The sequence below is a fragment of the Euleptes europaea genome, chromosome 9 (assembly GCF_029931775.1).
Source record: "Euleptes europaea isolate rEulEur1 chromosome 9, rEulEur1.hap1, whole genome shotgun sequence".
Classification (NCBI taxonomy): Eukaryota; Metazoa; Chordata; class Lepidosauria; order Squamata; family Sphaerodactylidae; genus Euleptes; species Euleptes europaea.
The window spans coordinates 45,865,367-45,937,455 of record NC_079320.1 but is presented as its reverse complement, the minus strand read 5'-3'; the positions used below and the strand labels follow the sequence as shown (position 1 = coordinate 45,937,455).

The 72,089-nt window shown below is 42.4% G+C and overlaps 2 protein-coding genes across 2 annotated transcripts; one reads left to right on the top strand and one right to left on the bottom strand.

The window, feature by feature from the left end:
* The first annotated feature begins 43,964 nt into the window (after window positions 1-43,964).
* Window positions 43,965-50,079, top strand: SFRP2 (secreted frizzled related protein 2). Its single transcript, XM_056855410.1, has 3 exons — window positions 43,965-44,472; window positions 46,936-47,016; window positions 49,614-50,079. Exons 1-3 carry the CDS (start codon window positions 43,965-43,967, stop codon window positions 49,916-49,918), a joined length of 894 nt encoding a protein of 297 aa, XP_056711388.1. The 3' UTR covers window positions 49,919-50,079.
* Window positions 50,080-63,312: 13,233 nt separating this feature from the next.
* Window positions 63,313-65,657, bottom strand: TLR2 (toll like receptor 2). Its single transcript, XM_056855710.1, has one exon. The coding sequence runs from the start codon at window positions 65,655-65,657 to the stop codon at window positions 63,315-63,317; it is 2,343 nt and encodes a 780-aa protein (XP_056711688.1). The 3' UTR covers window positions 63,313-63,314.
* Between the last annotated feature and the right edge of the window lie 6,432 nt (window positions 65,658-72,089).

The window sequence follows — 72,089 nt, the reverse complement described above, 5'->3', positions numbered from 1 at the left end:
TGTGAAAAAACACTTCCTTTTATCTGTTTTGAATCTCTCGCCCTCCAGCTTTAGCAGATGACCCCGTGTTCTAGTATTATGGGAGAGGGAGAAAAACTTCTCCTGTCCACTCTCTCCAAACCATGCATAATTTTATAGACCTCTATCATGTCTCCCCTTAGCCGCCTTCTTTCCAAGATAAACATATATTCTAAACATATATTCTCCCATATACTCTTGCCCAGGAATTAAGAGGGAGAGGCCCTCCTGACTGTCCCATCAATCAAAGAAGCTCTTTTGATGGGTACATGAGGTTGTGGGGGGGGGGCTTTTCATTCAGGTCCTTATTTGGTTAAATTTACTAGCAGTCCTGAATTGTGATCTATATTCAGGTGTTTGTCTTATGTATTTTATTTTATGTATTTTATCTGTGTTGTAATCCATTTTATGCTCCGTAAGCAAGAAATGTGGCTAATAAATGTTTTAAATAAATAAAATATATAATAAAATAAATAAATGGATCTATACATAACAAACACATTATGAACTGGGGAAATATCTTAGGAGAGGACATTCCTATGATGGATTGGAAATGAATTTGGGGAATGGATCGCAAGAAATTATTCTCAACAGATAATAAAGAGAACTTTTAAAATGATTTTTGACTGGTACTTGATTCCTCATGAATTACCATCAGCAGCAGCCTACCATACATTTGAATGTATACATAAGAACCATGTAGATATATGGTGGTATTTTAATGCCCATGTTTTCTGGGAATGTCCAGAGGACCAGAAATTCTGGACCTCAGTACTAAAAAGGATCAAAGAGACCATGGGATATATAATCCCCCAGGACTCCATAGTGATTTCTGTTGTTTTACAAATTTAATACAATTTCTAGGTCCATATACTGAAACTGATTTGTAAAAATCAGTTTCAGTATATGGACCTAGAAATTGTATTAAATTTACTAATAGTTCCATTTATGTGTATAACAGACTATTGGAAAAGATCAACTCTTCCCATTACTTCAGAATGGTTATATAAAATTTGGGAAAAAAAATCTGACTAACCCATTGAAAGAGATATTTATTTGATATGTTTTGGAATAAAGTCAAAGATGAGATTCAGCCATATGTATACTTTAAGTTATTATAAGTTCATCTTAAATATTCCTTTAATAGAATAACAAAGTTCAAAAATTAATCAGGTTTCTCATTTGACAAGCAGGAGATCAAAATTAACAAAGCCAACCATCTGTTCAGCTGCACAGTGCAACAACCTCTGAGCTAGGGCCTTTATCTAATGACAACAGAGTTCAGTGAGATCTGGAAAAAGATGGACAAAGGACTCTGAGAATGAAATAAATTCTCCACTGCCTCTCCACTTACATAGACCTGGAGACTCTCCTTCATGTTGTGCTGAGTAACATGAGAAGCCTTGAGGCAACACTGATGTTGAGATGCACTCCAGTGTGCACTCTTCCCATGTGGAGTAGGGCTTCTCTTCTTTTCTCAACAGCAGGGGAAGAAGTTGGCAGTGTAATTGAAAAACCTGGGGCAAAGTTTTGAGGGACAAATAAGGGAAGTGGACATGAAAGTTATCTCAGAGGGCGAAGGGATAAAGGGGGGTTGTGCATACCTTTCAACTGTGTCTTTTTAGTACACACCATAATGACCTTCCCACTGTCTTGTCTGTCCAGAGGGCTGTTTGCTGTTTGATATACTCAGCTACATGCTGAGGATCACCCACTCAATTCCATGCAGAGGGCCCTTGCCAAAGCCAGTTAGAGTGGACAGTATTGAGCTAACCAATGGTCTAATTAGGGAGCCCTGTGGCACAGAATGGTAAGTTGCAGTACTGCAGTCCAAGCTCTGCTCACGACCTGAGTTCGATTCCAACGGAAGTTGGTTTCAGGTAGCCGGCTCAAGGTTGACTCAGCCTTCCATCCTTCCGAGGTCGGTAAAATGAGTACCCAGCTTGCTGGGGGTAAAAGGAAGATGACTGGGGAAGGCACTGACAAACCACCCTGCAAACAAATTCTGCCTAGTAAACGTCGGGATGTGACGTCACCCCATGGGCCAGGAATGACCCAGTGCTTGCACAGGGGACCTTTACGTAATGGTCTGATTCAGTAGGTAGTTTAGTACAGACTAATCTACATCTGTAGGATTTCAGCATGTATGTCCAGGTTTCTCATGTACATTAAATTTGTACCTAATCCTGACCAACACCCTCCAAAATATCAATTTGCTATAAAAATATTCTCAGTACAGGATATACCAAGTCTGAAAATCTGGAAGGAGGATTACTTTATATAATACAGTGGAAAATATTTGTGGGTCTTAAATGTAAAACAAATTAACATAGAAAAGGATCTTTTAAACTTATACTTTCCATTAGTCTTTACAAAGCCAGCAATCAATCCCCATTTGGTTTTCTAACTTGCTTGCTCAGAATCATCATGTACAATCTTACGTGAATTAAAGAAAGTTAAGAATTAGTGGCAGATAGTTGGCTAGCCAGTATTTTAAAAACACACTAAGATTTTCAGAAAGTATGGATTATGGAACAGGAAAGACCTTAGGGGAATAGAAGATCCTGCCACAGTGATGCAAACAATAGCTGTCAAAAAGGGGCAGATGGAATTAAATGACACACTGTTTTTAGCGCTTGAACTTCAACAGAGGGGAAATAATGACCAGACTTTCCAGTGGGCTCATCAGGAATGAGATACACTTTCTGACTACTAGCCAGGATATATCAACAGTCTATGACAACATCATCAAATACACAAAGAGAAAAACATACATTGAAAAGGCAAGCCATAAAGCCACAGTCTGTAAGTGTCAAGGAGCTCCCAGCTGTTTCCGCTTTCACAAGAATTGCCATGTTGGAGAAAATAATTTTCCAGCTACGTCAACGTACAGTTTACTGACAATCACCCAACAAATGTTCAAAGGAGGTCCACATCCTCACTACTGAGTAGTCAAAAGCAGAGTACTTCTGATAATGGACATTGCGTTTTTGGCTATTAGCCACCATCAATATTTTGTTTAACACCCAGTCATCTAAAGTTCTCAGGAATGTCAAAAATCTGTCTGTTGCAGGCTCTCCACATACACACTGGAGGTCCTATATACACAGGTGGGCTGGGCTGCAGATGCAGGGAAAAGAAACGCATAGTTCATTCTCTAAGTTATTTCTTCCTCCCTATGATTACTATGTTTTGCTATTCAATATACACTAGTTATAGTTCCAGTAATAAGTTCTTCAAGTCCACCCCAAAGGTAATACTTAAATGCAGTGGTTTTGATTCTCTTGAGTTTACATCCCTTTTGTACATCTTACCATATGCATTATTAAATCATTTCACAACTTCATAACTGCGACAGATGAAGTTAACTTTCCTCGAAATGGAACATTATTAAATAAGTCTTCTTGCTGATCAAAATCACGACAATTAATATTTAAAATTTAATAACCTCTGTTTACACCCACATACCCTGTTTCAGCTGCCATTTTCTGGTTCAAAAGCTTGGTCATCTGCTTGTGAAATATCAGAGCAAGGTTTTCTGCTGATAATGGCATACAAGAAAGATAAATGATGGACAAGAAAGAAAATATGAAATTGTTATTAGCTAAGTATACCTTAAAATAGTTATGATATTTTGTATGATTAAACTTTTATTTCTTTTCATAGGCTGGGGCACAGAGGCGGGGGGGGGGTACAGAAAATGCGGCATATTTTGCATAAAGGATTAAACTGTTTCATCCAGCAATCTAGGTTTTACCCCAGGCTTCCTCTGACAAGCTCAGGGTGGCATACATCCCCTGCTCTATTTTTATCCTCACAACAACCTGGTGGTGGAGGTTAGGCTGAAACTAGTCCAAGACCACCCAGCAAACTTTATGGCTGAGTGGGGATTTGAACCCTGGTATTCTTAGACCCAATCCAGCATTCTTAACACTTTGGCCAGTGCATTTCTAAAACAAGCAAGTTAACTTATTGTGCATTCCTGAGATGCAGGTGTGCAGGGATGGCGGGGAAGAGGCACAGCCACACTTCCTTCTAAGCCATTTCCCGCATGCTTCCAGTACAAAAAAAGCCTTTAAAATGATTTTTTTGTTTTCTATGGGGATAAAAGGCAGGCGCTAAAAAGCTAAAAAGCAGGCGCAGCAACGCCATCTTGGCCGCCGGTGTCTGGGGCCGAAAGGGCATAGGGAGCTGCCTAATGGCAGCTCCGCCCCTGGCCCGCCCTGGGAATGCCCTTCCATGCCGACGCCACAAATCTCAGCCATGGCCTGCGCCAGGGGAGACTTCACCAGCAGAGGGGCAAGGTGCAGCTCCGCAGCGCTCCTGCGCCGACGGAACTGCCCTCGCCGCCAGTGTAAGTGCATCTTGTCCTGTGATAAGACACACGCTGGTGGCGAAGTCACGCCGCCTCCTGAGAGGATTCCCCCCCCTTCAGGAATGCATGGTTAGCCCTCTGCAGTTGTTCTGTTCTGGCCGTCCAGAAGCCTGACAGCTATAGGTATCACGAACACAATATGTGTGGTCACAATCTTATGTGAATTTAGCAATGCAATCTTCCATGTGGATGATACAGCTTCCATGGCTGGCTCCCAGTTCACATGAATGGAACATCTACAGAGAGCTCTTGTCATCACCAAGAGAGAGTTGTATGTCCCCTTAAGAACACAGAAACAGCACTGGGGCAGAAGATATTCAAGTTCCAGTCAATTGGTTCCAATTCCCCACTTCCAAAGTGTTCAGTGATTATGACCCCCTGCCAATATTAGTGCAGATTGCAATTACGATTTTTGGCATTTAGCTTTGTTGGTATCTTATGTATGATGTGTTTTGTGCTTGGAACATTTTCAGAATTTAGTAGTTGTTCATATAATTGTTATTTCTTTACTTGTTTTCAGTATAAGTAACTTGTAACATCCTAATAGTAGTATTATTAATATTATTGGTACTAAAATTATTGGCAGAGTCTTCCATTTATAACTTTACAAGTAGATAATTTATTCATCCAACATTGTTGATGTTGGAAGGTTTAGTAAAATCTCACTGAGTTAACTGGAAGTTGGTCTAGAGGGAGTACCTATACTTCTTTATAATAGGTCATCCATAGTCAACTTGGCAGCTCACATTTTTTGCATGACATAATCTCAGCCATCCATTCTTACAGACAATTTTTCAGCTGCAAATTATTCTTATTAAACCTTCTTATTCCATTTTTGGCTATTATGTTGTTAGACATCTTAGCCACTCATAAATCAGGAAGGCAGTTGGTGCATATTGGCAAGTGTAAAGCTACCACTAGTATGGAGAAACCATGTGGTTCCAATAGCTTACAGCTGAGAAACTCTTTATCTCCAATTGCTTATAGACTGTCCTCTATACACGCATTCCAAGAAGAAGAAAACAAAATTATTATTTTGTCACATAAATCCTAGTACTTATTCTAGCTCTGATTATATTTGGAGCAATCTAGCAGTTAATTTTGAGGAACTGTCACAAAAATACATTTTTTTATAATACCTGAAAATCACTGGAAGGGTCAACATAAAATCAGCAGATGATTTTTTAAAATAAGATAGACTACAAATTAAGCTATGTTGAACACTTTGAAGTCCTCTTTATTTCAACAGTGTTAAGCACATGCTTAAAACTCTCCAGTTGAAATCTGTGGATTTAAACATGCTTAGCCGGATTGCACCCAATTTTAATCAAATTCACACTAATTCACATGAAGAATTCAATTGCAAAATACACTATATGTAGATGAACATTTGAATGCAGATCTTATAATGAATCAGTCACTAAAAATATCATGGTCTTTCAGTGACATCTTAAATATCTTTTGGAAAAACCAAGTAATTTATTATTTCACAAAAACACTCAAGTCAGCTGTTTCTCTGCTGCTTCTTGCTAGCTGACATCTTTGATCTGCATCCTCATAAATGCCTAAAATTTTGTATTTTATTAGATACAAAGTACAACTGTAGATGGGAATATTTTTATGAGCAGCATATGGCCAAACAAAAGACCTTGCAATGGCACCACAATAAATGATAGTCTTTCCCCAGCTACATTACTCAGCACTGTAATAGCCTTGTCTGAGTTAACAGTGAAAATGGTTGCAGGAACTTTGCCATGTCTTAAACTTGCCATTCCCACATTACAAAGAGGCAAATATACAGCTGCTTCCCAAAGTGTAGTTTCAGAAAGGTAACCCTTATAGCAGGGGGTCCCTACCCTTTTTGAGCCTGCGGGCATCTTTGGAATTCTTATACACAGTAGTGGGAGCAGCCACAAAATGGCTGCTACAAGAGGTGGAGCCAGACACAAAATGGCTGCCACAGCTTACCTTAAGTCACACAGTGAAGATCCTTGGGCTGTGGTGGCAACTCATGCCAAAACAACGTTTTTAAAAATCTGCACAGCCAATCAAATCTCCAATGAACCATCAGAAGCCTTGCTGGGCAAAAGCCCCACCTGGCCCCACTCAATTTCTAAAAACACTTGGTGGCTACGAGGAAATGTGTTGGCGAGCACCATGGTATCCACAGGCACCATGTTGGGGATTTCTGCCTTATAGACTTGCTTTCTTGCATTTCTATCCTGTTCAGCTTCCCCTTTTATATTATCAATGAAGTCTCTAGAGAAGTTGAAGTTATAACACTTTTGATGTTAAATAGCTATGGATCTAATCAGTATTCCTTATAGACAAAGGAATAGTGAGATTTTATCTCTCTCTGTGTGTGTGTGTGTATATATATATGTATCTGTGCAGCCTACTGTTCTGTCTTATCCAATCACATCTGAGACATCTACTGAATCTCAGCTGTCTTTCTTTAGACTCAGCAAAGGAATACCTCTAGTATCATAGTAAGTATTGGGCAAAATGGCCCACCTTAAAGGTTTGTGATAGAAAATATGTTCAGGTGGACGAATAGAGGAGGGTGCCGAGTTGTTTTCTGTTGCCCCAGAAGGTCAGACCAGAACCAACGGGTTGAAATTAAATCAAAAGAGTTTCCATCTAGACATTAGGAAGAATTTTCAAACAGTTAGAGCGGTTCGTCAGTGGAACAGCTTCCTCGGGAGGTGGTAAGCTCTCCTTCCCTGGAGGTTTTTAAAAAGAGGTTAGATGGACATATGTCAGCAGTGCTGATTCTATGACCTTATGATGAGAGGGAGGGCATCTTGGCCATCTTATGGGCATGGACTTGAGGTCATTGGGGGTGTGGGGGGGGAGGTAGTTGTGAATTTCCTGCATTGTGCAGAGGGTTGGACTAGATGACCCTGGTGGTCCCTTCCAACTCTATGATTCTGTGAATGTGGCTTGCAGTGTATGTGTATACTTTGTTTGGTGGTGTAACAATATTACATTGAGTGTATAGCCAGGTGCACAACCCTTGCCATCCCTTCAGGATCCAGGTATGGCAAACGTATCTGCTACCACCTTAGATTTCCTTCCTCCTCATGATTTGTACCAGAAGGATCCCAGCATCCCCAGGCTCCCTCTCTCTTTACACAGGTTTAACCCCATAGCATATGCAAACAGCCCGACGTAGCAAACCCCACACAGAAGTGAGGAGGGAAAAGTAGAAATTTAATATAACGCAAGGTAGGGAAGTCATAAAGAGAACACAACAAAATACGAAAATGAATGTTTTTAACTGTATTGATGATTATTCTAATATATTCTTCCCTCTCCTTGAAGAGGATTAGGAATATAACCCAACCCTGGCTTGTCAGTTACTTGCCAATTTGGCTGTCGACCAAGCAGAGAAAGATAGTTCAGTCTCACAGACAGCCACTCAAAATAAAATCATTGCATGCTAATTAGAAATGGTGAATAACCCACTGGTTTTCTCTCTGGTCCCAACTAGGAAACAGATCATTCCTGTCAGTCCATTTGCTTGATTAGACTGCTGCCCCCATCCCACCTCTATAGCTACTGCTTCCAACTTTTTTATTTTTAAAAAAAAGGATACCCATCAAGGATACGGCTACAAGAGATCGTATCCTTGACAGGTAGGTCACTTTAATGATTCAGCCACTACTCCAGGGAATATGACTCTTTATGCAAACAAAAAAGATGGCCACAGGCAGCAACTTGCTTATTAGTTATTACTAAGGTAAGATAAGTGATTGCTATGCAGGTACAAATCTGCTCAGCATGGTACTTAACACAAATTTTGACAGAAAACCGTCCAAATAAGAGTCAGTCATATGCAGACGAGGAAGTTGCCTATCATGTTTATGTCAAAAATCTCAGCATCTTTGATGTTAATAGAAAATATATATATTGCACTATACTACAGAAAACACTTCAAACAGCTAGTTCATAAACTAGGCAACAAAGTAGACAAACATTCAAGCAGATTTATCCCCACCAAAACTTATAAGGCTAAACAGACTTAAGTTTATGTCTTATCTGGCTTGTAACTTAGCAGCCAGAGACAAAGAAAGTGATTTTTCCCTGAGATCATTCTGCCATCAGTCCTCGGAAATTCAATCTAGAAGACTGATAGAGTGTCCAAGCCAATTCTAACTGCTATAACTTGTACTATAATGTCTCCTATTACAATGACTTTGCCAAGAGTGCTAACAAGAGGCCAAAGTTAATGTTCTCAGTATAGAAATAACAGATCTGCTTAGGGGTGTTACTTGAAACTCTACTTTTACCAAACCTGGACTGGAAATCTCTTGATTGTCTCAGGAGAGAAGCTAAGGTCTGCTCTTTTACTATGCCTGTCATCACTACATCCCAATAGAGTCACTTAGATTTCCATCATTAAGCTAAGATGCCTGAACACCTGGCTACCTGCTTTCTGGAACATTAAGGACAGCAGTTTTATAAATGTCAATTCTTTTGAAGCAATGAAATGGAACAAATAATTCTATTATAATTTCATTTGTTTTTTGCTATATCTAGTAGCTCCCCAGGTCCTCAGTGCTCATCCCAGGCCTTTAAAAAAACATTACACAAAATGAAGAGTCAGGTTCAGTCTGGCTGATTTAGGTTTGGCATCTTTCTGAACAGCTAAGACAGAATTTGGCATCTGCAAAACCTAGCCCATAGCCTTGCATTTCTGTGGAAAACCTGGGTTGGATCCCGTCAGCTTTTTCACTCAATCCTGCCCAATTTCTCTTGGTTCTAGAGTCCCCGTCCCATATGGCTTTTGCCTGGGGAGGTCTCATGATCCCCAGCAAAGCATTTTTGGAGGTCAAAGACCTCCCCCACATTCTCCCTTTTTCACCAGCAGAACATGTTGGTTGTATCTCTGTCTGCCTGTTTAAGTTTAGCCGATTTATTTATTTTTTGCTGCCACCCCTTCAATAGTGTTAGCTCAATACAGTTAAAGTGTGTTTTTGAATATTTGTTTTACTCAAGATTGCCTTCTGTTATGAGTTTCTTAGTCTGCAACAAAGGCTTTACCAAGTGGATCCAGATAACTTGGCACTAGACAGTTACACTGCTAAAGAGAGGACAGAGCTCAGTTGAAGAGCGCATATTTTGCTTACAGCAGGTCCCAGGTTCCATCTCTAAGAACATAAGAAAGGCCATGCTGGATCAGACCAAGGTCATCGAGTCCAGCATCGTACAGTGGCCAACCAGGTGCCTCTGGAAAGCCCACAAACAAGACAACTGCAGCAGCATTATCCTGCCTGTGTTCCAAAGCACCTAATATAATAGGCATTGCTCTGCTGATCCTGGAGAGAATAGGTATGCATCTAGTGTGGCATTTCCACTGAAAAGATGGAAGGGCTGTCAAAAGCCTTGAAGGGGGAAGGACCATAGCTCAGAGGTGAAGCATCTGCCATGCATACAGAAGTTCTCAGGTTTGACCTCTGGCACCACCAGTTAAAAGGAGCCAGTAGTAACTGATGTAAAAGACCTCTGCCTCAGACTCTGTAAAGCCACTGCCACTTAGAATAAGCAATACTGACCATTGGTAGACCAATGGTCTGACTCAGCCTAAGGCAGCTTCGTGTGTTCAAGATCCACTGCTGGTCAGACTAGCAAACAAAACAAAACAAAACAAAAAACCACCACACACTTAGAATCTTCTACTCACAAAAATTATTTTCCCTTCCTTATTTCTGGGGTGGGGGGTGGGGAGTTCCATATGTGTTTTGCTCCCTCTAGTGATCAATTTGATATGCTGGTTTATGTCCATCATATCTCCATGCATATTTAAACTGCAGGTTTTTACGCCAGACATAAAGTGATGTAATATCGAATCGACCACTAGAGGAAGAAAAACACAAGTAGAATGGGGGGAAACCAACACAACACAAGTGAGGAAAATGAGAATGCGGGAAAGCCCTCATGCCAAATACAGTGTCTAGTTTGGTCCAAAGATGCAATGAAAAATATTTCACCAGAAAGCATGTAATTTGCAGTTGATTCACTTCAGCCAGCCATTTTAAGTGGCAATGACGTGAGTCCTTCACACCAATAATTATTGCCAGAAAAGAGTTTCAGCTTAAAACACTGGAGTCTTTTCATGCAATCTAATTCCAGCAAGCAATTTGTATTCTAGTCTCTCACTCCTAAAACCTGCACTGTAAACACCAGAACAGAAAGAGTTAAGGTGGGGGGGGGGAGAGACATTAGGAACTATTTTCCTTCCTTTAAACATTGTGTTTTTATTTAATGCAGGGATCCGCAGCCAGAGGTTTGCAGATGGAATGCATAATTGAACATTACATTGGATTCTTGGGAAATATACCACAAAATTAATATTTAAAACCATATTCCCATATAGACACTGAGAAAGCAATCAAAATAATGCTTTTCCCTGAAGCAATTTGTGTACAATCTGTAGAATATGTTCCAGGCACAAAAGTGGAAAAGCTTAACATGAACGTTAAAAAGTGTCTCTTGTAGACTGACGGTACTGCTTTACACTTGTTTTTTGCTTAGGCCAATTGGACCAGGAACTAGACCTACAAGAAAGAAAAAGGCAAGATAAAATCTATGGGATATCTAGATAGGCAATGCTGGTGAGTAGCACTCTGAATTACAGCACAAAGTACTCAGGATACTGATCCATATACTGGTGGCTCCTAGCCTACACAGACCGGGCAGACAGCTACTGACAATATATAAACAACCATGATTACTCTAAAATGGGACTTTTGGGGCTGCTTGGAGCTACATCTGGAAATGCTCTGCTTGTCCCTGTTTTCTGAGAGATCTTTTGACACATGTCATATCAACACTGTGCGCCGTGTTCTCCCAGCCCATGTGATGTCTGTCCAAAGAAGCATCTGATGTAGCTTTCATGCGCAGGCCCCATTGGGAAGGTGCTTGTCTGGAGAGGCAACTCTTTTTCTTGCTCTTGTACTATTCATATTGAAGACTTGCTCCCTCTTTTTTTGTGGGTAGAAGAGAGAAACCACAACAAGGCACACACAGAAAAAATAATCTGGAAAGTTGAAATGCATTTGTAAACCTGTCTTCCACTAAATACATCAGTAACTTTCAAAGCCTGGTGTGAGTGCATGTAAAAGTGCACATTTGTCTTTCACACAGCATATCAACACCAACAGGAAAGCTCAAAAGTGCTTTAAGCAGCACGCGTGAATTCTGTCTTAACACTTTCATGCAGTTTTCTGACATTTTTGTAATGTTGTGCTAGATATGGCTAGATATGGCTGCCTATCATATTTTTATCCTGCTTCTGTGAGATGGGTTAGGCTGAGAGAGAGTGACTAGACCAAGGTCACCCAGTGAGTGGGTTGTTCATGGCTGATTTGTCTTCTTCAGCCAGTGTGGTGTAGTGGTTAAGAGCAGTGGTTTGGAGCAGTGGAGTCTGATCTGGAGAACCGGGTTTGATTTCCCACTCCTCCACATGAGCGGCGGAGACTACTCTGGTGAACTGGATTTGTTTCACCATTCCTACACACAGAGCCAGCTGGGTGACCTTGGGCAAGTTACAGCTCTGTTAGAGCTCTCTCAGCCCCACCTACTTCACAGGGTGTCTGTTGTGGGGAGGGGAAGGAAAGGATGATTGTAAGCCGGTTTGAGTCTCCCTTAAGTGGCGGAGAAAGTCAGCATATAAAAACCAACTCTTCTTCTTCTTCATGACTGTTTTGATGACAAAAGTCATAAACAGCAAGCTGTTCATGGCTGACTGAAGGGTTGAACCTGGACTCCTAAGTCTAATCATTACATCACACTGGATATCAGTCAGACAGTGGGCCCATGGTAGTAACAATTCAGCTCCTTGATTCTTTATATATAATAAGAGAAAATGTAACAAAGAAATGAAAAGATAAAGTGTAAATTGGTCTCCGTGGCTACAAAATGGTAGCCACTCATGAATTACTGTGGCATAGTGGACAAAGTACTGGACTTAATTTGTCGAAATCCATGCTCGGGCCAGGGTAGATGAGCTATGTCATAGAATAGAATCATAGAGTTGGGAGGAACCACCATTGTCACCTAGTCCAACCCCCTGCACAATGCAGGAAATTCACAACTACCTCCCCCCCACACACACACACCCAGTGACCACTACTCCATGCCCAGAATATGGCCAAGATGCCTTCCCTCTCATCATCTGCTTAAGGTCATAGAATCAGCATTGCTGACAGATGTCCATGTAACCTCTTCTTAAAAACCTCCAGGTAAGGAGGTTACCACTTCCCGGGGAAGCCTGTTCCACTGAGGAACCGCTCTAACGGTTAGAAAATTCTTCCTAATGTCTAGACGGAAACTCTTTTGATTTAATTTGATTTAATTTCATCCCATTGGTTCTGGCCCGACCTTCTGGAGCAATTGCTGCAGGGAGTCAGATTTGAACTGCAGTGTTGGGAGTACTGAGTATTGCTCCACAAAACTGCTTCTTCCCTGTCGTTTCTTCTAGCAGTGGGAAGAGGTCTCCATCAGGAGACAAACAGATACAAGTGTTTATTTGGGGGAAAGCATGTCTGAAGGTGAAATTTATTATTGACATGTTTTGCTTTCAATTGTCCCCATGCCTGTTTATGAGATATCAGCCGCAACCCAGTTTTGACACATGGGCCTGTAACCTTTATAGGGAGTCCCCCTGCCTCTTCCAGCCATGAAGTTCACAGGCCAAATCATTTTCTCTCAGTCTGATCATCTGTGGGGAGAGGAAGGGAAGGCGATTGTAAGCCGGTTTGATTGTAAGCCGTTTTACTCCTTAAAGGTAGAGAAAAGCAGCATATAAAAACGAACCCTTCTTCTTCTTCTGCCCTTGTTGCCTTCCCCTCCCACATCCATGCCAGTGCTAAATCTTCCTGCTTAGGTTTGCCAATTCCAGCATGTGAAATCCCTGGAGATTTTGGAATGTTGGATGGGGAAGGCGGGGTTTGCGGAGAAGAAGCTCAGTAGGATGTGGGACTATTGAGTCCAGCCTCTGAAGTTGCCATTTCCTCTGGGGGAACTGATCTTTGTAAAAATTCCAAGAGAACTCCAGGACCTACCTGGAAATTGGTACCCCTAAGTCCCAGTTCTTTGGGCATGTATGTGCATCAGCTAGGTTTCAGTTCAGCTTGTTAAAAAAATTTCTTTTGTATGGTAAAGTGAATTGCTCAGCAGTTGAATAAAGAACTTGTGCATCAAAGGATAGAAAACATGTGAGTCAAATGAAAAAAAATAGAATAGCCTTACCCAATTCACATTCGGGAAAAGGAAACCTGTTTTGAGAAGGGGGGAGAGAAGAAATACATTAAACATCTGTCTCCATATAATTTTATATTTATTCCAGACTTCTAAAATAGATTTGGACAAGCCCTGACTCGTTGTGCAGTTGGTCATGGCACTTAGATTAATTCACATGATTTATTACAAGACCTACTGTGACTAGTTCAAAAAATTTGCGCAGAATAGCAACAATTAAAACAGAAGCCTACAAGACATCATTCTGGACAGAGTTCACAGCATACTTCAGTTTGAATCACTAGTGTGGTTTGCAAGCAACACCAATTTTGAGATATTTTGCAAATGAAATATGTATGTCCTAATGTTTTAGAAGTTGACTTTTCCAGGTTTTAGCACATTTTTTAAAATTAACAACCCTATACCATATAATATATATTATAGCATTTTTCTAATATTTGCTGTATTATGCATACCAAATGTTTCACTGCACATGTTAAAGAAATCCAAGAATTAATGTGTTAAGTACTGACAATGACACTGTATGCAATCTATCAAGGATGAATGCTCTGAATGTAAAATATACAGCTAGTTTTCAGCCATGTAATGAATGAATAAATGGAGCATATTCAGAACACAGATTATGGATGAGTAAAACTGTTGATTCTCCTTCCAAATGTTTGGCAGGACCAAGAATCAATCCATTTCACTACACCCAAATTGGGATTTCAAACAGAATTGGCTGGATTGTGCCCAGTGTTATTTAAAAAGAATATTTATTTTACCAGGTATGGTTCTCTGAATGCATGGAACACCAAATGTAACCCTCCTGGTCTTTTGGGAGAAAGATTCCCATTCAGAACCTAGAGAAAGTTTGGTTTGCCATTTTGCTTTGTATACTTGATAGTTTATGAATCAGAACTAAGTTATCTATGGTCCTTAGGTTATACTTTAAATACATCTTCAAAAAGAAAATAAATCCATGAGGCTAATTTCTTTGGCAAATTCATTACATGTAGGGTTGCCAGCTCTAAGCTGGGAAATACCTGGAGATTTTGAAGGTGGAGCCTGGGGAGGGAAGGGTTTGGGGAGGGACCTCAGCAAAGTATAATGCCATAAGTACATCTTCCAAAGCAGCCATTTTCTCCAGGTGAACTGATCATCACTGTCCTTCTTATATTATTAATTACATACGTTGCACATTCAATGTGTCAAGTATTACAATCCCCACTTTGTTTATTGACAGAAAGGTTTAAAGGCAAGGGTTGTTTTGCTAAAGAGTTCCCAGTCTTTTGGACCACATTGGGGAAAACGGGTCTTGTAAAACCTGGTCCACCAAGGTACCCCTTACCCTAGTTACTTAGTTTGATTGTTTCATGCTTGAAAGCCTCCAATGAGGCAAAGGCAGCAATGATGGACAAGACGAGGTCTACCATGGCCTGGTGGTGTCCCTGGGCTGCATGCATTAGGGTCTCCTCTCAAATGCTGCAAGGCCTCAAGTGTGCTAAGGAAATAATGATGATATTGTCAGAGACTTACAGTCCTGTGAAGTGCGTATAGCCTGCACAATACTAGATTCCATCTGAAATACTCTGCAATCTTATGGGATTGTGAACCTCAAGGTGGGCCCAGATTTCCTGGAATTACACCTGCTCTCCAGCCTACAGAAATACGTTCTCCAAGATAAAATAGCTGTTTTTGTGGCATGGAGTCTGTGGCATTATACTCTGTTGAGGTCCCCCCCACCCGCAACTCCACTTTGCCCAGGCTCCACTTGGGTTGTCAAGTGCCCAGTGGTGGCGGGTAAAATCCCGCCAATGCACTGGGGTGCCCACCGACCAGCTGAGAAGCCATAGAGTTTCGGCAGAGATTGATAGAGCGTCTGCGTCATTTCTGAGTAAACCTGGAAATGACATAGGTGCGTCGCATGGGATGTGCGCGCACATTTTGTCAGGCGCATGGGTCCATTGAGCCAGGCGCGCACGTACGCCGCATACTACAAAAAAGCTCCTACCGATGGAGCCACAGGACCTGGTAAGCCTAGGCACCACCCTCCAATCTCCACGAATATCACAACTCTAAGTTGGTAACCCTAAGCTTTCAGCATGCTCAGGGGGATAGTGATGACACCACATTCTTCCTGAAACCTAGGCCAACAAGCACAGTTTGGCCCAGGGCCACTGTGGACTGTGCTATGCCCATCTCCCTACTTTATCTATTTTTATATGGCCTTTCCATAAACTGAACAACACTATTTAAAACTTTACCATCTATCAAGCCAACAATTTCTTAAACATCATTTTTAAAAACCCAGAACAATGGCCTTTTTTTTAGTTGTCTTTTATGTATACAGATAAGTCAACAGAACAAGTTTGATTTCACAGTTCTTTATAGGAGAAGGGTTGCAGACCATAAACACTCATGAAGGTACCCCAATGGTAATGGGGGGGACGCCGAAACACTGATTAAACAAAAGGACAATATTGTTCAGAATTATACAATTTAAACCATCACCTGGTGCATACATTCTAAATGCACATCTAGGAAGGATTAAGGATCAGTTATCATTTCAATCCAATGAAAGAATATCTATATTTCTCTTTTAGACACGTAATGCTCAAGGGAACTATGCTTGCCAGCCCTCTGAAAAAATAATCTTTCAGAATTCTTGAAAACCCACTGTGTTATGATTTCATCTCATGAAATACAACACCTTTACATTAAACTCCATAAAACTAAATCCTATTGGATCTCCTCCAGGTTCGGAGAATAAACAGCTATATTGGTGATGCCTTGAACAGTAAAAGCTGGCCCACTGTCATATGGCAGGTTCCCATTAAGAGAGGGAGGTCTGCTTGCAAATAATTCACTACGCTCTGACAAAATTTATATTATATAGGTAATGAACTTCTGACATAACAGAACTAACCAATGCCTCAAGAAAGAGGAATGCCATCCCATCCTCAAGTACATTTTTGTTGCTCTTGATTCCACTTATATGTGAAAGCACAACAAACACGCCAACCATTGCAGAACGTACAGGCCTGTATAGTTTCTTGGACAGCAGGGTTTAGTTTATGTGTGCCATGATGTCTAATGAATAATCACTGGAAAATGTATACAGGTTTTCCAGAGCAGGAAAACAGAACTAGTGCATGTTCTGTCCAGATCAAAAGCCTGGTTACTTTCACCTTACAGCTGAAAACTAAAGTACATACAATCTTCACACGACTTATTATTTCACTTCCCCAACCAACCAAGTTTGAGACCACATATGATTATTCCTCATGACACTGATCCGAGGCAAATGTCACACCAGTTTTTAAAAAGGGGGTCTAGAGGGGATCCAGGGAATTACAGGCCAGTTAGCCTAACATCTGTTCAGGGTAAATTTGTAGAAACAATAATTGAAGATAGAATTATTACCGTAAGCATACTAAGGAACAATGCCTGCTGAGAGAAAATCAGCATGACTCTTCAAAGGAAAGTACTGCCTCACCAACCTTAGGAGTTCTTTGAGCAGGCTGATAAGCATGTAGATAAGGGTGATAATGGTAGACATTATATACTAGAACTTCCAAAAGGCTTTTGACAAGGGATAGACCAAAGGCTCCTAAGCTTAGCAGTCATGGGATATGGATTGATAACTAGTTAAACAGCAGGAAGCAGAAAACAGAAATAAAAGCCAAACTTCATGTGGGAATTATTAGGAAAGAGACAGAGATTATACAGCAGATACTATAATGCCCTGGTATAAAGCCATGTTGTGGACTCATTTGGAACACTGTATACATTTCTGGTTGCCATATCTCAAAAAGGACTCTGGAGAGCTGGAAAACGAACAGAACAAAAGAACCAAGATGACCAAGGGGTTGCAGCACATTTCCTATGAGGAACGGATGAAGAGTTCAGAAGTTTTCATTTTAGAAAAGGGACAGCTAAGGAGGACATGATAGAAGTTTATACAATTATACATGGAGTGGAGAAACTGGATAGAGAGAGCTTTTTCTCCCACTCCCATATAAGGGAACCAGGTCTCCCAGAATAACAAGAGCCCTCCCCAACTCTGCTGTCTGGCAAAACAGCAGTGGAAATTGCAGGGGGGCAAAGGGCTAGGGCTGTCAAAAAAAAAAATTCGGTACAGTTCGGATTCGGCCGAATTTGGCCCTTGTGGGTTTGGTACGTGCCGAAGTCCGAACTCCCCCACTTCGGATCCGTTCAATTCGGCGGGAATTCAAAGTTCGGAAACAAATTCGGCCGAATAAAGCCATTAAAAACACAACCGCGCCTTTCCGCGGCTCTGGGGGGGCATTTTTGGGCTTAGAGGTCCCAAACTTTTGGCAGAGCTTCAAATGACGTTTATTGAAAGACTCCCCAAGTTTTGTAAAGATTGGGTCAGGGGGGGCTGAGATATGGGCCCTGAAAGGGGTCCCCCCCACCCTTAATGTTGTGCATCTCTCAGCAGAGCTTGCCGCCCACGCACAAAGCTCCCAGCCCGACAACAGCGGAGAAATTAGCAAAACAACTGCAAACACAACCTTGTTAAACAACACCTTTGCAACACACAACTGAAACCTCCCCCCTCAAACCAGGGAGTGAGAGACTCGAGGGGGAACACATACCCCAGGCAGAACCGACGAAAGCCCCCTTTGGCTTCCCCCCCACCCACAGAAACTGCTCCCTCCCCACACACACACAGACTCTGCTTTCCCCACACACACACACACATACACAGGAGAAAAATTATAGATTAAAGCCCCCAAAGGGGTCTTACTGTGGCTGTCTTCTGTTCCATCAGGATGGGCTGTAATCCAAGATGATTCCAATTAGGCACGGAACATTTTGCTCTGGAGAGGAGATGCACACAGGATCGGATCGGCTGCCCCATTCATCCCAATAGGGGAAAGGGGAAAGGGGAAAGCCCATATCTCGGGACCCCCTGACCCAATGTTCACAAAACTTGGGGGGTTCCTTAAGAAGCTTAATCTAAAGTTCCAGTGAAAGTTTTGTGTCTGCACCCCCAAAAATGCACCCCCTGCAGCCATGGAAAGAGAAAAGGGGGGGCGATATTTCTGCCCCCACTGAACCCATCTTTACAAAACTTGGGTAGTATCTTAAGAATAATTCACTGAAGCTATGCTAAAAGATTGGGAGCTATATCCCCAAAAAAGCACCCCCTGCAGCCACATAAATGGAAAAGGGGGGGAGGGAAAAGGGGGAGAGCCCATATCTCGAGACCCCCTGACCCAATGTTTACACAACTTGGGGGGTATCTTAAGAACACTGGTCTGAAACTCCGCTCAAAGTTTGGGATTTATACCCCCAAAAATGCGCCCCCTGCAGCCATGGAAAGAAAAAGGGGGGAGCCCATATCTCGGGACCCCCTGACCCAATGTTTACAAAACTTGGGGGGTACCTTAAGAAGCTTCATCTGAAGTTCCAGTGAAAGTTTTGTGTGTGCACCCCAAAAAATGCGCCCCCTGCAGCCACAGAAAGGAGCGAATGTGCACAAGCACCCCACACACACACACGAGGATTTCGCTCTCTCTCTCTCTCTCCCTGGCCGGGCCGCACATCAGCTGATTCCTCCAGTACTCAATCCTGACTGATTGGCCAGAAGAAGACCCAGCTTGCCCACCGATTGGCCGGGGGAGGAGAATGCTGCTTACTGACGGTTATGCTGCTTACTGACGGCCGAATTGGCCGAATTTATTCGCGAACTCCCGAACTCGCTGAATTCGCCCCCCCCCCCCGGTTGCCCGCCAGTTTTGAGTTCGGATCCGTCCGAACAGAAAAGCACCGAATCAGGGGAAATTCGGTTGATTTTCAGTTCGGACCGAACCGAATTGACAGCCCTACAAAGGGCCACTGAAGCAATATGTGATGTCACTTCTGGTTACAGTTTAATACATCTAAATTGGAAGTGATATCACACATTGCCACAATGCTCTAGCAATCCCAAAAATCTCTATGGTTTTACCGTAGGCTTTTGAGGGATTGCTACAGCAATACAGCAATGTGTGGCATCACTTCCAGTTAGGCAGCTGGAAGTGATGTTGGTCTGCACCGAGCCCTCCCAGGCAACTGGCTGGCTACTATTTGAAACTAGATGGACCACTGGTCTGATCCAGCAGGGCTCTTGCTCGCCAGTTCTCTGATTCTATACACCAAGGGATTTTGCTGCAAACAATTCAGTGTATGTATATGCCTGAGACACAAATGCCTTTGCTTGACAAAAATTTTACAAGAGCGAGTGTTTATTCTGTGCTGATCATATTGCTTTTGTTATTATTAACTACAACACTAGTGCTTTTAGTGAATATACCCAAGAGTTGGCATTTAATAGGGTTGCCAGCTCCAGGTTACGAAATACCTAGAAATTTTGAGGCAGAGCCTGAGGAGGGCAGGGTTTGGAGAGGGGAGGGACTTCAATGCCATAGAGTTCAATTGCCAAAGTGGCCATTTTCTCCAGGTGAACTGATCTCTGTCACCTGGGGATCAGTTGTAATAGCTGGAGATCTCCAGCCACCACCTGGAGGTTCAACCCAAATTCACACAGAAACCATATTACCTACTAAATCACAATTATATTCCAATATTTGAATCTACAACCTTGTAGTAAGTACGACCAACATAGTCAAGTCACATATAGAGATATACAAACAAGATCAAACACATCAAAATCCAGAAGAGTGTGAATACAAGTAAGTATACAAATGTCTAATTTTAATATATATACAGTATATATGTGTGTAATAATATTTCTTTCTTTCATAGCAGGATAAAGGTTCATCAGATGTCAGATAGGCAAGGAATACGGCCGTTTCTGTTCTTCATCAGTTCCTCTACCTTAATTTCTTCTGTTCCTGTAGATTTCCTTTAGCCTATAAATTATAGATATAAACTCCCCATGGGTAGAAACTGGCTTGCATGACTTCAGATCAGGAGGGAACTACCACAGAAAACACCTTCCACTAAGGTTGATAATTCCTACATGGGAAATTCCTGGAGATTTGGAGGTGGTGACTATGGAAGGGGGATTTGGGGAGGAATTTCACCTAGAATCTGCCCTCTGAAGCTGCTGTTTTCTCCAGGGGAACTCTTCTCCCTAGTCTGGAGATCAGCTGTAATCCCAGGAAAAGTCCATGAACCGCTTGCAAGTCAGCAACCCTATTCTGCAGAAATCTCTTTCTCCTCAAAAGTCTTTCTCCTTTTTTCTTTCCTACAACCTCCTCCTATAGCTTCCCTATGGGACAAAAACTCTTTCCCTGACAAATCCATAGATTCACATAGGTTTGAATACATGTAAATTGCTTTAGGTTTATTTGTTATATAATTATTTATTTTGCGGTTTGCTGCCTGGAGCCTTTCAAACAGATGGGTTGTTAATATTTAAAACAACTAAAAATTACCTGTAGCCTACCTATTGTCCTAGGAGCATGACATGTCCTGCAGCAGAAATATAGCATAGTATTTTTAAGGGTATGTGATTGATACTTGAAAATGCATAATACAATTGGTGCAACAACACCAAAACTATAAGAAATACTGAAACCAACTAAGAGGGGGGGGGTTAATGAAAAGGAGCCTCAGTTTTGCTTTCAGCATTGGGAAAGTCAGAGTCTTGGACTGGATCCAGCCAGCTTTTTCACTCCCTCTTGCTCAGCTCCCTTTCTTATTATAGCCCATCTCCCACATGGTTTTTGTCCATGCAAGTCCCAGGATCCTCAACATAGCCTTTTTTGGTAAACCCTTCCTCTCCTTTTTCCAGAGCAACCGGAAGTTGGATCTAACCCATGGTCTTCCATTAATGCTGTGGAATCTGAACAGGTAAAGAATGCCTTCAGTAACTCCAAATGAGTAAATCTTTCATCCACACACAATACTGTGAAAAGAGAAATAAATCCCTATTAAAATATAATCTGATAATTCCAAATGACTGCAGGGAATGGCTCTGGTGTTTCTTTGAAGTTACAAATACAAACTAAGTACAGCCCTCCAGTTCTGAATCTGCTCAAGAACATAAGCCAGCTCTCGCATTAGCACACACTGCTCTTTATCAGCTTCATAATTCTCTTCAGTTAAGAAGAAGAAGGTGAAGAGTTGGTTTTATATGCCAACTTTCTCTACCGCTTAAGGAAGACTCAAACCAGCTTACAGTCACCTTCCCTCCCCCTCCCCACAACAGACACCCTGTGAGGTAGGTGGAGCTGAGAGCTCTAAGAACTGTGACTAGCCCAAGGTCACCCAGCTGGCTTCATGTGGAGGAGTGGGGAAACAAATCCAGTTCACCAGATTAACGTCTGCCACTCATGTGGAGGAGTGGGGAATCAAACCCGGTTCTCCAGATCAGAGTCTACCACTCCAAACCACCATTATTAACCACTACACCACGCTGGCTCTCTAGTTTAGCTGTCTAGTTTAGCTGTTTAGTTTAGCTGTCTAGTTTGACTGTCTAGTTTGGTTGTCTAGTTTCCCTCTCTGAACAAGATCTGGGAGCAATGGGTAGTAGCTAATGCTAAATAAAGGAAAGTATTTCGAACAATTATGAGATGCAAAATTACTGTTTAGGAAGCTGGTAAACTGGACAATGTGTATGGCACTGTAGGGCTGCCAACCTGTAGGGCTGCCAACCTGTAGGGCTGCCAACCTGTGGGCTTGGAGATCTTCCAGAACTGCGATTGATCTCCTGACTACCGAGATCAGTTTCCCAGGAGAAAATGGATGCTTTGGAAGATGGACACTATGGCAGGGGTCCCCAACTTTTTTGAGCCTGCAGTCTTCTTTGGAATTCTTATACACAATAATGGGCGCAGCCACAAAATGGCTGCTACAAAATGGCTGTTGCAGGAGGTAGAGCCAGTCACAAAATACCTGCTACAGCTTGCCTTCAGTCACACTGTGAAGATTCTTGTGCTGTGGTGTCTACTCCTTCCAAAGCAATGTTTTTTTTTTTTTTTAATCTGCACAGATAATCAAATTTCCAATGAACCATCGGAAGCCTTGCTGGGGAAAAGCCCCACTTGGCCCTGCCCAATTTCACAAAACACTTGGTGGGCACCAGGAAATATGTTGGCATGTTGGGGACCCCTGCACTATGGCATTACACCCTACTGAGATATCTCCCCTCCCCAACCCAAACCATGTCTAACAACAAACCCCTTCACAAAGAAATGCAGATAATTTAGGGGGTGGAATTCAGAGTTCACACGGGCTTTGCCATTGTCCTACACAAACTAACAATATATACAAATTGTGTGTGTGTGTGAAGTGCCATCAAGTCGCAGCCGACTTATGGCAACCCCTTTTGGGGTTTTCATGGCAAGATATTAACAGAGGTGGTTTGCCAGTGCCTCCCTCTGCACAGCAACCCTGGTATTCCTTGGTGGTCTCCCATCCAAATATTAACCAGGGCTGACCCTGCTTAGCTTCTGAGATCTGATGAGATCAGGCTAGCCTGGGCCATCCAGGTCAGGGCATATGCAAATTACACTAAGCCATTTCTTGAAAATTCATCCAGCCATTTCTGGAAAATGCTTATGGTTCTAAGCATCTAAATATTAAACTATTTTAAGCATTTGATATCCCCATCCAGCAGTCCCTTATGAATGAGTCCAGTACACACATAAACTCATCCTTCCGTGGATTCCCTTTCTTATCTAAGAAAGCAACATCTTCACACATCCATAGAGACACATATTTTATTTAGATATTTATACACCACTTTTTTCACCCCTCCTCTATTTTATTGTCACAACAACAACTCTGACCTGAGTGTGGTTTGGCCTGAAGTCACTCATTGAGCTTGCATGTCAGAGTGGGAATTCAAACCCGGGTCTTCCAGATCCTAAGAATCTGGCCTCTGATCACTACACAGTGCTAGCTCTCTGAAGGCCCTGATCAATGAAGTGAAAGGAAGCCTACTTATGTCTGGATGAGAAAAAGATCTTAAATCTAATCTTTTCTTCTCAAAACTCCTATCCTGCTCTTAGGCAGGAAAAAATAATAACCGTGTTCCATCTTGTTTAGCAAAGTTTTTTTCTTCCAATATTCTATCATTTCTGTCATGGTTGTTGACATGTGAATAACCTAGACACCTAAATGCCTCTGTTACACTGAAAAGTGATCAGATTAGGTATAAAAATACAATTCTCAAAAATACTCTTGAGGTAATCTGGACAGCAGCAACCTACAATGAAAATCAATACCATGGGGCTTACTGAATATACCTGAAATTATATTTGTGCACAAGCGCCACCAAGAGGTCATTCCTTTATTGTTCATATCTCTCTGATCCATCTTTTAAAATAAAGTTGGGATTTAATAAACTGTTATAATGGGTATCCCAGATGAATTAACATCAATTTATCATCCCCATCATAACACACTGGAGAATCCCATTGCGTCATTATTTATCTGCAGTAGATCATTGCATTAGTCACAGATTTCGCATTAAGCAAATCTTTGGGTGAATTTGTCTATTTTCTAATCATGCTGACAACTATTATTTTCTCGAGTGGTGTTCCACAACATTTACTGAGATTTATGCTCTCAGGGTTTTCTCAGCTGGTGACAAGCACACGTGAAAAACACATGAAGAGTACATGTAGGCAATTTGTAATGGCATGTTAGCTCATACATGAGACAGCCAATGTGGTGTAGTGGTTTGAGTACTGGAATAGGATCTGGCACAAATTCAAATTCCCCACTCTGCCATGGACACATGCTGGGTGACCCTGGGCTAGTCACATTCTCTCAGCCTGCCTACCTCACAGGGTTGTTGCTAGGATAAAGTGAAGAAACTGCAAATTGGGGGGAAATGCAGGATATAAATATCTAAATAAATAAATGTCAGTATATGTTACAGAACAGCTTGTTCCTGATGTAGTTTCTTAGGAGTCTTGTGCCTCATGATATACCATGAGACACCCAGAGGGAAACAGAATCTGATTAGCTGGAGATGCTCAAGCAAAACTAAATGAAATTGATAGCATAATGGGAAGTCTAAGCGTGCAATTCTGAAAGGAGGGGAAGCTCCTTACAAGTCAATGGGGTTACCGCACTTGTATTCCCACCGATGTATTAAGAGTTTGAAAACGTTTTAAAAAATACTGTTCGCACTTTGTTTGGCCCCTTTAGCTGTGAAGACGTCTTCCAACCATTTATAAGCCGTGGTATCCAAAAACCCTTTTAAAGCGATGCTTTTTATAACATTTTCAAACTCTTAATACATCGCTGGGAATACAAAGTGCGGTAACCCCTAATGTGACCCTACACTGGCTCAAGTGCCCATTTAACTCAGGTTAAGGGGCACTTACGCCGTCATGGGTGGCATCTACACTGGCCCTGGGATGCCACAGCGTGGGCTTGGGTGCATCTGGCTCCTGGCAGTGTTCCAGTGGTGCAAGTACTCACTGGGGATATTACCCCTATTTTATTTTGTAACAGCCTTTTATTTTCTTTGTGACGGCCCGGAAGCCTCTGTGGAGGCGGGGTGGCTGCGCTGCTCCCGGCCGCTGCTTAACTGCCCCCCCTTCAGGAATGGGCTGCCCAATGATACACAGCACCAAAGGAAGAATATGCACAAAGTATCAACTTACAGTAAAGCCCCTCTGTTTAAGAAAGGAATCTTCTCAGGGTAAGAATCTTCTCTGTCAATAAAGAACACGGCGACAGGAAAGTTAATGAATTCAGTTTGCTTTAAGTGCATATCTGAATAAATATTTTCCTTAGCAGTATCAATTGTCACCATGTTTGTTCCAGGCAGAAATACAGCATAAAAGGGGAAAGACCACAGCTCAGTGGTAGAGCATACATTTTGCATGCAAAAGTCCTTCCCTTGTTCAATCCCTGCCTTTTCCAGATAAAGAATCAAATAAGCAAGGGTTGGGAAAGCCTTTTTCTGCCTGGACCCTGCAGAACAACTGTCAATATAGACTAGTGAGCTAGATGGATCAATGGTCTGATGAGATTTAAGGTAGCTTCAAGGACTTATATTTTAGAACCATTGGGAGAACAACCAATATGTGTGCAATGATCAAGTACTGCAGAATTCATCGCCAGAATGAAAACATAAGACAATCGGTAGCATCATAGCATATAATGATGGTTGCAAGTGCAAATACTTTTAAGCAATTGAATACAAACTTAGTAAGAAGAGTTTAGCACTTCAAAACTGGATAACACATTGAGCTATAGAGGGCCACAGCATCTTGTGATTATTGCCACTGCAATATGAGGTTTTAAATAGCCCAAGAACAAGACAAGATACATTCTGCCCACAGACACTCTGACATAATTACACTACAAGAGAACCACTAATCTGACTATAATGTTCTTCAAGTCATAGGCAGCCTTCCTTGGCAGTTCTCAGGTACAGATTCAAAGAAATCAGTTATTCCATTGCAACCAATACAAACCTCTTCCTAAACCCAGCTGTGCCTTTGTGTCTTTTAGCACCAGACAATATAAAATGATCTTCAATTAGTCCGGTTCAGCTTCTGTTGACTGGACTAGCTTTCCCCACTGCTACACAGCACCTGCAGGCAACACCATTTTAAAAGTCTGCTGGACTTTGGCTTGGGACCATGATGCAGCGAGAGGAGGGACTACAACCCCCACCCCAGGTGCCGTTTTCCTGAGCCCAAACAGCCTCAGGAGGAATATTTACCTTTTTCAGAGCCGCACACACCACATTCCATTCCCATACAGCTCCCAAATGGGGCAAATAACTCTTCTCCAGCTCGGGAAAACATCATGGGGGGAGAGAGGAGCCCCTTCCCCTTATGCTGCAGTCTTAAGGTGAGTCAGACCCCTAGAGACTTTAAAAGTGATATTCCTCGAAACTGCTGTGTGGCTGTGGGGAAAGCAACTCGGACTTAGGAGTCCCAGACCTGACTCGTAAAAAAAAAGTATTGTTAGTTAGCCCTTAATGTCCATGAATTATTAGCATCATAAACATGCAGATTTGATTTGAAAATTATTTTAAAATTCAGAAACGTCCTTAAATAAACAATTTTACAAAGTTACCCCTTTATCCCTCTCCTCATAAGCATCCTGTTGTGCTTGCGTTCATAATAGTTTTTTAGAGAGCAGCCCTGTGTGTGTGTGTTAAGTGCCGTCAAGTCGCTTCCGACTCATGGCGACCCTATGAATCAATGTACTCCACAATGTCCTATCTTTGACAGCCTTGCTCAGATCTTGCAAATTGAAGGCTGTGGCTTCCTTTATTGAGTCAATCCATCTCTCGTTGGGTCTTCCTCTTTTCCTGCTGCCCTCAACTTTTCCTAGCATGACTATCTTTTCCAGTGACTCTTGTCGTCTCATGACGTGACCAAGAGAGCAGCCCTACTCCCATCTATTTGATGGGGCTTGCTACCAGGAGATTTCAATCCTACAAATATTTTCCTGGGAGTAAGCCTCAATAAAATTGGAATTACTTCCAGGTAGACCTTCTCCCCTTATCACCCTTGGTGAGCTGTGGCTAGGGTGGATTTTTAAAAATAATCTTTTGTTGTGATTATTTTTAAAAATCCACCCTAGCCACAGCTCACCAGGGTAATAAAGACAAGGAGGTCAGATTGGTGGAGTTTGGACCTCTGCAACTTTTGGGAACCAGGTATGATGCATTCTTTTTTAAAATCAGAAAAATTGTATTCTTAAAAATAAAGGTTATATCATTTAAAAGGAATCTGTCATCTCTCAAAGTAAAAGTTCTTTTTCACCTCACGCTGCCAATCTTAGGTACAGTGAACCAGTGTCAAAGTAGGAGATTGTAACCATGAGCCCCACCCTGGCTACAGCTCTAAACATAGTCTGTAGCTTACCTAGCATAATATTTAATCCACAAATGACTATTAAACCTCTGATAGAATATTTATTTTATTTTGATTTCTTTCCTGCCATACTAGCAACGCTATAACATAAAGACCTGGTCTTATTTTAATTGTCATACATGTATCTGTCCTTTTTCCTGCACTAGTACAACAACAAAATGCTTCTTTTTGGACACATCTGTGAAAAGAGGCATGCTGGATATCTTTAAGGAAGAGTACAACAAAGCCAAACAAATATGAACAATTCGTTTACTTGCAGTCTCTTAAAGTTTGTAAGGTTTAATATGAACATATTTATCTTTAGCATAAATGTACAGAATTCAGTTCTTAGGTTTTATTGCTTTACTTCTGAGAAAGGCATCATGTGGGGTCTCTGAATAAAAGCAGCATGCTGGAATACATCCATTGAGTAATACAATTATTTGAAGGAGTACAGGACAAGCATTTGCCCTTGGCTGTGGTTTACACTGATTTCTCCAAGGCTTTTGCATCTGTGTGAATTCTATATATATCTCCATGTCTGCAATTCCTAAAGTATTATCAGGACCATACATTAAAGCTGCTTTTGGAATCTACAGCACACACACACAATGAAGCTTTGATTAGTTTTACTATCTAATTCATTATACGGTCTTGCGCTGACTGCCTCTTCAAGGCTAACAAGTAGTCTCAAGGCTGACCACAGTTCTTACAATAAGACAACAAAGGTTGAACGCTGTAGAAATGTCGAAAAGGCACACATTTGTGGGAGGGGTTTTGGACATCTCATTTTCCTTGAGGCAACTCCCCGAAAAGCTGCATTGGAGGACTCTCAAGAACAGTATGGGATGCCGTGTAGGGAGCTGCAGCCAGAAGAGGAAGAAGGGCAGGGGTGGTGATTTCTGCTGATTTCTTTTTCAGGCTGCAGCCCCCCCCTTGCCTCACCACACAGTGTTCCAAAGGGTCCCCCTGACCCACGCGAGTGGCTGCAATGAGAAATGGGAGGCAACCAAAACCTCATGTACAAATTCACTTTGTGTGTGTGTGCATGCATGTACAATCAATTGGGTTATCAATGGTGCCTTCCTTTTGTTAGTTCAGTTTAGCAAACTGCTTAAATTGATTATTTAACCCAATTTTTGGTTTTTTTTTTATTATGGCAGCTTTTCAACGAAACTTTGATGTCTCCCACATTTTTGAAAGTGGACTATTGTTTCTCTGTGACTGGAGCTCTTTTGTGAGTTAAGAACTGTATTTAACATGCCGAGCATACGAAATACTACACCAAAATGTAAAGCAAAAGGTAGACATTTCAGCTCGTCTACAGGTTGTGAATGAAAAAATAGTATTTTACAAATTGGTTTAATAGCCTTTATATGCAAGCCATACAGTTTTAATTGGTTTCATATACTTATATATTTTAAAAGAACAATAAAGCAGGCATTCCACAGATTAAGACCCACAAAGTTTAATGAACGGGGATTTTGCATATGTATGATTTGCTGCCTACTTTACACAGTGAATGAATGATTGGCTGCAATCAAACCTTTCCTGTTTCAAACAATGAAGGCTTATGTTTCTTTATATCCAGAAACCTATTTAATCTTTCCCACAGAAAATTTAAACTAACAGATTTGATTTTCTTTCATCTTAATTATTTCAGCCCAAAGCCTTTGATATTAAAGTTAGTGGTGATATTTAAATGAAGGTTCGCTCCTTCTCCCAAATGTCTGTAAGACCTATTGAGTCTCAAACCCGCCGCTCATTACACTAAGGGCCCTGTCACAAAATAACAACTTAAAAAGTGTAGAACTATACCACAATCGTTTGAGCAGTAATCGGTGTGTATGTTCATTCTAAACTGATGCTCACCATATGAGTTTCTATAGCATTAGCACTAGCTAAAGCTTATGGCTAGTTTTAGGAAACTGTAAAACCTTCAGGAAATGCCTTTCATGTTATTCATGTGCAATACCTTTAATTTGATTAAAGTAATAAAATAACCTCAGCTAGCTTTCCCATATGTAAAGAGTGGCCAATTACTTGCCTGAGCTGATTGGAGAGGGAAGGAAGGGGGAGGGAGCAATGTAAAGTAAAGACCTAGGATAAAGAATTATGGATTTAACAGAAATCACCATTCTGAAATAGTAATATATAAACTGGATACATACTACATAGGTATACTTAATTTGAATGCTTTACTTTGCTGTACAGCTTTCGGAAGTGTTGCAGTATTGGGGTTTTGTGAGCACTTTTTGACAAATCTGAGCAGAAAAGAAGTTGGGAACTCACAGAAAAGTGGGAGATGATGAGGTATGGAAAAACAACATCTGAGTAATAAAAGGGGCAATGGATCTTTAGTAAGGGCGGAGCTATATAAGTTAAAATTAAAAAATTTAAGGAGTTGGCTTTTGTACCCTGCTTTTCTCTACCTTAAGGAGTCTCAAAGCAGTTTACAATCACAATCCCTTCCTCTACCCACAACACGCACCTTGTGAGGTAGGTGGGGCTGAGAGAGTTCTGAGAGAACTGTGACTCGCCCAACGTCACTTAGCATGCTTCATGTGGAAGAGTGGGGAATCAAACCTGGTTTTCCGGATTAGAGTCTGCCACTCTTAACTGTTACACCATGCTGGCTCTTGGTTTACTTAAAACATTATATCCATGTTTTCCTATATATGAGCTATATATGAATACTATTCCAGAGGGTAGGTGCAATAACCCAAAAGGTGCAGACTGTGGTGCAGGACAATCACACAGCCTTGGGTGAGGGCTGATGAAGAGAAGCTGACCTGAGGAGCAAACTAGCACATAAAGGTAAAGGTCCCCTGTGCAAGCACCAGGTCATTCCTGACCCATGGGGTGTTGTCACATCCCGATGTTTTCTAGGCAGACTTTGTTTACGGGGTGGTTTGCCAGTGCCTTCCCCAGTCATCTTCCCTTTACCCTCAGCAAGCTGGGTACTCATTTTACCGACCTCAGAAGGATGGAAAGCTGAGTCAACCTTGAGCCGGCTACCTGAAACCAACTTCCGCCAGGATCAAACTCAGGTTGTGAGCAGAGCTTGGACTGAAACTCTTCTGAAGAACCACCTTCTTAAATTGATTTCAGAAACAGTTAAATGGGCAAAATAACTATTTTAGAACTGGTAACAGTTGTACCTACTGGCAAGAGTCCAGTAACAGATGGCTTGTGTGCCTGATACCAAATGAGGTTTTCATCTTCAAGGAAAGCCCCACATAAAACATGTTACATTAGCTCAACCATGAGGTTGCAGAAGCATCAGTCACCACGACCAGATTGGTTGCGTCTAACAGAAGAAGAGTTGATGGACCAGATGTAATTGGTAGAATACATTTGTGGCCACAACACCAATAACAGACACAAATCTAGAAAGACTCCTAAACTCTTCACCAGAACTGCAAAAGATAATGTGTCTGAACATGTTCAGAGGTAGGCAACAAAGATGGTGAGGCATCTGGAGACCAGGTCCTATGAGGAAAGTTTGAAGGAGCTGGGTATGTTTAGCCTGGAGAGGAAACAATTGAGAGGTGATATGATAGCCATCTTCAAGTATTTGAAGGGCTATCATATATAGAATGGAGTGGAGTAGGTTTCTGTTGCCTCAGAAGGTTGGACCAGAACCAGTGGGTTGAAATTAAATGAAAGAGTTTTTGGTTAAGCATTAGGAAAAACTTCCTTACATAGCAGTTTTTCAGTGGAACAGGCTTCCTTGGGAGGTGGCGGGCTCTCTTTTGGAGGTTTTTCAGCAGAGGCTAGATGGTCATCTGCTGATTCTATGACTCATTATGAATTTAGGCAGATTGTGAGAGGGAGGGCAGGTAGGGATAAACCAGTGCTCAGATCTTGTGGCCCTTTCTTGCATGCCCAGGGTAATGCAGATTGCCCCTTTGGGGTCAGGAAGGAATTTTTCCCCCATACCAGATTGGCCCAGGGATCCTGGTTTTTTCCCCCCTTCCTCTGGGCATAGAATAGGAGGGATTTGGGGGGAAGGATGATGACCCTTGGGGTCCCTTCCATCTCTATGTTTCAATATTTCTAATTTAACCCCTTCCAGGATAAGCAGATCTTTTCCCACAAGAAGATTAGCTTCTCCATCTAGATTCAGTTTCACTTTGTTCTGCCTTAGCCACATGGCCACAGCTTCAAGACATCAGTTCAGAATCAGGCTACCAGCCAGCAGCTGGCAACCAACAGGAGTCTGGGGGCAGCAACATGGAAGGCACTGTTGGGCATTACTTCCTAGAATTGCCAGAAATTACAGTGATTTCTAGAACAATGTGATGTCACTTCTGGGTTTTCCCCTGGAAGTGAAGAAAAGCCATTGCCCAGCTGTGCTTTCTTTTCATGGGTCATGGACATATGAGTCTCCCAGGAATTCTTGCAGTTGCTCCCTCACTGCACGCTCTATTACTTTCCCTAAAAGGGGGGAGATTGAAAAAGCTGATGAAGGTTTTTAAAGCACAGATCTGTTTTCTTCAAAGTCTTCAAAAAGATCCTGTCTTTCAGTAATAACAATTCTCCTAAGGGGTCCAACCACATTTTCCCAACACAATTTTACAAGCCAGGAAGGGCAAGGATCTAATGGACAAGTGGTGGCCCTGATAACGGTACAAATCCTGTAGCATCCTTTGATGAAATCAATTTGAATCCATCCTTATAAAACTGACACCTCAGATAACAAATCCGCCCTCACTCTGGCATCCAGGTTGGAGTACATGAGACAGATTTTATCAGCAAACAAGCTTACAAAAACATAATTGCTAAGGGTTGAATTATCATGAGTAATGAGGTCAGACCGACGTTTTATCTTGTCATGAATCACCATAAACAATTGATCTGGCTGAGATTCAGCTGATACAACACTGTGTGTGTGTGTGTGTGTGTGTGTGTGTGTGTGTGTGTGTGTGTAAAGTGCCATCAAGTCGCAGCCGACTTATGGCGACCCCTTTTGGAGAGCAAAAGTCTTCTTTGCCACCGTCACTGGCTATTCATACAACTGAAAATGGGCTCTATGGTATACTCTGTCTGACTAAACCGGGTCTTCCACCAATATCATTCAAGACATTTCTCAGACCTCTTCGTTTCCCCAAATTCCTATTAAACCAGGAACTGAGAACCTGTCTGAGAGTGGGAAAGGACAATTGGGAATGAGGACACTAATAATCCACATGAACCCTCATTCCCAACAGACACTAGGACCTCAACAGAGCTGCAGTTTATATTCTCAAAATCTCCAAGAGCATCATGGAATCCATTTGTACCTAAAGTTGTTGTTAATGCAGTCATTACTGATTATACATAGGAAGAACTGAATAACAAATATGTTCAGCTGCATGACACTAGCTGCCATTACTACCTTATGTTGCTAATGAAACACATCTTTTCAGTATATGTGAATACAGGTTCTCCTCTTTCTTTCCACTCCCAATAGTTTAAAAGATTCTAAAACTATACTATCTTAAGAATTAAGGTATCTTACCATCCTATGCTGCCGTAAGGATCTAAAATTGAATTAATACTTATGGTTGTTTAAGGGTTTAAAGTAGCTTAACTGCATATGTCACCTTTCTGAATTTACAGCAGTTTAAGAGATTATGGCCCCATAAACTAATAATAGGGTAGCTTTAAAAGCTATTATGTTGTAAGAATTTCTTCTATTCTTTGCCTATTTTAAAATTCATGTAGTAAATTCAATTCAAAACCAACTGGATGTCATAAAGGGCAAAAGTTGAAGTTTCTCCAGGGTGGGTTAATATATGAACATTAAAATCCCGCCCTCTCATTTAAACACTGTTTATGTTCAAAAATATTTAAGAATTATATGTAATTGGTAAGCATTATCTGACTCTAATGAAAGAAAGAACTCTTCTGTGATTTCTCATTTTATTCAAGAAGTCAAAACAGAAAACTTGTGTTCTTTTTTTTTTTGGTATGTATGTATGTATTTGCGCAGCACATTCCAAGGTTTTCCCTTGGAAAATTCAAATTCCATGAGTTCTACTACCACTGGCCTTTTGTATTGACTTTACACTCTTATCTGATGGCCATAATTCACTAGAGTGGAGCACCAACTAAGCCAGTGACCCCTACTGCCTAAGTCTGCCAGACAATGGAGAGGGGTCCTTGCAGACACTCCAGCAATTTCTAAGCCTCATTTGTGCACATTTTCATTCATCAGTTTGGACTGCGTGCAATTAGAGAGAGTCTCTGTTTAAAGGGACCTCATGGGGTCGCAACAGATCACTGGAGCAATAAATTACTGGTTCTTCAGAAGCAGAGAGAACGTGGAAGTTATGGGAGGGGGAGGGGCGAGGTGAAAGGGTAAATGCAACTGAACTGAATATCGGAATCTGACTCCTGGGTGAACAAACTACTATCCCTGCCCTTTGGGCACCGATGGCTGTAGCCTGAATTACAAAATAGGTTTACTTAAATTTTAAAAGTGAACAGTGAAAGGCTTGCCATTTGCCATCATTTAAAAAAATTAAACTGAGAAAATACTATTTTAAAAAAAAAAAAACTCCAAACAGTGGTAAGCAACAATTTATTCCATGTGAGTTTAGAGCACGCACAGATCCTCACCACATATGTTTTGCGGGGGGAAACTCTCATGGGATGAATGTAGGCAAACCCATCCTTATTGTACAAATGCCTTTATCTTTGTACTCCACATCAACCAGCTGCCTGCAAAAAGCGGTGCTCCCAGCTCAAAAGGAACGCCCCAGGAACGCCGGCACAAGGCCTTGCGCCAGAAAAACGCTGCTGGGGAGGCTGCGCCGGTGCCCGAGGTTTGCACTGTTGTGTGGCTCCCTGGATCTGGCGTAAGTGCCCCGTGCTGGCATCTGTGCCCACTTAGTCAGCACAAGTGGCACTTACTCCCGTGTAGAGGTCACGCCAGCTCCTGAGAAGCTCTGCTCCTTCAGAATTGCATGGTAGATCTTACTGTGAATGTTACAGCTGAACCTTTCATGCTTTTGTTGACCATAAGTAGAATAAGATTTTATTGCAGTATAGAAAATATGGTCAAATTAAACATAAATTACACCAGCTATATCTATGACCACCTGGTTCATACATCATCTGTACATCATCCATAAAGGAATATGCCCAAGGACAGTCAGGGCTGTTTATATACAGAAGAATAATGCTTCCCCTTCTTTTTTAACACCCTAGAGAACTTATGCTATCTGTGTGGCACAGCAGCTAGTGAAACAAGGTCAGCTCTCTACAACATAGATAAATGTGTGAAATGTGAAAACAGGTACGGTAGGCGACTATAGCCAGTATGGCTAACACAAGTCTCCTCATTTCCCACTACCAGGCTGGAACCAAATAGAAGCAGCATCCACCCCACCAAAAAAATAAAAATAAAACCTGATATTGAGTGTGATTGTGTGGGAGTGATTAGCATTAGTATATGTTTAAAGGTAAATTTAGATTTTTCAAATTTCCCATCATTACTGACCCATGGGGTGACATCACATCCCGATGTTTACTAGGCAGACTATGTTTATGGAGTGGTTTGCCATTGCCTTCCCCAGTCATCTACACTTTACCCCCAGCAAGCTGGGTACTCATTTTACCGACCTCGGAAGGATGGAAGGCTGAGTCGACCTTGAGCCAGCTACCTGAAGCAAAGGTTCCAGACTTACCTGGAGCCAGCTTTGGTGTCCGGGGCGGGGGCGGAGAGCGGCAGAGTTGCTTTGCTCTCCTGGTATCGCCCCCTCCCCCCTTTCACGGGGGCTCACCTGACTGGGCTAGGGAGCCGATTGCCCCCGACCAATCGGGCGGGGCCGGGAGGCTGTCGCGAGGCAGGGGAGGCTTGGCTCGGCTCCCTTCCCCACTGCGCATGTCCCGGCGGCTCCCGCCCGTTGCCTCAGTCTGTCTCCGGTTTTGGGCTTATTCCCAAAGAAGTGTCCAAACTCATCTTGGAGTCTGATCCGGTATGTGTGCGTTCAGTGATGTATTTGTTCTGTGATATTTTGGTTGGTCCTAATAAAATCTGTGAATAAGCTTTCAGGCACTCTAGAATGCTTCATCAAGCTGTTTATCAACTAAAAGGGGGGAGAGAAAAAATGTTTCCAGGTATTATAGAGAGATCCCAATTCTGAAGATGCTCCAAATCAATGTTTCTGTCTCTCTGCCCTCCCAAATTTGTCTTTGGGGTTTTTTGTTTTTTTTAACCGAACATCAAGCCTGATAAAAAGTTGTGGGGACTCAGCTGTTTTCTCACTCTTTTGAGGGTTTTCCAGTTCATCCTAATAAAGGTTTTATTCAATTATTGTTTTGCGAATTATTCAGTGGACCATCACATCAGGGCCACCTACACACTCTGTTTCTTTGTAAGTCCCAGTAAGTTCAGTGAGGCTTCCCCCCACCCAACAAGTAAATTTGTACCATATATGCACACTTCATGTCACTTTTGAAAAGGCTCCAAGAGGCCACATGTTTTTCAATCTATAACACACTTGTTTAAAAGAACAGAACTGTGAAGGTGAGCCTTTGGAAGATGAAAATAGCTCATCTTTCCAGGTTGGCTACATGAGGATGCTCCTTTCACCAAGTTAGTTCAGTCCACCATGAACCAACACTTCCCTGGGGGAGGGGGGAATTCTAGAAAAGAATAAAATTCTAATTACTATTGCAAGGTACTGTCCATAAATTATAGTATCATCTCCTATCACAAGCCAAGTTAACATGGATACATTTCATGAAGGCCACAAGTTATAAATATAACCTGCCTGGTATCTTCTTAACTACAAACTTAATTGTTAATGAGGGCTGTTATTTCAGAGAAAGCTCTTTATTAGGCATGATACTTTACTCTGGTACACAGGAAATTATGCTTGAAAAGCCACCCCCTAGTGGAAAGCGTTCTCCAATAAAAGAATCCGCATTTTTTGCCCACAGTAGGAAATCGTTTGGATAAATGCCTTGCTTTGCCACAAAGGGGTTAAATGCATCCAAAACCTCCTGGGCCAACCGAAGAAAGGCTCTTGGGGATGGAGTGGCGTCTAGCGTGTTAAGTACGTGGGAAAATGCAGCCAAGGGCCATAAAGATCTCATTAGTTTCATTCCCAATTAAGCGTGAAACAGTGGCTGTTTATTGGAGTGAACGCGTGCAGCAGAAGGAGCCTGGGGCCGGGTCTCCGTTGGGTTGCAGGAACGATGGCGAGCAGGAAGGACTTGCCTGGGAAAGAAGCGCCGGACAAAGCCGACCTCCCTTTCATTCACAGTCCCTTTTCCTTTTAGCCTTCCTTCTCTCTGTATCAACCATGTTGCTTTGCAGGCTCTTCTTCCCTTCACGTTCTGCCCAAGGGAAGTCTCAGCCCCCTTCCTCCTTCCTCCTTAGCTTGTTCCATAGGTCTAATTTCCTTGTTCTCCTACCATTTTTCTTTTCAAACAGAGCATATATCAGAAAAGAGCAAGGCAATGTATCTGACTTGGAATGTATGCTTTGCACGTGTAAGACATCATGTAAGAACCAGAATAGTGTAGCGGTTGGATTCAGACCGGTGAGACCTGCGGAAGTTTGCTGGATGACCCTGGGCCAGTCTCCCAAGTGGGACCTGGAGATCCCCTGGAGTTATAGCTCATCTCCAGACTACAGTTCCCACTGGAGAAAATGGATGCTTTGGGGGGTGGACTGTGGCATTGTGCCCCACTAAGGTCCCTGGCTTCCCCAGGTTCCATCGCCAAATCTCCAGGTGTGCCCAACTTGGATCTGGCAATGCTACCCCCCATCCCCCACCAGTGGCCATGGGAGACCTGTTAATCCTAGTCCCACACTCCCAGGCTAATTTACCTCACAGAGTTATTGTTGTTATGATAAAATGGAGGAGGGGAGAACAATGTAAGCTGTTCTGGGTTTCCATTGGGGAGAAAAGCGGGGTATAATTTTTTTTTAAAAAAGAATAATTATGTTGCTGTTGATGATTGATGACTAATGCATGTGTGGATTCACAGGAGTTTCACGTGTGTCTACTTAGGTCTGGCTCCAATAGATGCTCTTTTATTGTCTGTAAATGTACACCCGTTTAAAAATCTTATTCATGTTATTCACAAATAAAAGTAGAACTGGAGGTCTTGTGCATTTTGTCAATCCTGAATTTTGTTATGCTTTTCTTTCATATAATAAAATGTCTTATCAGAAGAAAAACACCACAAGCTATCAGATCCCCCAAAATATGGGGGAAAACATTTTTTTGTTCAGGACATGTAAAAAGGTCACTTTTTCATGTAACTAATTAAGGGACTTTTGAGAGAAGTCCTAAATAAGTCTCATGTTATCAATGGTGCTTACTCCCAGGAAAATGCTCTTAGGATTGCAGCCAGAATCTCTAAGAGATTTATCTCTCTATGTGTCATATTTTCATCCCACTCTTTCTCCAAGTAGCTTGGGGCACAGTACATGGTTATCCCCTCCTCTCTTTTATCTTCAGAACAACCCTTTAAGGCTAAGACACAGAAGAAGTGATTGACTGACTGGCTCAAGGTCGCCCAATGAGCTTTATGGCTGAGTGGGAATGTGATGCTGGATTTCCCCAGACCCAGTTCAACATAAACTCTAATCACTTGATTTCCCCAGCTCTCAATGAGCTATGCCACCAAATTGTTGGAATTGGCAAAGTCTAGCACCAGGAAGAAATGAGATGATCCTGCAGGGGGCAGGCAAGTAGTCAGGTAGATAGGACTGTAAGGTTAGTGACCTTTCCATCCTTTTTACGTGTCACCTCCTGTCTCTCCTTATACTGATATTCTCAGGGGCAATTTCCTCCTTCGTCTCCAAAACACTTCTCCCTCTCCTCTTAGCCAGTTAAGTAGCGAGAGGCTATCTCTATCTCTAAGCTTTCCTCTCTATTATGAAGTTCCCTAATGAACGTTTACTTTTATCTTTAATCAGAGAGTGTGGAATTTTGCTGCATGGCTCGCACTCTGCCAACACAGATAACATCGTGAGATGCTGGGGAAAGAGGAGCAAGCTACTGTATCCCCATAAAGTCAATCACTACCTATTATAGCACTGATTACATCTTAGGCAAGAAAGGCTATATGCAGACACAGAAACATGCTGGATTTTTAATGGCTTGTTTGGTTTTACACTTTTTTATTGTACGCCACCTTGAGCAAGACGCTGAAGAGGTGGCGTAGAAATTATTTTATATAAATAAATAAACAGGTGAACTGCCCATTTGTCCATGCTTGGTATTCCCTGGGCTGGAACCTTTCTCTTGATCACACTTTCTTACCTATAAAATGGAAGTAATCATTTCCTTGCTCTCTGGATTGTTGTGAAGATAAACAGGGTGCAATGCAGTTTTATCCTATATTACTAAAATTCTGACATTCACCTGGTTAAAATTCTGCACACTATTAAATAGTGTGTAAGGAAGCAAACACAGGAGCGAAAATATATCACAAAGTGCTAAATATAATATGATGCAAGCTACATAACATAAAAAACAGGACCAATGACAGTGCAACTATTTATCTGTCCTCATAGCTATAAATAGCCAAGTAAATAACACAAGATTACTATCCCCAAATGGGCTTGCGTGTGTTATAAAAGTCCACTATTGGTACAAAAGCCTGTAAGAGTATATGTAGTAGCGAATCTTCTTGTTTTCAGATGTCCTTCAGCCAGGTACAAGAGAAAAAGCAGGTTCCAAATGTTAAGAAAAGAAGGGGAGGTGGCAGTTTCCGATTCTTCCTCAGTCCCTCTTCAATTCAATACATGACTGTACAAAGCCTCCTCTCAATTTATAACTGGAACCACCTCTAGTATAATCCAATTTTCATTAGTTCCATTATTAGGAAAGTCAGACCGGTTCCCAGAGGGATACTATTAAATCGTGTCATCTTTGTACACAGAATTCTTAGATCAATAATAATGGTTCCTCTGGCCAAATCCACTGTACTTTCCAGAGCCGTTTTGCATACCGACCCAGGTGGTACATGTCAGTATTGTTCCTACGCTTTTTAGCACTTAAGAAAGGTCTGAAACACAACACTCATGTTAAAAAGTGAAATGGGATCCCCATGTAAAATTTAATCCTATTCTTAAAATCATTTCTCGGAAAAAAGAAAAAGAACTGACGCTACCCTGATCAACTTGTGAAATCCTTTTACAAGAACATGTAATTTGATATCAGGCCCTCCTTTACATCTCTATAAAGGGGCAAATATGTTAAAGGGCAAATGCCTGCAACTTCACCCTTAGCTTGGACTGTACCTTAACAAGGGACTTATCTTCCTAAATTCTCTTAAATTGTGGGAGAACAAGAAACAGAAACCAGGGTGGAGGTGAGGGAAGAAGAGTACAGTTGACCTTGCAATTTGGTTATTTCTTACGGAGAATATTTAAGATTTCTGGTTTCAGCAAAAGAATTCCAGTGGGGTAACCATGTTAGTCTATTGTAGCAAAACAAAACAGAAGTCCAGCGGCACCTAAACGAGAAAAACGGCCCGATTTCGGAAGGTTGTATTACTAAATGCAAGTAAATAAAAGTACTGGGTGTTTTGCAAAAAAAAGTATGTCTTTATTTGTTTTCCACACATCCAAAGTACTAAATTATGATACATGGAATAGAGATGACATTAAATAAAGACCAAAGAACACTTTGAAGTAAGAATAATTTTTCTGTTCCATGAAAATAATTGCAAAACTGCCATGTTTCCCTAATTCATATAAAATATATCCATTTAATTAACCAAAGTTGTTCCATAGCCTTTATTCGTCAACCTTTAATTTTGACTCAGCTGAATTGATCACATGAATCCATGCTATGGTTACCTCAAGGCTAGGCTATTATTATTGTTGTTGTTATATTTATTGTCATTATTGTTACAACAGTAACAATAATTTGATTTCTATCCCACCTTTCCTGACCAAGGTCAGGCTCAGGGCAGCTGGCAATCATAAAATTACACAGCCATATATTAATAAATATAAAACATAATTGAAATACAATAACAATTAAAATCCTAGTCCTAACAGATGGTGCCAAGATGGTGATCCCTTTTATCCTTTATGTGAACATCAGGGGACACAACAACATAACGGGGACATAATCTGTAAGTGGGCCCAGCAGGGAGGAGGCCAATTGTAATTGTAATGCCCTTAAAGCCAACTTGGAAACTCCAGTTGGCATAGAACGTCTCTAGATCAGTTGCTATCAGGAGCTAGCTGGAGCATGCATATCATACCCACTCTGAAGGAACCCCATTGGTTACAGGTCAGTTAACAGGTTCAGTTTAAGATTCTGGTCATCGAAAAGGTACATGACTACCTCTCCTGTTGTGTTGCACTGTGACAGTTTCCATTTAGGGTTGGCTGAGGAGGTCTATTGGGTAGATGAGCAACTGATGGACTTGGACTGGGGAGTACTGCAGTCAATAGTTGAGAATAAATGTCTTTGATAAGACCGAAAACTAGAGACACCAAGGTGAGGCTCCAAAGATTCCAGAGCATACAAGCTCCCAGCTATCAGGAGAACATTAGCTCCCATAAATGGAAGGTCAGCCAATTATTACAGACCACTAGCAAGTCATCAGCCTAAAAAAGATGGTCTCCCAGCATTCCTTGCACCAGGTTCCTATTTGTTCATTAAATGCATGAACAAGCCTGAATAAAGAATCAGAGAATATATACCAAGGTGTTGTGTTAAGGTAATAATTAAGTTTAAAAGGTAGAAGCCAAAGATAGCTGAGAGGTAAAGAACTCTGGGAATTGGTATCAAATCTCCAAGTATCATAACACTCTGTGAATCGAATCCAAAGGCTACACCCCAAGCCGCTGAAGCCTAGTTCCCGATGCAAATGACCCTAAAGTCAGACAGCTCCCCACCCCAATAAAATGTAGCATGAAGAGATACCGTTGGAAATGGAAATTGCAAACATTTTTGTGTGAACGATTGGATATATGCACTGGGATCTTTGTCTGTTTTCCCTTTTTGCTACAGTAAACCAATGCAGTTAGTCTCCAGGAACATGTGCCTTTGAATAGTAGCTAGATAACATGATTATCCATGTTCTTTGCAGAGTGTACTGCAGTTCATGGCGCCATTCCGTGAGAATAGCAAATGTGAATGGAAAATATGAAATTTCATAGTACTTTGTTTAAGCCCTTGAGGTATCGCAGGTGTGGGAGACCTCCAACATTGCAGATTGCATAAACACTATAAGAGAGCGCTGGCTCTAATCCACCTGACTGGGGGAAATAATGTAATCTTGGTTACAGAAGATTGCATAGTCCTTGTTCTCCATGCCCTCATTATTCTACCCAACACATGAGGTACTTGGTAAGGCATTCTTTGTAGCTAAAGGATGAAACATTTTAAAGCTGTTCAAAACGTGGACTATCCCCGTCATGTGGAGAGTATCCAACCAGTGGCTGAGATGGAGGGGCTTCCCATCATGATTGGTGGCCGCAGGTCTATGACCAGGGCCAGTTCAAAGTATTTTACCAGTCCAAGCACCATTGATTACCTCAGACGCAACCAGTGGTGGGATGGGATCAAGAAGCAATGATGGGCATCCGTTGCCTCTTGTTGCACTGCTGCTGGCAGGGACCAACCCAAGCCCAGTGGCTCTTTACAGGGCGCAGCCAAAGGCAGCATGGGCCTGGGATGCAACACTGGACATAAACCATATCCATCACCTCCTCCAGTAATGCTACTAGCCACTGAGGCCACTGTTCCTTTGCCAACCAGAAAACAAAGACGACTAAGCATAATTTCTCTCCCAGCAACTGATATTCCCCCCCTCCAAACAATTGACAGTTGTAGCTGCTGTTGGCTTAAATAGTGAAGACAGAATGGAATCTTCTGTCTCGGAAGTAGACACTAAAAGATCAGAAGACACTGAGGAAGCTGATAGGATTGTTCTGCACTGTGGTTGCTGCACTCCCTACAGATATCACAGTTATATCACAGCCCCTATGGATAACACTCCCTACAGGCATAACAATGGCACTACTGGGCTTGTACGTGTTGCTTGAAAGTGAAGGCACTATGTTATGTTGTTGCACCCAGGTTTAGCAAGACGTATTTTGGTTGCCTATCGGAAAACAGTAGTCTGGAGCAATTTCCATATGTGATATTTTGGGGATCTGTTTTAACTGTAATATAATACATTCAGATACCTCTGACCCACCTTTTGATAGTGATTATCTTTGAGAACAAGTCACAGTTGTGATCTTCCCTAAGGATTCACAGCGCTTGACAACGGGATTCAGCAGACAAGACCAATGAAGAAGTTGGTTTACTATTTAATATAATGCCATATTTTTTTCTTCATTTTTGACTGTAGATTGACAGAACGTTAGGGTTATCCATTACAGACATAGGGATCGTCACTCTGATTCCAGTCCCGCCCATTCCACTCGGGCGACTTTCATTCCAGTCTCAGGCCAGTTTATATGGCCCCATATGCCATCATTCCATATTGGGGGTGGGGGGGGCTGGCATTCCAGTCCCAGAGAACTGATGCCGCCCCCAGGGACTTCCATTCCATACCCAGGTTTCTCCAAAACCATTCCATATTTTCATTGCTATATCAGTGGAGCCCACCCACCCCCCTTATGTCCAATGGGCCTTCAGGCATCTCCCATTGTTCCCACTAGACCAGTGGTTCCCAACCTTTTTTTGACCAGGGACCACTAGGACTTTTTTGTTCGGTGCAGGGATCCCAAGGTTCAAAATAAAAATTCCGAGAATTTGAAAATAAACTTTGATCATAACTGTTAGTTAAACATTAAACTTAGAATAATATTTGAATATATTTTTATAATAGAGAACTTTTAATTGAAAATATTAATTTATTTTGGGTTTATAACTTTGTTTCGCAGACCTTAATTTCATTCTCATGGACCCCCCAGTTGGGAACCAGTGCACTAGACATTCTTGCCATTCGTTTGAGCCTGTGGGCTGCCTAACCCACGTTCCCTGCCAGGCCAGGCACGGCTCCCCTGGCCCGACCCCCCCACCAAAGGCAGAGAACTGCAAGAGGGGGGGACAGCTCCACCGTAGTCCTCCCTCCTTTGTGGGCGTGACCAAGGAGGGGGGGGTCAGACACCCGTCGCCTTCCCCTCCCGCCTGGTTGCACCGTCTGCAGAACCCGACTGGCCCGTCCAAGTCGCGTTTCCCGGGCAAAAGGTCCGCGCAAGAGTCCTTTGCAAGTGCCCGGGCCGGAAAGGAAGCCCCCCACCCCCATAACCCTCTTTCCCCCCCCCCAAGCGGCCAATCCTCGCCGAGGTCCTGTCGGACGGCGCCGCCCCTTCGCCTCCCCCCAACCCCTATTTGCATAAGAAGTGCAAGAAAGGGCCGGTGCGCGGCGCGCGGCGGGCAGTGGAGGTCCGGCGGGGCCGAGCGAGAGGGAGTCCGGCGTGGTGCGCGGGGGGACAGCCGCATGTAGCCGGCGCCTTTCTGCCTCGGGCCTCCGCAGCCGCCCCCCGCCCCCCGCCCCCCCCCCGGGCCCCGCTGCCCTCCGCGATGGCCCGGCGCGCCCTGGCGCTGGCGCTGGTGCTGGTGCTGGTGGCGGCGTCGCGGTGCGCGGCGTCGAGCCGCGGGCTGTTCCTCTTCGGGCAGCCCGAGCTGGCGTACAAGCGCTCCAACTGCAAGCCCATCCCGGCGTCGCTGCTGCTGTGCCGCGGCATCGAGTACCCCAACATGCGGCTGCCCAACCTGCTGGGCCACGAGACCCTGCAGGAGGTGCTGGAGCAGGCGGGCGCCTGGATCCCGCTGGTGCAGAAGCAGTGCCACCCGGACACGCGCAAGTTCCTCTGCTCCCTCTTCGCGCCCGTGTGCATCGACGACCTGGACGAGACCATCCGGCCCTGCCACGCGCTGTGCCAGCAGGTGAAGGACAGCTGCGCGCCGGTCATGTCCGCCTTCGGCTTCCCCTGGCCGGACATGCTGGACTGCGGCCGCTTCCCCCAGGACAACGACCTGTGCATCCCCCCGGCCAGCGGCGAGCACGTCCTGCCCACGCCCAGGGAAGGTAAGGGGGCGCCCGGGCCTGGCCGGCGGCGGAGAGCGCGGGTTTGGAGCCGCGGAGCCCGAGCGGGAGAACCGGGTTCGAGTCCCCGCTCCTCCGCGCGAGCGGCGGAGGCTCATCCGGGGAACTGGGTTTGTTTCCCCGCTCCTACATGCGAAGCCAGCTGGGTGACCTTGGGCTAGTCCCGGCTCTCTCCGCCCCACCTGCCTCACAGGGTGTCTGTTGTGGGGAGGGGGAGGGAAGGTGCTTGTGAGCCGGTTTGAGTCTGCCTTCAGTGGTGGAGAAAGAGGAGGTCTAGAAACCAACTCTGTACCAAGAGTTGGTCTAGAAACCAACTCTTCTTCTTCCGCGCCCTTGGGGAGACATGATGGCCGGTGGCGGACTGGCCATTGTGTCTGCTTGCCCGGTGGCAAGTGGGCCCTGGGGGCCCTTGATGAAGTGGGTCCCCTTAAACATTAGACAATATGTTAAAAATAAAAATTAACTGATAGCCTTATAGTTGTGGGTGGGCCCCCTCTGCTTCCTGGCAACCAATGTTTTTAGACCCAGTGCGCCACTGATGCTGACCACTTACACACGGGAGGTTTTGCCTTGGATTTGCCGCTCTCTAGATGCACGTTTTCCCCCATCTGAATTCTCAAAACTCGACATAGGGGCTTAGTTTTGAGTTTTGAGGATTCGGATGGGGGAAATGTGCATCTAGAGAGCGGCAAATCCAAGGCAAAACCTCCTGCACATAAATAGCATGGTTTACAGCGCAAGACCATGCCAAGGTCTGCATAGGGTTGTAGTTACTTATGTGCAGGCAGTTGGGATCCTATGTCTGTTTACTCAAAAGTAAGTTCCGCTGAGTTGGAGGGGCCAAAACTTGAGCGTGTGCGTGCAATCATAAGTCGTTTTAATTGTGCTGGTGCCCAGGTAAGAGTGCAATGAATTGCAGCCTAAGTAAATGCATGTGGAAATAAACCCTGTTGAACTTTACAAAGCATTGGTTCTTGTAGGTTATCCGGGCTGTGTAACCATGGTCTTGGTGTTTTCTTTCCTGACATTTCGCCCGCAGCTGTGGCAGGCATCTTCAGAGGAGTAACACTGAAGGACAGTGTCTCTCTTTACAAAGCATGTTTAGAACCCGCTGTTAACGTTTGCCACATGAGACCCGTAACAGTTTCCAACGAGCAGAGACCTTATAATAAAAGGCATAGCATAGATGCCTTTTCTCTAAAATCAGTACAGAACCTAACATTTCCCATGCCTTCAAAATATCACAAGCTCTAGAGAGCAACACAATGACCATCCCTGGTCCAGAACACTGCAGTTCTGCTGGACAAACAAGTCCATCTCAGTTCTAAACATGTTTGCTCAAAATGAAGTCCAACTGAATAACAGTAATGTCCTAGGATATATTCTTAAACTTGCAGCTGTATAGGCTAATTCTAAGTATATTTACTTGGAGAAGTCCCTTGAATTCCCTAGGTGTGTTGAGGATTGCAGAATAAGTCAGACAAACCTAAATAGTGTGGCGCCCTGAGTCACAACAGCTTTTCCCTAAGCACTGATTCTTGGTGCTTATTAAATACTATGGAGTTTTCTCTCTCCTACAACTGTTTGCTCGTCTGGTGAAATGGCTGCATTAACTTTTAGGGTATCTCATTTCCCATTTAAAGTGTTATAAAAACGACTGGAGCAGGAGTTACAGAAATAACTTTTCTCTCTCTCATTGATAAGGAGTGAAACGGGTTCTTTGAAGTCCACAATAATTTGTTGCTAGATAAACAAATGCAAAGTGCGTCAAATCCACGAATTGTCATTTGTTTTTAAAAAAAAGCAAATTGCCTCCAGCTTTTACTAGTTTACTGCTTGGGAAGATGGTTCTTATTAGCTACAGGAAAAAGGAGTAAGGTGAGATTTTCCCAAGTTCTTAAAAACCAGCAATAAGAGAAGAGAGAACAGATTTTCTGATGCAACCTCATCATTGATTTCTGTTCATCCAGAGAGAGCTGGGGAGGGGGGATAGCAGCTATGTAATCTTCCCCCCCCCCCGGAGACCCCCCCGGAGAATTCACATATCTCCTCTTTCAATATCCTATCAAATTCCATTTCAGTTGTCTCTGATATGTGCGAAACATGGCTAGTTTTCATTTCTGTTCTTTTTTCCCTACTAAGAACAAACCATCCCAAAATCAAAATCCCCTTAGGCTGCCCCTGCAGGTTGTTCCGAAGACGCCATTCATTTCTGCCACTTTCTTTATATTTCACCACTTCTTACAGTGAGTTCAATAAAATCCATATAGATGATTTTCAAAAGTTTATTAGCAACATTAAGTTAAACGTAGCCGAATATATGTGGGGCGAGACAGCAGAATTTGGTGACCATAACTATGTCTAAAAGAAGCAAACTTTGAGTTTAAACGCCACCTACTGTTCTCTTTTGAATATGGATTCTGTTTTACATATTTACATTTCTAGCACCAAAAGTCTGTGATGCCTGCAAAAGCAAGAATGAGGATGACAATGAAATTGTGGAAAACCTTTGCAAAAATGACTTTGGTAAGTGGAAGCAAGTTTCTGTGATTTAAAAAGGGCAGGTTTCCCGGCCTTGCTGAAATCTCTGACTGATTATCTAGTTTTTCTTCAAATCAAGTAGATAAACCTTTTTATAAGCAAATGTTCAACATGGATACAATCCCATCTTATTAGGATACAAAATTATTGTGGTTGTTTGGCTTAGCTGTGTGGGCAGTGTAATGATTTTTTTTTTTTGAACCAACCTGACAGGCACTGTCTCAGTAGTAAAGTACCTGATATTATGAGAGGTGGCAGGGTCTGTATTCTTCAGGAACTGTTTGAAGGAGATGCCTCTTATTCCCCCTCCCCTGGTGGGATAAATCTCCTGTTGATGAAGATCTAGCCCATTCTGGGCTGAGAACAGTGAATAGCTTTTTCTTCCACTGCAGTGCCGTTCACAGGTATCCAGTCTTACTTTCCCACACAGGAGTGACTGGAAATCACTTCTGGAAGAAAGTAAGGTGCCCTAAACAGATGGCAAAAATTGCCCTTGCTGGCACTAGTATCTAGAGCAGACAGCCAGTTTTCCCTGTCTTTCAATTATGTCTCTTTGACTTCAACCTGTAATAACCAATAGGAGCCACTGAAAGCCACTTATTTATCTGAAGAAAAGTTAACCCATTGCTCCAAAGTTTAAAACAGGTAGCAAGCATGTATTTTTAAAAAACAGTTTAAATAAAATCTGTAGTATCGTCAAAGAAACAACTGCCAGTATAGACGGGCCCTGGTGTCTTTGCTGTTGTGTGTGTGTGGGGGGGTGGGGGTGGGATTTGAACCCAACACTACCTTGTAGGCCCTTTGAAAAACAATAAGGCAGAAAGCAGCATGTCCTCCCCTTGGCAAGCTGTTCCAGAGCACATATGTCCGTAGCTGTGTCGGGAGAGAGAGCCCTTTCTGTATCCCTCTACACCTTTCTTTGTACATATACGGATACCTGTATTTAATAATAAAACTGGATTACCACAGGCATATATGTGGTCCAAAAGTGAGATGACTTGTGCAAAAAAAAAAAAAAAACATTAGAGAGCTCTTACCATTGGGGGGAAAAAAACCCAATACATTTATTTCCAGAGTTACTAACCACATTCTCCACTGCAAGTGTTTGAGGCAACATCCAGTGTAAACGTTGCTACAACTGCTACTTTCAGTTTCCTGACAAGATGTTTGCGTGCCCCGGTATGCTGATATGTGGGTTAGTGGAAGCGTACAAAAGAAAGCTCGAATGCAAGCCTGGGCTGCAGATCTTGGCTCCATACTGTTTTCCCCCTTGTCTGTTCCTACAGAGCTGGGGGAGGGGGGACTAAGAAAGGGGCGCCTGAGCGCCTGTCCTGCTGTGGATCCGACAGCACGGCTTTTCTCCTCTCCGGTTCCCATCTTCCCATTGGGGAGAAGAGAATGCTGCGCTACTGAATCCTGCTGGGAACCGAGGGAAGCAGGGTTTTCTCCTCTCGAATGCCTGACTTGACACGGTGGGAAGAGTTGGCAAACTCAGAAGGCGCAAAGGGCATGCTGTTTATCGATCGTAACGTTCATTCACACCAAAGCCCACAACCCCTTCAACGTTCCCAAAACAATCTGTTGTTCGAAGTTCCTCTTGAAGAATTGGAGGTTCCAGAAATGATTGCTTAACTGCTATAGAATTAAGCGGGTTGTGAATCTCATTACAGATGTGAGCTGGGCGACAAATTGTTGCGAAACCTAACCATCTCTTGGTTACAAGCGATTGCAAAACTTTTTTTGAGCAAAGCTGATTAATTGTAAGAAAACCATTGGCAGGCAGAGAGAAAAAAGAAAATAGTAAACATGTGCTACAATGTTATCGTTTTATAACTATAAAAACATTTGCAGTGGAATTCTAAAGAGATTAATTGTATAGTAAACTAGTGTCAAATTGACAGCAGGTTACGATTGCCCATTACTAGCCTAAGATTCTATCTGCCACATCCAACATGAGCTATTCAGATAAGTTTTTGTTTTTTTAGGGGCTAAGAGTTTTTGCAACCTTCTTAAAGAGCCTTGTGTTTGTCGTCCTCTTAATTGTTTTTTCAAATCAAATGCAGCTGTTAAACGACTTCTTCTTGTACACAATATACAAGCTGCATTGATTCCTTCTTACAGGTTCACCCAAGACTCTTTCTGACCTTGTAAATCCTGTCTACAAAGTTTTCATCGACTGCAGAGATCAAATTGCAGTGAAACGTAGACCTCTCCCTTTTCCCCCCTGCTGCTTCAATGAGAAAACATCATTCTAAGTTCAACCCTAATGCATAATTATTATACAAAATTTCGGTGTTTGCAAATGATGGAAAAGCTGGAGGGAAAGAGCCATTTAGAAAAGTTTTGTTGTTGTTGTTTTTAAAACACACACACCCAAAGGTTGATTCAAACCGAAACGACTTGCATGCCCTTTGTGGCTTTAGAAATGGAGCCACCTGCTGTCCATCCTGTCAGCCCCTGACAGTTTAATTAGCAATAGAAGACTTCCCTCCCCAGGTCCTCTTTATGTGCACTAATGGGAAAAACCTCTCTCTTTCTCTCAACCCCATTCCTCTCTCCCCCTCACCCGTTATCCTGATTAGCCTTGAAGATAAAAGTGAAGGAGATCGCCTACATCAATGGGGACACCAAGATCACCCCAGAAACAAAGAGCAAAACCATCTACAAGCTGAATGGCGTGACAGAAAGGGATCTGAAAAAGACTGTGCTCTGGCTCAAAGGTGGCCTCCAGTGTACCTGTGATGAGATGAATGATATAAACGCGCCCTACTTAGTGATGGGACAGAGGCTGGCAGGAGAGCTGGTGATCACCTCAGTAAAGCGGTGGCAGAAAGGCCAGAGGGCGTTCAAGAGATTCTCGCGCAGCATCCGCAAATTGCAGTGCTAGTCGCTTCTGGCCTTGCTGCCTTCGGTCCCTAGAGCACTGCCGAGTCTCTTGCACCTTCCTGCTTCTTCAGCCACAAAGCACAGCAGGCGTGGGAGAGGAAGACCCGTTTTAAAAAAAGGAAAGGGAGGCCGGTTTTGTACATATAGTAAAACTATAATAAAAAAAATGACTATTTTGTGAAGTATTAAAATACCTTGCTTAGAGCTAGTTATTTGCATTGGTCCAGAACGTGACCGGAAGGTTAAAAAGAAAAAAAATCTGTCATTTTGGTTTTCTGTTTCGAACTGTCTCGCAATACATTCTATATCGCTACATTTCTGTATAGGTTATATTAAGAACGAGTGTGTCAAGAATAAGGCGTGATTGTCAGGTTCACTTATGGGGTACAAAGCCACCATGAAGGGATGTGGCCCTGTCATTTTGGGGAAGTAGCACCTTCACAATATCATCACCGGTCTGGGGGTGGGGTTCGGTTAGTCAGAAGAAAGGGTTGCTGAGTGGAAATGATGGGAAAAGTTGCTTTGTGGTGATTTTTCCACATTAAGTCAGCGCTGTGGAAAAAGGTAGAGTTTGCAGCTTGGACTCTTGCCCAGTTATTCGTCACAATCCCATTTCAAGTGGGCTTGAGTGTGCTTAAGTTTTTGTTGGGGAGTGGCCATTACGGTTTAATTTGGTCTTGAATGTTAGGCCTACTTTTCTCTCATATGTGCCATCTATTTCTATACACTATCGAAAAATCCACTGTTGCATGTGCTACTTATGAAGAAACTTCACCAATAAAGGTATATTAACAGGTTTTTTTTAACACAGTATTGTATACAAATCGGTCAATAACAAGAATTTTAAACTGACTGGAGAGCTTTTGTGTTTTTCTGGTACTTTTGCCTTCACAAAGTAAACCTTTATTTCAGCCTAACTGTAATATAACTAGTCATTATTCTAAAAAGAGTTGTAAAATATTACTTTAAACAAATCTTGTAAATATTTCCAGATAAACCTTATATTCTTGTATATAAACCTAACACAGTAGTTTACCTTTTGTCTTTGTTTTTTGCCAATTTTGATCCATATGACCAGAACCTTTCCTTATTCCACCCTCTCCCCGGTCATTAGACCAAGGCAACATATATTTTAAATATATCTATCCTTGGATGTGACTTTCTTCTTCATCCCATTTGGATTCACCACAGGGGAATGGTTCAGCAAAATGCGGTTAGTATGGAAACAGTATAAAATTAAAGTTCATCTAACTACCTTATTACAGTGGGATTTGCCTGGCTGCAATAAAGGATTTATAAGGATCAAATGGTTCAGCTGATGCCATGACAAACACTTGCCTGTTACAGCAGATAAAGGTTTGATTAAGGCCATTCAATCCTCTCCAGGTAATCTGTAAGGGCAGTAAGGCAGGATATAATTTTTAAAAAAATAATAAATAAAATAACTAAATTTCATTTTTCAGTTTGATCTAGGCCTATGGTATTAGTCAAAATGTTGAAGACACTTCAAGAAAACAAAGGCTGAGAGAAAAATTATGAGTGACCTGCATATTCTTTCTATACTTTCCCTGTAGCATCTGTAACAGCAGCTCTAGCATCTCCTGTGCTGAGGTGTACCACGTCTTGCTGGGCGACTCATTTCACATGAACAAAAGTTGTTTCTGAATTCTTTCTTGGCTCTTTTGTGTGGCTTCCAAAGCTGTTATTTGTACCTCAGAATTCATAGCTTAATATCAGTCTGCACCACACTCAGACCTGGTACACAAACACACACAGGAATAGGAGGTGGTAGAATCAACGGCAGATGGAGGATTGTGGAGGATCACCTTTCAAAATGCTCCCCTTGTTTAAAATAAATCCCTGCCCTGGGAAAATCAGCACAGGAAGCAGAGAAAGGTGGCAGAACCTTTCTCCTTTCTGTGCTGTTGTTTGGCAGGAAACTTTAGGCAGAGGAACATTCAAGGCCAGAATCTACCACCCGCAAGCCTGAAGTTGTACAGTGTCCATTCTACCATTTTTATCCAGCCTTCATTCTTCTGGATGTGGTAACCAAGCACTGGATTCAAAGCTTAGAGATGATCCAGCGTGGGGGGGGGGGATCATACCAAGATAGGTGCTGTGCGCACATTATTTTCAACGGGAAAAGTTTGATCTAAGCTATGGAACACTGAGGGAGGAGAAGGCAAGATTCAAGCCTGCCTTTGAACAAAGGAGTCATATTCTAGATAATACTCAGACAAGAGCTGCTGAAACGCTTAGTCCCAACTCCTGGATCAGACGTTTCAACTGGGGAAACATGAGTTTGTGTGCATGTTTCTGCCTGTTGACTCACGTTGAAACTATGCACAATACAAAGCTTCAATACTCCCAACTGTAGCTGCCTTCAATGTCTCTCCATTCCCCCCACCTCTGCAAAAAAAAAAGGGAGAAGAAACATTTCAGAACAATTCCCTTTTTTCAGATCCTAGATGTGTTTTCTTTTTTTGTATGTTGCCTTGTTTATCCATTTCTATTTTTAATTGGTTAATATTTTAGTACAGCTATTGTCAGGAAAATCAAAATTTCACTACTGTGACAAAAGTATTTTCTGACTTCAAATATAATGTTAGATCAACATTTAAGTCTCAAATGCAATATTCCACGTAGGCCTTTAGAGGGTTGTGACTGGAAAATTTAAACCCTTACAGCTTAATGTAGTTTTATATATTAAAATCTCAATTCTCATGTAGACTTTTCAAATTCTTGCTCCAGATTAAATCATCCCTGTGGGCCCAGACACAGCTTCCTTAGGATTCCTCCTCACATTACCAGACCCTACCCATGAAAACAAGCGCAATTGGTCCTTTGTGTGCATCATACATTTTGTATTCCATTCCATTCATAACCAAGCCTTCCTCCAAAGAGCTGAGGGCAGTATACACGAGCCCTCCCCAATTTTATCCCCACAACAACCTGTGAGTAAATTAAGGTTGGACCAGAACCAATGGGTTAAAATTAAATCAGAAGAGTTTCCATCTAGACATTAGGAAGAATTTTCTAACAGAGCGGTTCCTCAGTGGAACAGGCTTCCTTGGGAGGTGGTAAGCTCTCCTTCCCTGGGGGGTTTTAAGCAGAGGCTAGATGGCCATCTGTCAGCAATGCTGATTCTATGAACTTAGGCAGTTCATGAGAGGGAGGGCATCTTGGCCATCTTCTGGGCACTGGGTGTGTGTGGGGGAGGTAGTTGTGAATTTCCTGCATTGTTCAGGAGGTTGGACTAGCTGATCCTGGTGGTCCCTTCCAACTCTGATTCTAAGCTGAGAGATAAACCTGTCAGAAAGTGTGCCTTATCATTGCCTCCATGAAGGAGTCTTCACAATTATGACTGCACAGCACAGCTGCAGTTCCTCTGTGGCAACTAGCACCCTCAAGAGCTCTCCCTTGAAGGTTCTGACGATCTGGTGCTTTCACACATGTTAAATAATGCACTTTCAATCCACTTTAAATGCACTGTAGCGATTGTTGGCAAGTGGATTTTGTCATTTCACACACACACACAAAATCCAGTTGCAAGATGCATTGAAAGTGAAAGCACCATCAGTCAAGTCCATAACAGTTGCTAGGTAATCAAAAAAAATTAATTAGCCCAAAGCGATGTCAGTTGGGCCCAAACTGGAGCTCATGTGTACATGATTACCACAGGGACTTGTAGACAGACAGCAGCTGCAAGTTCATTGCAGGAACTGAATTCTGAAGCTTCACAGGGGGGGATAGGGGTCTTAGTAGGGTCGCCAACCTCCAGGTACTAGCTGGAGATCTCCTGCTATTACGACTGATCTCCAGCCGATAGAGATCAGTTCCCCTGGAAAAAATGGCCGCTTTGGCCCTTGGACACTATGGCATCGAAGTCCCTCCCCAAACCCTTCCCCTCCTCAGGTTCCAACCCAAAAACCTCCCGCCGGTAGTGAAGAGGGACCTGGCAACCCTAGGTCTTAGCCTTTTCCACATGCCATTTTTCCTACCTGGAACGGGTCCAGGGATGTTATTCACCCCACTAAATACTTGCACATGTACCCCCCCCCCCCCCATGTCAAATAACATCCACTGGGGCTGTTTCAGAATTGACTTCCCACAGGAAACTCACAGCTGCAGTTCTGCTGTAAGTCCCTTTGGTGATCATGTTATATATAGTCTAGTTTGTCTTAGTTGTGGCTAGGGTTGCCAGGTCCCTCTTCGCCATCGGTGGGAGGTTTTGGGGCGGAGCCTGAGGGGGGCAGGGTTTGGGGAGGGGAGGGACTTCAATGCCATAGACTCCAATTGCCAAAGCGGCCATTTTCTCCAGGAGAACTGATCTCTATTGGCTGGAGATCAGTTGTAATAGCAGGAGATCTCCAGCTAGTACCTGGAGGTTGGCACCCCTAGTTGTGGCCTGATTTTTCAAAAACCCTCTTACAAAATCTCTGCCTCATTCATTCCACAAAGTGAATGGCTTGTGGTTACTATACTATTAAAATAGAATTTGCAGAAGTCCCACTCCTTTCAGTGGGATTTGTGTAGGCAAAATTCTCATTTGGATATACCCAGAGAAAATCTAGCATGGTTAATACTCCAGTTATAGGATGTCACAGTTGGAGTGGCATTTTGATTCTGATTTTTCTCTCTGAAATGATTGGATTTCTGCTTTCATTATTGGGTTTTTAAAAGGATAATGTGCAGTAACACTTAGCATCCTCCTCCCCATGGCTTTCCCCATGTGCCGTTCTGCACATAGGAGTTTCCAACCGCCAACTGACTCCTGTCTCTGCAGGTCTCCCATAACGGATACACATGTCTAATGATGCATAAGGGACTGAGTCAACTCCATAATATGTTTGTTCTGTCTAGCAAGTACTGATCAACTGAAAGTTTTTATCCTACTTATAATCCACCATGGGTCTCAGCGAGAAAGACAGACTTAATAATACAACAACAATAACTTGTTAACACATAAATATGTTTTCATAAACATCAAAGCTAACCCAGCCTCCCCAAAGTAGGATATTCTTTCCATATAATGCATATCCCTCTCCCCACAGCAGATGCCCCCTAAACTTTTCTTTAAAAAGAAAGGAGGTTCTATGAACTATATAGCAGCAAGTTCCACATGGTAAGTTATTGATGGTTTGTGATTGCACCCCCAGTCTGTCAGAAGAAAGTATATGAATACAAAACTTCACAAGATGCAGATAAATAGATGCTTTCCGGATCATGGGGTAGCATAGATACATGCTTACCTAAGCAAAGACAAAACACTTTGTGTGTTCCTCTCATAAGAAAGGTTGGAAAGTCCAAGATTAAGATGTCTTATATTTGTTACAGAACATCGCTAATCGTTTCAGCAGCAAGAAAGTAACATATGCACAACTCAATTATTGTGCAGCAATATTGGCATCCAGAGGAATCTGATACGGTGAGATCCTCACTAATATCAAAACTTAGTACCAATTTATGCTAACAGTCCTGCAATGGATTTACTCATTTGATCGGAATAAGCCCATAATGCCCACGAGCAGATTATCGAATCACAGCCTTCTGTCTGAGCCTTAGACCCACTATTTAGCTATTAAGCCTTTCAAGCTGGCAAGCAGCCAGATGTGTATGAACTCTTTTCAGGTTGCAGTTTAGTTACGGCTAAAGAGTTAAACAATGCCCTCTCAATTAGATCCTCAAATGGGCAGATTAACTATCGTTTGTTCGTATACTAGGCATGTGCACCCCTGCTGGTTGCCACTGACCAGCACCAAATCATTTGTTTCCCTGCTGCAGCCTACCAGTGGCTGCTCCATTCACTTTCTAGACAGCCTCCTTTCATGTCAGCGTTACAACCACAACAGACCTCATTGTTGAGGTCTTTTTTTATTTGAACCACCATTTTTCCTTATTAGGTTGTGAAAGGGAACAATCAGAGATGGAAAGTAAGCAGACTCCTAACACACTGGAACAGAAGTTATCAGCTCTTTGAAGCTATCCAGAGAACACATATGTAAACATACTAATACGTTAAATAATATGATCGTCTTCTACTAATTTTCTATGCTTAAATGGGCTTTCATTTTTTTAAAATGGGTCACAACATGTAATTCCTCTGCACAGAAATTATTAATACAAGTCAGGCAGGCAGGATTTGTAAATAAAATATATAACAAATATTTTATTAAATTACATTCCATCATGGTTCATTCTGATGTTTTTATGGCATTTGCTATGTTAATTGTTAAAACATGAGAGGGCAAATCATTTGTGATAGTCGCTTGCATAATCTAAGAAAGGTTGATTTTTTAAAAAAAATAAACATACTTTTATACACATATTTTTATCAACAGAACAGTACATGAGCAGTTCTGGTGTCCTAGAATAATACATCCCAAAATGGAGAAATAGTGATCAAGGCCATACATTGAACAACCTCAAGTTCACTATTTAAACACTACCATGTGCATGTACCCCAATGAAAATGAAAATGAACAGGGTACCAACTGTTGTTGACCAACTACTAGAGCCAATGTGGTGTAGTGGTTAAGAGTGGTGGTTTGGAGCAGTGGACTCTGATCTGGAGAACTGGGTTTGATTCCCCACTCCTCCCCACTATTCATGTGAGAACCAGCACAACAATAGATACTTCAATGTTTTATTCATTGGGTTACCCAAGTACCATAAAGGAAATGCAGAAAAATCAGTAAGATCTAACAAGTATCACCATACCCAACAAAGCGGCAGACCTTCTAACATGCAAGTTCTTCCTATTAACATCAGATGAAGGGTTTTAATTACACAGAAGTGAAAGGCTACCTGTATATGCTCCAAAGCACTCAATATTTTCTACATGTAGGGTTGTCAGCTTGCCCGTTTCTCCACAATGATGACCAGTTTTTCCTTCTCCTGACTGATTGCAAGATACAATTTTTCCTTATAATGGAGGGAACAGGAAAGAGGCTGTCGTGATTAGTCATTTCGTATTGTTGCACCTACAATCAGAACTACTAAGAGCCAATCTGATGAGATCAGAGTACCCCATCCAACTGAGGGGAATAAACCAGATTTGCAAGACTTTATCATGTTTATGCTCCTCCCCTCTCTTAAGAAATATGCATGACGGTGTATACAAGATTATCTTTACATTATTAATGTATTCTCAATAGCCAATGGGAGAAAAAAAATCATTTATACTTTTAGAGTTAGGTGAAGCAAAATCAGCACTGCTGGAAGTGCGTCCTATAAACATTCCAGCAGGGGGCACCCTCGGAGCAGAAGATTTGCTTTGTAGTGGCATGAACTAAATTTAACTGGATGGCAATCCTGATACTAAAAAAAAAATGCAATTGTGAGTATCACATTACTGAGCAATGCTATTTATCACATAGCAAACTGACATGCTGTGTCAACTGTCACGTTGACAATCAAATTCTTTGTATTGCATATGATGAACATGTAACTAAGTTGATCTCCCCCCAAACGTCTAAGCACAGTCTACTTCCATTTATGTTAGACTACATCCAAAAGTATGTGTAAATGTGGTGGCATATTGGGGGGGGGGGTGTTTCTGGCATCAAGCCAGCCTGTGACTTCACTTCCAGAGAAAACCAGAAGTTACATCATGGCAGCGTGGGTAGGGTTACCAACCTCCAGACGGAGCTTGGAGATCTCCCAGAATTACAATTGATCTTCCAACTTTAGAGGGTAGACTCTATGGCATTATACCTTGCTGTGGTCCTTCTCCCCAGGCTCTACTCCCAAATCTCCAGGAGTTTCCCAATCTAGAGCTGGCATCATTGTAGAAGGGAGGCAGTAATATTTGCCCAAAACTCTATGATTTAACCGTAGTTTTTTTGCAAATCCCAAAGCACTCCCCCCCCCCCGACATCATGACATCATTTCTGGTTTTCACTGAAAGTGACCTAGCAGGCCAGCAGGCCTATCCCATCACAAAAATGCTCCTAGTGTGAGTCCTGGCAACCCTCAATGTCTCTGATAGAATTGGTTCTGGTTAGTCATTAATATATCTAATTCTCAACATGACCCTATTTGTGGATACTTAAATCCAAAGACTGGGGCCATGTATAGACAGATCTTTCTAGAAGCCTGAGAAAAGCTTCTGCAGGTTTGCAGAAGAATCTTAAAAATACAAATTGGGGGATTAACTACCCAAATAATAGAAGAAGCACCTGTAGCTGCAAGAAATAGATGCCCTCTCAGTGGCCATTGTGGCTGTTGCTAGCCAACCACAACAGTACTGACAGCCTTCAAGTCTTGGTTTCTGTTAGTAAAAGGCAGGGGAAGGGAGCAGGGTCCTTTCCAGGGCTTTTTGGCCTTTGAGGGAGGACTAATCAGTGCCAGGCCCACCAGCACTCACCGGGCAACTTCCTACCACTTACATGACTCACCCAGACCTGGCTGTTTGCAACTGTTCAAAAGCAGCTACCCCCCACCCCCAAGCCAGTATAGTTTCAGACTAGGTTTGAGCCTGGAAGAACCAGGCTCAAACCCCCATTGTGCCATAGAAACTCAGTGGGTTTCCTTGGGCCAGTCACTAACTCAGCAGAACCTTCCCCACAAGCTTGTTGTGAAGATAAAATGGAGGAGTAAAGAATGGTGTAAGCTTTTTTGTGGAAAAAGGTGGATATTAATGAAATAAAGAATAAATATAGCTGAAGATGGCTTGGGGTAAAAGGTAAGTTGGTGGATGGATGGGAAGGAGAAAAGGATGTTGGAAAAGCTGAGGATTTGGGAGCTTCCAGAAGGAGGGGAAGAGGAAATAATAGGGGGAGGGGGTACAGGGGAAATTGAGGTACTCTGCACAAGTCCAGGTAGCTGGCAGTGTGCAACTGGGCCCAGCCCAGCAGCTGGTACCATGCAGTTTTTTAAGGGGGAGGGAAGGAGGAAAAGCTGAAGATGTGGGGGCAGATAAAGGTAGCTTGGGTGAGGGGTAGGAAGGAAAGAAGGAAGGAAGCAGAAAAAAATGGGAGAAGCTATAGGACCTTTCAGGGAAGGGAAAGAGGAGATAGCGGGGGAGAGGAAAATGAGATGCCATCCCCAAATCCTTATGAGTCCCATTTGTCATGTCCAATAGCCATTAATGGACCTATCCTCTATGAATTTGTCTAATCCCCTTCTTAAAGCAGTCTAACCTAGTGGTCATGTGGCAGTGAGTTCAACAAGTGAATTATCTGTAGAGTGAAGAATTACTTTATTTTATTTCTCTAGAATCTACTGTCCAGCAGCCTAATTGAGTGTATTGAAAATCTAGCATTTTAGAGTGAGCAAAAAGTGTTTTGAGACCAGGAAATAAATTGGCCACTGTTATAACAGGAATTTAAGAAGATCCTCCAGGTTTCCCTGATCCCAGCCACTTGTGAATACAATAACATTTACAGGTTTATTTACATATAGAGTTCCTTGTTCCCACTTCAAATGGGGATCCCCTGCTTTGAGCTTCCAACCCCTGCTGCCACTCGGTAAGCTGGTGGGAGGGGCAATAAGACAAAAAATTGCAGGTGCATCGACAGCATGACATCATTTTGGGGATGAACCCAGAAGTGACATCATGCCTCTTTAGGTTTTACCGTAGAGTTTCTGCTGAATCCTAGAGCACCATGATGTTTGCCCTGGAAATAATATGCTGTCAGCACAATGGCGCTCTCCATGTGCCTATTGTCTCATTGCCTTTCACCAGTGGGTGAAGACTTTTTTCTTTTGTTTGATGTTCCTCCACTAACCATTATTGGCCTTTCTCGTTTGTGTTGTTGTGTGTGTTTATGTTTTACTGAATTGTATACTTATATTTTACATTAGCCATGATAGCTTAATAGAACCTACATGTTTACAGGTAGTGTGTCTCTGAATACCATAAGCTGCTGCAAGGGCTATGGCCTCCATGCCTTACTTGTAGGCCATAAAGCATCTGGTTGGCTAATGCTAGCAACAGGATACTGGTCTCGATCAGTATTGCCCAACCTATGGTTTGGGACCCAAAAGTGAGTCATGGATCAGACCTTCCTAACGTCTGCCCATGCCCTTTCCATTGTTCTTTTTTGTATTTTGGAAACGAAGATCTGATCTTGGAAACAGAATCTTCCATCATACATTAGTTGGTATTTTTTCTTCACTGCATATAGTTGTTGATCAAGTAAAACGTGTCCTGGTGGTTACTAGAATGAGTTTCTTAGAAGCTTAGGGGGGATTAGAGAGAGTAATGGAGAAGGAGAGGGTGGTCAAAGGCTAGAATGTAACCTTCATATGCAAAGGCTGTGTGTGTTTGTCATTTGTTTGGGGTTCATATTGGGGACTGCTGAACCCTTTGTGTGATGTTCGTTGGTTTCTCAAAAACATCTGATTGGCCACTGTAGAAAATGGAATGCTGAACTAGATGGGTGCCAAGGTCATAGTTTGCCTAGGGTGCAAAAAACGAAACAAAACTTGGGCTAGCCCTGGATGGGGGGGTCACTATACCTAGTATATTTGGACTTGTGGGTCATCATACCAAAAAGGTTGGGAACCGCTTGTCTAGACAGTCCCTTGGGCAAGGTTCTTGATGTGAGTTTGTGTATCCCAGGAATGCTAAGAGAGAGCGAGAGCTAAGCAATCATTGTTTGACATTACTAACAAAAATGAAAAGCGAAACCACAGCATTTAGATTGTGCTTTCAAGCTGAGATGCTTAGAACGTTACCCTCTATGTGTTTTTTATGACCGATTCATTAGGGATTTCACTCAGTGCTAGGACTCTGACTTTACCAGCATCTTTAAAGTCAAATTTAAAGCCAGCTTCATTGTTTTAAGTGGCACGATGCCAGCAAACATTTTGGCCCCAGGAGTTTAATATGTAAGTATATGATTTCACTTAATGTTTACACCAGTCACTATAGTTACCTCATTGCTCCAGATTTACACCAGTGTCAACCTCAATATAATTGCCATTATTATTATTTAACCTAAAGAGGAGCTTTTAAAGTATTAATTAGTATCCTGGTACGTTATGATAGCTGCTATATAAACAGTCTGCAATGTTGTTCGGTAAGTAGATTTTACACAGGATGGTAAATGCAATTGCACCGCTCATTAAATTAATTGAACAGTCCAAAAATGGAGCAGATACTCAAGCAACTTAGTAGCTGCAAATACCTTTCTGCTTTTCCTCCCAGAAATGTTGGTATTCTTTCAGATACAGGCTTTCTACTTTATTATAGAACTTTTCTTGCCAGTGTTTGGAATGTCCCTAGTTGCACGCAAACAGTTCTCCATCTTTACAGTAGCAGCTGGCCCACAGGGGCTGGTAGGGTGGAGGAATCCTACACCACTAATCCACAATTTTTAAAAATGTGAACACAAACTACATATTGTCTCCGGTTGTTCTTATATTCTCCTTTATCTACTTTATATCAGAGTCCCCATCAATCTGTTGGGTATGCGGTGCAACCGTATTTTTAAAAAATGCATCTGCCTATTGAAATTGTAAAGGTATTCTTAACATTAGATAAGATATAAGAATATAATACCGGTGCTTCTTTCTCACTGGGCAGTACAGTTGCATTCTTATACATACTTGTAAGTAATTAATAAAGTCTGTTGTTGTTAGTAATTTTCACCAAACTCAGTGAGACTACTAGTAAACCCAAAAACACTCAAGCTATAAATATGTATTACTGCCTCAATATTTCTCTGAATATATAGTTAATACACAGTATCACATAGAAAGTAGCCATTTAATGATAAGCCCTGAAAAATTTTTTTTGGTTAAAATCATCTATTACATACTTGCTGTTGCAAAGTAATTATCAAAAATCAATCACCAGTTTTTGGCCACAGAGGAATATAACTCTATTCCAGCAGCCCGGGGAGAGGGGAAGCTGGCAATGGCATTTCTATAGCACGAAAAGTATTTGAAAATGAATAAAACTTTGGTATTTCTGTTTCTTGTCTATGCATGACAATACGGCACTCGAAGTATTATGCATTTTCAAATACCCTTATGCATTTTCAAATACTTTTCACTTACCATATCAGTGTCAAGTTGCACACATTGGTATTTCTTTTTCTTGTCTATGCATGACAATACGGCACTCAATGTGTGTAACTTGACGCTGGTACAGTAAGCCTCGCACAAATGAGGGTACTTTACCTTGATGCCAATGATGTTAACTGAGTAGAAAGGGGTAAAGGAAGACCTCAAAATGTCAGAGGGGCAAAGGTATACAGTACCAGAGGACAACAAGAATTCAAAGAATTCAATAATTCAATTTAACAGGTAACATTTACCGAGTCGTTGTTTCTTATTGATGACCTATTTATATTCTGACTCTGCTGTAAAATTTTGGTATTTAAATAGTATTTATTCTATATTATTTTTTTAAGTTATTGGTATGTAGTGGTCAAGATTTAATATGTGTTTGTAACTGCTTACAATAGGTTTCCATAGATATGGGCCGTATTGACTGAAGAAAATGAAACAGGAATTATCAGCTGGCATTCCTGTCTTGTTTGCGGTGTGACTTTGTTAATAATTATTACTTGTTATGAATGCAGTTTTTGATGTGTGACTCTGTAAATAGTTTTTTCACACATTTGATACTAATGTACTGATGAACTGTGTCATACTGTGACACAAATTTATTTTTGTATTTCACTTTTCATAAATTTTACACACAATTTTTGCAAACTTTTTTTTTATTATTCTTGCACTTGACCTCTGGTACTGTGTACCTTTGCCTCTCTAAAATTTGTAAACTCACACATAGCAGTATAGACACAAGACATTTAATATATCATAAACAGAAAACAGAATTTTGCAAGTGGAAATGTACTATACAATGTAACAGTAGCATACAGTGAATTGTGTTAATCATCTGCCAAAATAAGATATGAATAAATGCAGAAAACATTGTTTATAATACTGTGGATATTATTGGACATCAAATAGTTTATGACGGGGCTCTATTTGGAACTGAGCCAAGGCATTATCAACATGGACACCTCTGTCTCACTTCCTTGTGAGTCAAGATGCAAAGGGTTCTCCTCGATTTTCCAGTGTCAAAAGAATCAGAGAGAGAAAGAGCGCATTCCACACTTCATGCATTTCAACCACTCACTCCCATTTGCCTGTGTTTGGGCTCATATACAAGCAGGAGCTACTGAAGCATACAAGAGAAGCATACAACTATTGTTGCCACTCACACTGGTGGGCAAACTTTGCATCTTGTTTCAGAAGAAAGCGGCCAGAGTATAAGAATTTTTTGGTCTCTGTGGCCATAAGAGCAGCTGGACCCTGGGACCAGGCTAGTCGCTCAACTACCAGTCGCGTATTTCTGTTGTATGTTTTACAGAAGTGTACATATAGCTATTGGAAGGGGCTCTGTGCTTGAATTTACCAAGTACCCCACATTCCTCCTATGACTTTAGTGCTGCTCTCAAATTAAACCAAAATATTGGCTGATGCTTGTCATCTCTTGGCCATTCAAGGTAGGTTTTGGTGTTCATTAGTTTTCTGAGCTTACAAAATCTTTTGGGAACGGTTTGCTCTGGAATGGGCTCCAGAAGGATCAAAATAGCAGCATCGTTGTTCTCATCAAAAAGCCGGAAATGAGAGAAATCCAGTTCATACTTGCACCATTCACTCTGTACGAAGTGTTCAGACAGCACAAACAGAGTTTTATAGCTCTTCTCAATGGAGTCAATGATGTTGTCCACAATCCATTTGCCAGGCATAAAATCCCTTTTATGAAGGCAGAGTTTAAACGGGGGATTAGCTTGCTCCAGCTCCTGTACCATTACATTCTCCACCCATTCAGAGTCATGTTCACTGTAGGAAACAAAAGCATCATAGCAGATTTCTTTATTGTGATCCCGTCGAGGCTTGCGTTTTGCTTGAAGCCAGGCCCAGGTCATTTTTATATACCAGATGGCATGAAGCTTATAGCAAAGAATTGCCACCACCATGAGCATCACCAGCATCAAAATGCAGATCAGGGACACCACCAACGTTCTGTGACATTCAGTTAGTGATAACTGGGCAACTTGAATCTGCTTCCCTTTTGCAGTGGTTGGAGAGTCACAGATGTAGTTTTCAGGCCAACCAGCCAACACTTTGGCTATTCCTTCCTGAGACTGAACAAAGGAGAGAAATTCACATGAACATCTGAAGCTGTTGTGGCAGGTATCCAACATCTCCAGTTGGGCAAATTTTCCAAGTTGCTCCTTAGAGAAATCCATCAGTTTGTTTTCTCTCATCTCCATGAATCGAACACTAGGGATGAAGGCAGCATCTGGTAGGGTTGTTAATTTGTTATTTTTGATGTAAAGCTCCCGTAGCTGTGGCAAGCTCAATCTAAAGTCGTTGAGGTTATTATTGCTAACATCCAGTACTTCCAGGCTTTGAGGGATACATGTAGTAAGCCTACTAATTTTGCAACCAGAGATGTTTAAAAATTTCAGACTTTGGGGCCATGTACATGATCCTGGCATTCGACCAAAGTTGTTCCAGCTCACATCCAAGGTTGTGAGATTTACTAGATGAGCTATACTTTTTGCTATAGCACCTAAATCGGAAAAAGCATTCCTACTAATATTTAAAGTTTGTAGTTTAGGGAAGGCATTACCACTAAAGGAGAACTGCACAGTTAAGTCTTGTAGTAGATTAACACTTAAATCTAGATACTCCAGAGAATGAAATGATTGTGAAAGATTAGGAGGCACCAGATAAACCTTTGCATTTTCAATTGTAAGCCTGACAATTTTATCTACAAGATGTGCTACATCAGAAAAATCTGTAAATGAAAAAAATTGATCAATTGTTAAATTTCGGATTGTTAGTACTTCTAGGGCTCCTACAGAGTGCAATCCAGACATGCCCCGCATTCTCCCAACACCACTGAATGTGCTGTCCACCACCTCCAACTCATGAAGTTGGTTCAAACCTGCAAGGATGGGAGCTATGTCACCGATAGAATAATCCGAGAGTGCAACATTTCTAAGGATAACTTTCTGGACAATCACAGGACCCAATGGGTCAAATTGGGATGGGTATGGATTGTTCAGAAATTGTATGTTTCTCAGTTCAAAACACACCACAGAATTAGTAATATCACGCGTAATTGGAATTAAAGAGACAGGGGAGCGGACATTTAAAATAATGTGATTTATGTGCTTGATAGATTTTAGACTTCCTTGCTCATATTGTCCAAGGTTCTGTGCCTCAATTTCCAGTTCTTCGAGAACGGAAATTCCTTCAAAGTCTTGTTTTCGTAGAGTAGAGAAGTAACCATCATTTCCCAAGTACAGAAACTTCAGCTTTTGCAGATTAGAAAAGAGAGGAGCTTCTCCTAGATCAAGGTACTTATTACCTTTTATGTTTAACCAGTGTAAGGAAGGAAGGTGTCTGAACCAAGAGGGTGACAAGTGAGTCAGATTGTTCTTTGATAAATCCAAGTGCTCCAGCTTTCCAAGGAAGTGAAAGGCATCATCATCAATGGTGTGAATTCTATTAGAATGGAGCAGAAGGGTTCTGAGATTGACAGCGAACTTCAGATCCATCTTGCTAACTTGTTCAATAGAGTTGCTGGCCAGGTTCAGTCCTGTAATATCATCTGTTAGACCAGAAGGAATTGCATCCAAAGCCTTTGAAGAATAGTTGCAGAAATTAGAAGCATTACAAAATGGACCAAGCTCTTGTGCTGAAGGACTTGCAGCTCCAACAACAGAGAGGACCCAGAAGCTCCAGATTGACTTTATCATGATTATCTAAAAGAACCACAAATATAACATGGTTACTTATCAAAACGGTTTCTTTTAAATAGACACGTTTCACTATTCAAACCATTCAGTGCACAACAACCACTTTATACTCTAGGTGCAAAGTGATGGAAATAGTTCAACTGGTGAATGTGTGACCAGAGAAAGTTGAAAGGATCAGGTAAAGTTTTCCCATAGTTTTAGTCCATTCATCCCCAAACACATACCAAGTTTCCAGACTACTTTTTGGAGAGACCACTGGATCCAGTGTCACTATTGATACTGGCATCATGATTCTACTCTCCATACATACGAAGATATCCAAGATGGCCACATGTAGGATGAGAAGGCTGATCTACAATTCTGGCCTAACTGTACTATTTTATACAGAATATAATCCAAGTTGATGCTGTTGTGAGGAGGTAATGCACGATGCCCTGCTTAACACACAGGAGACCCTGGCCCCAGATAAATCACTCACTAGCCTGGGAATCAAGCAATAAAACCCTTGAGTGACAGGCAGAGAGGAGATGGTTCCCCATTTATGGAGACTAATAGGCAGGACAGTGACAACCATTTTTCTAGCTACCAGGAAGAGGCAAGATGCACAACTTTTTGGACAGCCTGAGTTAGAGACATAAAGATTGAGGACATGCACCTTGTTATGTTTGGGTAAGGTGTGTGGCGAGAAGCATGGGGACTCAACCCCAATTCAGGATAGGTCAAAGAGAAATCATCCCAGCAGGGAAAGAGTTAAAAGGTCTCTCTGGTCATTTATGCATGGTCGCTTTAACCTCCTTTATTCCCTGTTTCAGCCAGGATCAAAGTAACGCGGGTTGGGGGAAACTGTATGCATTGGCCAGGATGATCAGGGACGAAACTGCGTGCTAATGGAGGCATGAATACAGAAAAGCAGTCTCCCAAGTTCAAATCAAGTCCCACCCCTTTAAATGCTGCTCTGTAATAGGCTGACTTTGCAGTACTCACCCTGAGAGATCTCCTTCCCCCCAGACCCAACTGCTGCATAAAAAGCATTTTAATTCACCGAATTCACCACTTCTGCAGCTATTAAGAACTTCCCAAAAAATTTAATAAATGGGTTTCTTAGCTTATTACTTGGGACCACGGTTACCTTGGGACCATGGTTACTTCAGGACTCCAGAGATACCTTCTGCCCATCCCCACACCACCCAGACCAACCTAATCTTCATATGAAAACAAAATCACATGACATGCCCAGCTGTAAGTCCCATTGAATGATCAAGACCCTTTAATTTTATTCTTCTTCCTCTATCTTGGTGGCCCTGCTTGGGAAGCGGTTTGTCTTCTCTAATTTACTTTTGTCAAGCAGCTGTTTGGAAACAATAAGAATTCCCTACAGGGACTTACCCTCTATGGATGCCCTAAACAGGCAGTGAGCAGGTGAAGGCTCTGCCTATTTAGTGAGTGGATAATAATCATGTTGGAGTGATGATTAAGCTAGTTATCCATTTGTATACCAGGCTTCATCCAAGGAGTTCTAAGCAACACATATGATTCTTTCCCCCATTTATTGGGTTGGATCCAGCCAGCTTTAATGCTAATAAAAAGGAAAGAGGGATGGCCTCTGACCACAAAAAAAAGACAATATTGAGGAGCACATGACTTTCATAGACAAAAGCGACATACTAAGGAACTATACTAAGAATAGGAATTAGATGAGATGGAGTAAAAAAAAATACTGGCTGAATCCAGTCCATTTGTTCCCACAGCAATCCTGTGAGGTAGGTTAAATTGAAAGACAGCAAGCTTCAGGACGGACTAGGGATTTGTATCCAGGACTTCTACGTCCACCACGTTAACTACTACAACACAATAGTTCTCAAGACATTACAGAGGAGGAGGAGGAGGACAAGTAGTAGTATTGGCTGGAATCTGGAGATAATCCACTTTCCATATGCTTAGATCAGCTATGAAAGATGTTCCCTAAGGGCAACCATATGGCAAGCGGTGAAGGGCCTTTTATGCACGGGTTGCTTTCATTGCCGTCAAGCCCCAAGTACTGTGGGGCTTTGTTTTCATTATGCATGTATTATCAGACCTTCAGAGGTTGCCTTGCTCTCCACCTCATTTTCCCGCATTTTGTGGATGCTGTTTTACCCCAAATTTAATGTCTGCCTCGCTACCAAATCGAAAGCTGGTGCTGTGCATACTTGTCCATTCGTGTTTTCTTCCCACGCCCATTCTCGCTTCTCCCTCCATGGTCGCATCTTGTCACTTGTGAAAGTGTAGGGGTTAGAGCAAGGATATCAGACCCATTTGTTATGAGGGCCGGATATGACATAAATATCACTCTGTCGGGCCGGGCCATGTGTACCATAACATTTAATGCCAGGTACTGGAGATACAAACTTTATAGAAGACACATGCAAAGCCAATTAATGATATTATTTTTACTTTATTTTTATTTAAAATACAAACATGCTTAAAACAATAAAACTCTTACAGAATTTTCTTTTATTTAACAGTCTTTGATAATTGACACCTCAGGACTGGAGAAGGTGGCTGCCTTGGCTGGTAAACACACAGCACACTCGCCAACCCAGATTGGGAGTGTGTGTGTGGGGGTGTTGCCTCGGCTGGCTCAGGGGCCAGATAAGAGCCCTCAAGGGGCTAAATCCAGTTCCCTGGCCTTTTGTTTGACACTCATGGGCTACACTCAGGAGCCCTGGTTTTAATCTCTTTCACTCCATGAAATTCACTGAGTGTCATTGGGCCAGTCTAGGCAGAAAAAGCCTAATCTATCCCACTTGGGCTCATTTCTCCTATCAGTGATTAGGTAAAGAAAACATGACTTCAGAGGATGGAACTGGTGAGAAGGGGGAGGGTTCAACATCCCTTTTAAATTTTACATTGCATCCCACCTTCTGTTTCACATACAACTGGGGTCTGCCATCATACACGGGTTGGTAAGCACTGTGGTTATAGCTAATGTGCCCCATAAAAGGATGTTTCCATGTGCAAAAGTGTTTGTATAGTTCCAGTAACTTGGTAATAATTAATTGCCACTGATGTTTCCCAACTGTTAGGGTTTCCCCCCAAATTACCTTGTGTTTCTGTGGCTAGTTGGTGAGGCAAATACAGTAAGTCATGGGCTCCATTCCACTACTTGAACCCCCCCCCCGGAAAAAAAAACTAGTGGCAGGAAGTGAATACGTGAGTCACAAAGATTAGGAAAACCTGCATTTTTCCAGCACTGGCAGCAACATGGACAGAGTAAAGAAAGGTACAGTTAAGTAACCTGAAATCATCTGAGATCACTATCAAAGATCAAGCATTTGGTAACCTGACAGAGGGCCTTTTTTTACCGGTGACACCCTGTCTACCAAGCAGCCCTCCCCAGAGATATCTTGATAGATCTGTGTGACGGATAAGGGACCCAGCCTGAGAGGAGGCTGTGAAAGCATTCGAAGCTTGGGACCCAGCCTGGATAGGAGGCTGTGAAAGTAGTTGAAGCTTGGGACCAGCCAGAGAAGGCTGTGATAGATTGGGAGCTTGGTAGCGAGACTGAGCGGAAGCCAGACTGTACTCTGTGAACCTAAGGGGTTCTGTTAAAGCCAAAGCTATTGAAACACACAACCTGTGGGAGTGACAGGAGTGAGAATTGGGTTAGAGAGGGCCCATTCTCAGGTCACAAGGGGAGTTAGTCTCTGAGGTAGAGCTATTCCGGTAGCAGGGAGGTGTGGAGGATTACAGCCACTGAGATGGGGTAGTCAGGGAGAGCTAGGCTGGGGACAGAGTCAGAGAGTCTGCGTCTGAATAATAGTTCTGAGGGGTAGAACTAAGCTTGAAAACGGAATCTGAGTAAGCTTGAAACTAAGAACTGAAGGAACTTGAGTGAAGAAAACCATTTCCATTTATTTACTAGCTCCTTTGACCAAAGGTCTTGAGCTTAACCATGACAATAATACATAATACAACAGCAAATAATCAATTTACAATACCGAACATATACTTAAGGTCAAAACACAGTAAAATATAATTACTAAGCATACTTACTAAACATCCTTAAAACTATAGCAATCAATATATTCCCCTGAACACCTCATTGAACGGAGATCATTCAAATCACAAAGTTTGATCCAACATTCAGCTTGGCCTACACACTTATTTTATTTTGAGTGAAGAAAACATCTAAGCTATTTCTCTGAAGTAATCTTGCGTATATAAATCTGACTCTGAGTTTTCCCTCCAATTTCTGCCTTTTCTTGAAAACCAATCTCTGTGAGTTCTGTTCAATAAACTTCCCTGTTCTGTCTGTCTAAGTTAAAAAGCCTCTTGTGTCCTATTTCTCTCTGAGATAAATACTGGTGTGGGACTGGAGGAGAAGGAAAATAATCTCCTCACAAATACATTCAGGCCAACGCTTTTCCCTCAGCATATACAGGCGGGCTGAGAGAGTGGGATATTGAAGTGGTTGAAAGGGGGGTGCGTCTTAATCTGTTTGTTTCATTTTGGTGCCAAGTTCAAGCTCTCATTTCTGCTTATTTCATCTGTTGAAGTTTTACTGACATTCTATCAGCCTCTAAATCATCTGCTTCATGGTTCATTTTGTTTCTTTAGTTTCACTCTCTTTGTTGTAGCGTTTTATTTTATTATACACCACTCTGCAAACATTTAGTAAGCAAGTAGCCTATAAATTCTCTTAAAATTAAATCAAAACCAGGAAATATATACTTACACCTTAGAACTGGGAAATGTAGAAGAAATCAGCATCTTTCACAATTTGCAAGAAACAGCAGACTGTTATGTAACATGTTTACCTTTATGGTTGCATCCAGGCAACAATGCAAAACCATCACACTACACTAAATGCTACCTTGGGGGAAGGGGTTGCCACACTTCCCCCTTACACTTTCAGTTCAGTGGTGTGGTGGTAAAGGGAAGTTGGAACAGCCCCAACAATGCTTCTGTAAAGGCAGTTGCTAAAGCGAACAGATGCATCTTTCCAAGGTACCCAGTGCCTGCAGAAACCTGGTACATGCCAGATATGGGGAATAGCACCCATAGCCTAAGTTTTAAGGTTTTATCTTTTACAGTTTGGGCATTGCTTTTTGCATGCTTAGTTTTTGCAAAGCCAGTTTCTAGGACAGCATGGGGCATAAGTGAAAGTATAGTTGCGTTTCTCTTACGCCGTCTGCGTGAAAAGTGAACCGCATGCAGCCACTGTGGCCATTTATGCTTGGTAATTAGCAGCGCGTTTCAGGCTGAAGTGCCTCGCATATTTTTTTGAGTTTTTCACGCTGAACCGTCATTCCAGAAATGACTGCGAAGCCGGCGCATACCGGCTTCGCATTTTTTAAGACCTTTTGCGTTTGCTTTAACGCAGCCTTTTGTGTTTGCTCCGCCCCCGCCTCGAATAGTCCCCTCAAGGAAGAATGCAAAATCACAGCCCCGCGTTAGCTATACAAACGGAGGTTGCTAATAGCTAATCAAATGAAGAAGCAGGCGAGTGGGGGTCGTGTGGAATTTCTCCTTTTGCATCGGGACAGTGAATAGGGATTTTAAAGGTCGCATTTAAAAAAAAAAAAAAAAAAGCTTTGAGCGAGCACCAAAATTGACCCTGCATAAATGGCCTATACCTATGGGATGCGAATTAAGTGTAATATAAAAAAGTGAGTCCTTAGAGGCGAAACAAGATCGTTCGAAACTCCAACCAAGCAGACGTTGGCCCTTTGTGCACGGGAGGTTTTTTGCCTTGGAACTGCCGCTCTCTGGATGCACGTTTTCCCCAGCCAAATTCTCAAAACTCAAAAACAAGCCTCCATGCAGAGTTTTGAGCAATCGGCTGGGGGAAACGTGCATCCAGAGAGCGGAGAATCCCAAGGCAAAACCTCCCGTGCACAAAGGGCCAAAGTGTTAAAAACAAAGTTTGCAGAGGAATGACCCACCGCTAGCGGTAATATCGGGCTCCGGCTTCTCCCCGCAGTCCCCGCTCTGCGCCGTGACTCCAGCTGTGCAGAAGAGACGCCGCTTCTTCCTCGCTCCAGCTGCTTGTTTTTATCCGCGCTCCGGCCTCTCGCCCTGCCGGGAAGCGGTAGTGCTGCTGCTGCTCCCTCCACCAGCTGGTAAAGTTTTGCGCATCCTTTTGCCGAGTGCTGCGGCCAGCGACCTTTCAGTTAAGGCGACCTACAGGGCGCTGGAAATCCCCGGAGAAAGGCCACACCCACGGGGCCAAGGCCAGGCGGCGGTCGTCTCAGCGCTTGCGGGGGGGGGGGGTTCTTGCAAACGAGCCAAGCCACTGGGCGCCCAGAAGCGACTGGGTTTCAAACTGGGCCACTGGCTGAAATGTGGCCGAGAGGATTAGCAGTTGATGATGGGCCAAATAATAATAACCCCAAAATAATAGTTGTGCGGAAAGACTGTGTGTATTTAATCCTCAATCGTTCACTGGGA

What these genes read in the sequence shown, in the direction of transcription:
- TLR2 (XM_056855710.1), bottom strand. Translation starts at nt 65,657, where the DNA reads ATGATAAAGTCAATCTGGAGCTTCTGGGTCCTCTCTGTTGTTGGAGCT.
- SFRP2 (XM_056855410.1), top strand. Translation starts at nt 43,965, where the DNA reads ATGGCCCGGCGCGCCCTGGCGCTGGCGCTGGTGCTGGTGCTGGTGGCG. An exon ending in CCTGCCCACGCCCAGGGAAG is followed by an intron (nt 44,473 to 46,935) that starts GTAAGGGGGCGC and finishes TTACATTTCTAG; the next exon opens with CACCAAAAGTCTGTGATGCC. An exon ending in CCTTTGCAAAAATGACTTTG is followed by an intron (nt 47,017 to 49,613) that starts GTAAGTGGAAGC and finishes TATCCTGATTAG; the next exon opens with CCTTGAAGATAAAAGTGAAG.